The sequence below is a fragment of the Patagioenas fasciata genome, chromosome 1 (genome assembly GCF_037038585.1).
Source record: "Patagioenas fasciata isolate bPatFas1 chromosome 1, bPatFas1.hap1, whole genome shotgun sequence".
Lineage (NCBI taxonomy): Eukaryota > Metazoa > Chordata > Aves > Columbiformes > Columbidae > Patagioenas > Patagioenas fasciata.
The window spans coordinates 3935371-4007304 of NC_092520.1; the positions used below are offsets into that span (position 1 = coordinate 3935371).

At 41.6% G+C, this 71934-nt stretch overlaps 1 protein-coding gene across 9 annotated transcripts; it reads left to right on the forward strand.

Moving 5' to 3' along the window:
* The first annotated feature begins 2967 nt into the window (after window positions 1-2967).
* EMSY (EMSY transcriptional repressor, BRCA2 interacting) lies at window positions 2968-45463 on the forward strand. Of its 9 annotated transcripts, none has more exons than XM_065833482.2 (21): window positions 2968-3106; window positions 4483-4591; window positions 9133-9232; window positions 9871-9945; window positions 12152-12327; window positions 13948-14100; window positions 17435-17694; window positions 22153-22423; window positions 25004-25309; window positions 27259-27408; window positions 28897-29070; window positions 31329-31465; window positions 32898-33071; window positions 33975-34173; window positions 35296-35460; window positions 35710-35868; window positions 37173-37232; window positions 38248-38402; window positions 39744-40310; window positions 41213-41722; window positions 43762-45463. In XM_065833482.2, exons 2-21 carry the CDS (start codon window positions 4522-4524, stop codon window positions 43954-43956), a joined length of 4056 nt encoding a protein of 1351 aa, XP_065689554.2. In that variant the 5' UTR covers window positions 2968-3106; window positions 4483-4521; the 3' UTR covers window positions 43957-45463. The 9 variants fall into 9 exon arrangements, with proteins under 9 accessions (XP_065689554.2, XP_065689563.2, XP_071671407.1 ...); XM_065833491.2 differs by having other exon boundaries at window positions 35713-35868; XM_071815306.1 differs by lacking the exon at window positions 41213-41722.
* The last annotated feature ends 26471 nt before the right edge of the window (window positions 45464-71934 follow it).

Below are 71934 nucleotides of genomic sequence, written 5' to 3' on the forward strand. Positions count from 1 at the left end.
TTCGCCTCCTTATGAAACAACAAAATGCTGCTGCTATCGACAAGTTTCTCTGTTGTTTTTGTAAGAAAGTGCTCTGTAATTTTGGGCATCCTTAACCGATGACTCAGTCAGAGACTGCGGATGTAGGTAATGAGAACTAAGAAAGTGATTAACATCTGGAAGGCAACTCAGGCGAGAAAAAAACACTGACATCTTCACATTCTGCATTTTCTTCCTTCACCCACAGTGAAGTTGTTTATATTACAGGAATTAACTGGGAAACTTTCACCTGTGGGATATTTAGCTATTCTTCTCTATTAGCGAAGTAAGTCTAAACTATATTGGCTTTATTTTCATACTGACAAACTCAAAATAGACGTTTCGTTCATCAGACATGAAGAAATGCTGTCAAGTCTCAGCTTCCTTCAGATGACCTCCCTGGATTAGGATAGAGGATCTAAACTGGCTCGGTACGCTCCTTCTGAGTCCACATAACCTTAATTGAGTCTTCTGGAAAGCTCCACGATGCTCCTGGGTCCAGTTAGGTCTTCTTGACTTGAAAAGACTCTCATGACCACAAACCACAACCTGTTGGTGCATCTGCTGGGACAACTTTGGTGGACCCATCCCAGATGATGAACCACCTCACAGCTCAGGTCACTTGAGCTTTTCAAGACGCATTATTTGTATGTTTTGGGTCTTTTTTTCTTTGCTCATGGTATCTCTGCCCTCACATTTTTATGGGTAATAGAGAAATGATTGTAGGTTAATCTGGAATAAGTGGAGATGTTACTGCCGTAACTACATTCAGAACTTGGCCTTCAGACTTTCTGGACCAATCGCAGCTTCAGGTACTTCATACGTAACTGGCTCATTTTTTATTATTTGTCTCTTTTCTGTTGCGTGTGCTGAAGGAAATTAAGCATATATGTATTTCTTGAGTATATACATATGCACATATGAGTGTCAGTGCGTGACTGTCCACCTTGCCTGTAATACCTTTTGATCCCATTGGCTAGTTTCATCCACTTTTGGAAAAACCAAAAAATTAAAACGACCAACCAAACAAAAAAACAGGTCCAACAAACCCCACCAAACTGATATAATTAAGTTTAATGAATATCGCTGCTGAGCAGAGCTAAGAAAACATATTTGTGCTCTCCCCGAGCTGCCTTGTTAGCAGAGATTTCACCGGAGAGCATGTATGAGAACAAAGTGCATTGATAAACCCACAAACTCGAAGAACACATTCAGCTAAAATCCACACCTTGGTAGATACATTTTCTTACAAGGTTTTGATGGTTTCTCTGCTTGCACGATGATTTATTTTGCAAATCTAAGGGCCAGGTGTTAAACACTTCAGATGCAATAAAACCCATACTCTGCTAGAGCATCAGAGTTAAAACTGATGAATAAACCTCTGTTAAGCAGCGATGCTGTCCTGCCTGTTCCCATTGACCAGGGTAATCCACCTAAAAGCCACATTTTCCGATCTGTTTGCTGTGGTGTCTCCGACCTGCAAAGGAAAACTGCAACTTCTGACACTGAACCGGTTTTCATCTTCCTCAGTTTTGTACAAAGCTGAGGACATTTATTTTTATTAGGTAATATTATGCAGATATAATGCTACTTGCCTTCAGCTTATTCTTGTTTAAGAAGGCATTAAAGGAAAATTGTTCTAGTTCTCCTGTACTGTTCAGCATAATTGTTCTCAAGTACTTGAGGTTTATGCTGCTGTGAAGAACAATAGGAAATCGCAAGCGAGAAAAATGTTCATTAATGATCATGGCGAAGAAACAATTTATCTGTAGTTAGGTGGGAAAATAAACAAAGCCCTTGCACATGTGGAAATAGGTGTTGCGGTTCAACGCACACCATCCATCTGCCTCATCTTCACCTCAGCAAACGTCCAGCTGTTTCCAGCACTCTGAAACCAAACTATACAATAGGATTTTATAGGATAAAGCGGAATGAGGAGGAGCCCTCCCCTCCTCTTCATCAAACCTCCCGTGTCCCCCCCGGGGGCGCCTGTTTGCGAAATCAGAAAAGCGTGCAAGACGAAGCGTGGAAAATAAGCACCCGCAGCAAAAACGAAGCGTTGTGAGGTGGAGACCCGACAGCAAATGCTCATCCTGAAGGGGCTTTCCTGTGATTTTCCAGCGGTCACCAAGACGATAGTTTTATAGATGATTTTTGTTTGCTTTTTCGCAGCAACACGCGGCCACGGATGGATTGTTTTTAAGCGCCGTCTGCACCGCAGAGGTGTTTTCTATCTCTAGTCAGATCTACGGTCTTTTAGAAAAGGTACAATTAGAAATCTGCAGGAAAAAGGAAAAAGTTGTAATTGCTGTTATATATAAAATAACTGCCAGGCCCATGGCTCTGAAACCAGCGCTTACGGCGTTGTGGAGCAGGTGGTTGCTCCGCTCCCCCAAGAATTACCGCAGGGAGCAAAAACACCCCGAAGCGGTTGTGAATGTGGTTTTAGGGTGTGGATTTTATGGCCTTTTTGCTCGCATGGCAGCGCAGTGACCACAGCCCCGCGCGTAACCGCGGCCGCTTTTCAGCCAGAAAAGCTGGGAACGGCCAAATGACGTCAAGGCTGATGTTAACCCCCTCAGATTTCGTTGTAGAAGCGGCGGTCAAACGTTAATGGCTTAAAGTTTAGGGGTGTGGCGGGCGCGCTTAAAACACGCCGAGCTCGGAGATATTTTACGCAGCGCGCAACACGGGCGGGGTTTTTGACCCCAGTCGCTGCCCGTACCCGCCCGCCGGGCCATGGCGGGACGGCCGGCGCCGCTTCCCACCGCGTCGACAAACGCCGGGAGAACTACAACTCCCAGGTACACCCTGCGCGGCCGCGCATGCGCAACGCGCTCACCCCGCGCCATCTTGCCACCCGCTTCTTCCATCTCCTCGCTGGCGACGGGTGGCGGCGGGGACTACAACTCCCGGCGTGCCCCGCGGCGTCCGCGCATGCGCAGTGCCCCCAGCGGCCATCTTGGCCCGGAGAAGCGCTGCCGCCGCCGCTACCGCCACCAAACAAACCCGAGAGCGGCACCGGGAGGGGAGAGGAGGGGCCGTGGCCGCCGAGGAGCTTTTCGATGTGCCGGGCACGGCCGGGCAGGTGGGTCCCGCTCCCCGGCAGCCTCCGCTGCCTCTCCCCGTGGCGCTTTCTCCCCTCCTCGGGGAAGGGGGCAGCTCCCGTTCCCCGGACGGCGGGACCCGCCGCCCCCTCACGGCCCCGCGGGCAGCGGGGAAGCAGCAGCAGCCGCCGCCCTGCTCCCTCTTCCCGTCCCTCTCGACATCGGGGGCGGCCACCGGGGATCCAGCGCCGAGGAGTCGGCGGGTGGCGGCTGCCCCCGGGCGCCCCTGGGGGAAGATTCTCCCTCTTTCCCTCCTTTCCCCCCCTCCAGGAACGTGCGGCGGCGCCGGGGCTTTTGTTCCCCCATCCCCCCACCCCCCCCCGACACCAACCGGCTCGTCCCGCTCGCCTCCGGCTCCTCTTTTTTATATATATATAGATATCTATATGTATTTTTTTTCCTTTATTGGAGATGCGCCCTCCTTCCCCGCCACCCCCGGCATCTCGCCGAGATGCGATCGGGCGAGGCGGTGTTCCCGTGTTTGTTTTTTTTTGTTTGTTCGTTTATTTGTTGGTTTTTTTTGTTTGTTTGTTTTTTTCTGGTGAGTGTTGGTACGCGTAAAGCAAATTCTCACTTTTAAAAATTAATTAATTTATTTATTAATTTTGGCGTTGTGTCATACAACAGGCTGGTGCGAAATGCATTGATCGGGCGAGGGGGGTGTTCTCGTGTTTTGTTTTTGTTTTTTTAATTATTATTAATTTTTTTTTTTTTGTGAGTGTTGGTATGTGTAAAGCAAATTTTCACGTTTTAGATTTTATTTATGTAGTTATTCATTTTGGCGTTCTGTCATACAACAGTCTGGCGCTAAATGCTTTCCCTGAGGCAAGGGGGTGTTCCCGTGTTTTATTATTTTATTTTATTTTATTTATTTATATTTTGGTGAGCGTTGATATGAGTAAAGCAAATTTTCACTTTTAAAAATGTAATTATTTATTTGTTTATTTATTTATTCATTTGAGCGTTCTGTCATATAAGAGGCTGCTGCTAAATGCATTCCCTGGGGTTGGGGGGGAGGGGGGGAAGTGGGAGCGAGTGGTGAGCTGGGAAGAAGTTCTTATAAATAGGTGCTCTGTGCATAAAGGAGAGGGAGGAGACTCCAGCATCAACTCGGGGAGCGTTCCAGTGTGGAAAAAAGGCTATAAGATACTCCATAAAAAGGTTTGGGCGATGGATTTGAGCAAGAGAGTACAGGGAGCCTGTGCCCTTGTGAAACTGCTGGATTCCTGCATGCAAAGCCCCATTACAGGGGCTGGGAGTGAACATGTTGGCGGAGTTATGAGCAGGCTGAGGAGAGTTTTGCATTCATTAATAAACGAGGGGCTTGTGCTTACTGCATTTATATTCCTTTTTCCAGCAAGGCTGAGCTCTGTGGGAGCGCAGACGCGAGGGAAAGATGCCCGTGGTTTGGCCAACTCTTCTGGATCTCAGCAGAGATGAGTGCAAGAGGATCCTTCGCAAACTGGGTACAGTAAGATACAATTTGTGGGTCTGTATGTTCGCCCTTTTAAGATTTGCCTGCCTGCTGCTTCCGTGAAATACTTCAATACGTCTACAGGCAACTTACAAGTCATTTTTTTGTGCTTTGCATGTGTCATTGGCTTGACAGCGCTGGTTTGAAGTGATGTTTAGCAGATGCCCTCTGCCTGAGCAAAATGAATAGAAAATAATTGGTTTTGGTTGAATCCTTCATGGATGCACCAGTCCATCTCTGCCTTGATGTTGCAGTTTTGCATTACTGTTCTTTTTACGATTATTAACATGCAACAGGATACTCTGTGAGAGGAGGGTGTTTGTTTTTCAGTTCTGTGTTTGAGGCCTTTTTGTACCAAAAAAAAAAAATCATACGACCCTGATTTAACTGGCACTGTGGGACTCAGTTTAAGTTGTAAAGATACTATCGTAAATACTTGAAACAGGAGAAAAAAAAGAAGTGATGGTTTGTGATTTGCAGTTGCACAGATTATCAGGGAAGTGTGACAACAATGTTCTCTTTTAACTGTCATAACAGCAGGAGCTTTTTGCATTGTTTCGAATGCCTTGCAATATCCGAGACTCCTGCCCAAAAGCCATATATTGGGAGATTTTTTGTGCTCCATCCTTATAAATATATTTGTAGAAGGAGACACACTTCTGCATTTTGGAAGGTGATGAAACTATTTGCTTGCATCCACTTCTGGCTACCACAGGAGAGAGAATCCTTTGTTGGACGATTGAGCTCATCCTGTGTGGTGGTTTTTGGGTTCTTAGAACTGTGTTTATTTTTCAGTTTAGCTGTTTGGCTGATTAAATGATGTGTAGTATTAGAAGAGAAAAAAAACACCTTAGATTTCTCTTCAAACTTTCTTCTGAGGAGCATAGTCTAAGAAATGATGTCAGGAAGAAAGTTGAGACTGCCTCTAACTTCCTCTCACGATCAAGTCACAGCTTTTTCTAGTTCTCATTTTACCTGAATGTTAAATCATGTGCTGCACTTCTTAACTGTGCCAAGGTTCTCGTACCTTATGAAGCCATCCACTTTCTTTTTTGAGAGTTGAGAATTTGTTTTCCCTCGCTTTGCCCTATTTTTTTTTCATTTCTTTGGAATCTGGGATTTGCTTTCTGTTCAAACAGACAGTGATGAGGCTGTTACACATGACATTGAACACTGTACATCCATTAAGGCGATAGCCCTAGGTTTAAGCGAGGCTCAAGAAGCACGAAAACCAGGAGAAAGTACAGGATGCAAAAAGACTTGGACCGGATCTACGCTACTGAATTTTGTTAACGCAGCTCCGCTGGCTGGGAGCATGGAAAAAATAACCAAAACAACCAACTTCTAGCCCAGCTGACGGTGCTGTGCTGGCACAGCCTCACTGGTGCAGCTGAGCCAAACAGAACTGCAGCTGCACCTCCTTCAATGACATAACCTAGGCTGACAGGAAAGAAAAAAATTAAAAAAATAAGTAGTGTTTTCTTTATTTTTTTTTTTTTTTTGCTGACATGAGCTGTGTCCCCACAAGAGGGCCCTGCCAGCCTAACAGAGGAGCAGAGCCCTGTCTCTCTAGGGTAGAGAAGCTCTCAGTTTAAATAGACGCTTCACAAGGTTAGAGGGGGAAGGAGCAGGGGCGATGGGAGCAAAGAGCTGTTTAATGGTCATATCCTGCAATATTAATCTGCTTTAGAGGGTCCCACTTTTCCAGCTCTCAGCCCAACTTATTTTTGACCGCAACAGCGGAATTGTCCAACATGGGTGAGATGCGGTGGTGCAGGTGAGAAATTGGCAATACCTGGCGTTTTTCTGCGGTGTTCATGGTTTGTAACTGAAATAAGGGATGATGCAACTTATGCTTGAAATAATTATATTTATTTGTGAAATCTGTTTGGGCTGTTTGATGTGTTTTGTGTTGGAAAGAGTGTGTACCAGTTACTGATTGCTACGTAGACATAAGGGTGAGGAAGCTGGTTAAAGCTGTTGTGTTATCTTTACTAGCTTCCAGAAAGCCAGAATGTGCCTTTTTTTAACGCCCTAGTGTAGAGGATCGCTATTAAAAATACAGAAAGAAAAAAACAACTATCCTTGCTAAATAATTATACGGTTGTATCTAAGAATTAGTTTATGTTGTTAACAGAAGAAAATAATTAGTATCTTAAATACTGTAACGTGGTTGTCTAAATAAATGTTGATATTAGTAATAGCTGTTGCTTTAATTAGTGAATGTTTTATAACTGAAGCTGCAAATGCTTCTGTAGGTCACTCAGCATCCCTGTGCAGGATGCATAGTTAACCAAAGCGACTCTGCTTTGTGTGTTGTCTGCTTATTCAGAACAGGAGAGCAGGACTTCTTTTGAACCCAGTTCCTTGATTTGATTTGTAAATTAGCTCTTTGGAATCCTGCAGGCTTTTCAGAATAGCATCAATCTTTCTTTTGCAGCAAACTTCAGAGGTGTTAGGTTTTGGTCTGCCCCATTGATTCTCGCTTTTGGTTAACTGTTGGGGGTTGGTTTGGGTTGACCACTGAAATGGGGATGTTAAATGAAAGACACCTATGTATGTATTGGGAAAAAAAAATCTGTATTTGTGGTTTAAAGCAGGAGTTTCAGTAATGTTTCCTTAAACTGTGCTAAGCTTAGAATAGCAAGTCATTTTGGGGCAAATTAGCAGACTCCATTATTCGTATTAGGTGTATTTTCTTACTGCTGAGTAGGACAAAATTCAGAATGTTCAGCAATCTTTAGCTGTTCTATTTCTTAAAACATCAGTGGACTGATATTTGCATAGGTCACCTGGAATTATAAATTTTGGTAAATCATAGTTGTATTTTTGAGAATTAATCTTCATGCTGGCTCTACATTTAAGAATAACTGGATTGTTTCTTTTGTGTTGAGCAGGTTTAGTTTAACACGTTGCATTCTTTTCAGACTCAAGCAGTTGTACATATCAAGTAAATGGGCATAAAAGATTATGATGATTGTATTTAACAAACTAGAGATTATGTTCTCCATGCTAATTAAGGGAAGGCATTATGGAAAAAATTAGTTGTTCTTTTGATAGTGTATTACTTTTTCAAGCCAGACTTCTGTGTGGAACTCTTAGCAATGATACGTGTTAAAGATTTTCTTCTCTTCCTTCTAGAGAGTTCTGAGTTACTCTCCAAATTTGGGGACTGTTTCTTCAAGCGTTCTGGCTGAACTGTCAGCTCAGAGAGAGCCTGAAATATTTGGTGTGATAATCCTCTGTGATGATACAGTTGTTTCGTAGAAAAGCTGTATGCTGCAGAGTAATTGACTGAGAGAGCTCTAAATCATCAGTCTCTTTTCACAGTATCACAGTATCACAGTATGTTTGGGATTGGAAGGGACCTCAAAAGATCATCTAGTCCAATCCCCCTGCTGGAGCAGGAACGCCTAGGTGAGGTCGCACAGGAATGTGTCCAGGCGGGCTTTGAATGTCTCCAGGGAAGGAGACTCCACAACCTCCCTGGGTAGCCTGTTCCAGTGCTCTGTTACCCTCACTGAGAAGAAGTTCTTTCTCAAATTTAAGTGGAACCTCTTGTGTTCCAGCTTGATCCCATTGCCCCTTGTCCTATCATTGTTTGCCACTGAGAAGAGCCTGACTCCATCCTCATGGCACTCACCCTTTATATATTTATAAACATTAATAAGGTCACCCCTCAGTCTCCTCTTCTCCAAACTAAAGAGCCCCAGCTCCCTCAGCCTTTCTTCATAAGGGAGATGCTCCACTCCCTTAATCATCTTTGTTGCCCTACGCTGGACCCTCTCCAGCAGTTCCCTGTCCTTCTTGAACTGAGGGGCCCAGAACTGAACACAATATTCTAGATGGGGTCTCACCAGGGCGGAGTAGAGGGGAAGGAGGACCTCTCTCGATCTACTGACCACCCCCCTTGTAATACACCCAAGGATGCCATTAGCCTTCCTGGCCACAAGGGCACAGTGCTGGCTCATGATCATCCTGTTGTCCACCAGGATCCCCAGGTCCCTTTCCCCTACACTGCTCTCTAATAGGTCATGCCCCAACCTATACTGGAACTTGGGATTGTTCCTGCCCAGATGCAGGACTCTACACTTTCCCTTGTTAAATTCCATCAGATTATCCCCCGCCCAACTCTCCAGCCTGTCCAGGTCCCGCTGGATGGCGGCACAGCCTTCTGGCGTGTCAGCCACTCCTCCCAGCTTAGTGTCATCAGCAAACTTGCTGATAGTACACTCAATTCCCTCGTCTAAATCATTAATGAATATATTGAATAATATTGGCCCCAGTACTGACCCCTGAGGCACTCCACTAGATACTGGCCTCCAACTGGACTCCGCACCATTGACCACCACTCTCTGGCTTCTCTCTTTAAGCCAGTTTGCAACCCACCTCACTACTCTATTGTCGAGACATGTTCCTTTTAATGATTTTCAAAATTAATAAAATACTGTCAGTAATAGTGAAAATAACTTTTTTTTTTCCCCCATTTGTAGTGAGTGTTAAATAGAAATACTATTTGCTTTAATTCTTCAGAACTGGAGGCGTACGCAGGTGTCATCAGTGCCTTACGTGCACAGGGAGACCTTACGAAAGAGAAGAAGGATCTTCTTGGAGAACTCTCTAAAGTGCTTAGGTAACTCTGACCTTTTTAAAATAAGAACCGATGACCTATTTTCTTGTAAGGTATCGCGTTCTTTTTCTGTCACTAGTATCACCAAGCAAATCTTAGTTTACGGAAGTAATTCTCTACCTTGTGGAGGTTTAATTCCTGTTCTGCTCTGAGTTTTTAATAAGGAAAAACAACTGTGCTTTAGTGGTTGAATCTTTGTTGGTGTTTTGTGAGATACTGAGTGTTAAAAGGATTGGAGCTGGTTCAATTGTGTGCACTAGCTTGGAGTTCTATCAAGATAGGACTTCAGGGTCTTTGGCCTCAAGTTACATGAAGAAAGAACGCTGCACATTCGGGGCAAATTTTCCTACCATACGCTTTAAATTTATTGCTCTCATTAGGAGATTGGATTCTAGCTGTTTTGCAGGGGTACCCTATGAAATACAGTATTCTTTCTATTCTTCGCTAATATTTTAAGACAATAATACATTAATTCTTCCTCACTGTGACAGCAGAAGTTAAGTGACAATCTCCTAAATGTAAATGCCCGTTCCCTTTTGTCTCTTGAGTAGATTATTCATAAGTTTAATTTTAGTTAGAAGTTTTAGATAAATGTTCGTGTCACCCTCTGACTAAAATATATTGCTGGGTTTTTTTAATAGTATTTCAACAGAGCGACATCGCGCTGAAGTTCGGAGAGCAGTAAATGATGAACGACTAACGACTATTGCACACAAGTAAGTTACAGACCATTTTCTGTGTGATTTCCAAAGGTGCTCTTTGGAAAATCCATTACACCTTAACTGAGCAGCAGAACTTGAAAGATTGATGCTGGTTTAAAGAATAGTGGTTAAAACAGTGTGTGGATGAAGGAATTACTGCATCAGATTTACATCCTGGAACTAGAAACAGTTATTTAATACTGTTGAATTTTGGATCTGAAGGCATCTTGTTCCTTTTACAATATAAGAAACAGTCTTTTGTGAGGAAGAGCTTTCTCTAAGATAGTCCAGAACAGAAAGTGGAGAAAATAGAGAAATCCAGTAACAGAATAGAGATGTTTGCTTTATTATTGTTTATTTCACCTTTAATTTTGTTTAAATCCATTTGGAAAGGTTACGCTAGGAGGGACTTAACCATGTAGAAAGACAAAGGGAGGGAAAGAGGTGGCCGAGATTAGTGGAAAACAGCGTGTCAGCACAGAGGGGGCATAAATGTTAGAGCAGAGAAACTGCAGCAAGATAACTGATGACATCAGTTCCACTGTTCTGTGCTTGATGCAGCTGCTGTGCTGGCATCAACGGGGCTGGTTCCTCCTTGCGTTCCCTTTCGCAAGCTCCTTGTGATTTTAGGAGGTGGAGAGAAGCAAGAGGGCAAGTGCTTGCTTATTTTTGATAAATACTTAACAGCCTTAATGTTAAGAACGGTCTTTAAACAGAGCTGGATGGCAAGTTGTCTGTATTTTTTTTTCCTTTATCTGTGTTACAGCCGTTGATTTTTAAGTTTGATTACTTAGGTGTCATACAGAGGAAAAAGAAAGGAAATCATACAAATAGGAGTTAGCGATTGTCTTGCCAAAATCAGTGTACTGTTTTAGTGCTGCAGAAGGATATTTAACATTTTAATGTTCACATTTAAAGAGTTGGAAAGATGCTGTTTACTAAACAAAAACCACCGAGTTCCTTACACTTCTTTAAAGAAAGGGGGAAAATAATGAAAACCAAGTATTTCGTTTCCAGATCAGGATTCTTTTCTTAAGTTTCCTTTTTAAGTAGTAGTTCTGTTTTTAGCGTTTTACAGAAGAAGCATAAAGTTTGTCCTGAGGTGTTGAACTTCAAACGGCTGAAATGTTATACAGACAAGGTGCAATTGTGAAGTACTGCGTCTCTTTATTTTTCCTGTGATAACTCTTTGTAAGTGATGGATGATAATATAGTATTTGACTTAAATAATGCTCTAACTCATTAGGAAAGCCGACTTTGCCAGCTTTGCTATATGCAACATTTGTAGTCTTATTTTTGATTTTAAAGATGCATTTTTACCTCGACTGATGTAGCTCTGCTTACACTATATGAATACGTATGAAGAACGCTGAAGCGTATCAGGATTTAACAACAGAGCAGATACTCTGCATTTTACGAACTAATTCGTGGTAGCTTTTGCTGCAAATTGCTTGTAATAGTTCACGTGAGGAGTTGTTTTTTCAGAATATATTAATACATTGAATGGGCTGATTTGCTTAAGAACATAACAGCATTGTAATTCGCCTTTTTGGTTTTGCTGATTTGACAAATGGTTTATGTAAAACAGTCATAACCAGAAACCCTTCTCCATCTAGATAAGAGGCAGCCTTCTTTGGGAACATTCTAGTCAGCATGTGAGTCCTAAGGTTAAGAGAAAATGAAAGCAGCAGGCTGGTTTCTGTTGAGGAAGATGCACAAGGTGTATTTAAATCATATAATGTTCTGTTACCTTGTTTGGGACTAATTTAATAAGCTGGAGAAACTTTTCAGGTAGAACAAGATTTGCTTCAGAAGCCAAGGGTTTTTCCCTGTAATATAACCGATTTGAGTAGTTTTATGTTGGATGTGTAGGTATTTTTGTCATCCAGAAGCAGAGTGTGTAGCCACTCTACCTGAATAGTAGCTAATTAATCTGGGGGTTTTGAACACGACATTAACAGACCTCTGGCCTTTTAAGGGCTCTGCAAAATCAATCAGCAAAAGAAGCAGCAACTCTTAAATTTTCCGTGGGAGGATTTCTGTATCAGGTGGGAAAAATGTAAGGGCTTTCATGAAATGAAGAAGGTTCAGGATTATTTCTCTAGAATACAGTTAGAAAGTGTCTTTTAGATTTTGGCTGTGGAAAAAAAGCATTTAAATAAGAGTAATGGGTATTTTGGACGCTTGGCAGAGTACTTACAGAACGTTCATTTCTATTTAGTATGTCTGGACCAAATAGCTCCTCCGAATGGTCTATAGAAGGTCGTCGACTGGTGCCGCTGATGCCGCGACTTGTTCCACAAACAGCTTTTACCGTTACCGCTAATGCTGTCGCCAACGCAGCTGTTCAGCACAACGCGTCTCTGCCAGTTCCTGCAGAAACTGGAAACAAAGAAGGTGAGAGAAAGCCGGAATTCTACTGCAGTCGATGGGAATATCGAAGTAATGTCACAGTATAAGTTGTTATCTTAGATTCCAGGTTCCAGTATAAGTTGGGGAATGACCTATTAGAGAGCAGCACAGGGGAAACGGACCTGGGTGTCCTGGTGGACAGCAGGGTGAGCATGAGCCAGCACTGGGCCCTTGTGGCCAGGAAGGCAAATGGTACCTGGGGTGGATTAGAAGGGGGGTGGTCAGTAGGTCAGAGAGGTTCTCCTACCCCTCTACTCTGCCCTGGGGAGACCACCCCTGGAATATTGTGTCCAGTTGTGGCCCCTCAGTTCCAGAAGGACAGGGAACTGCTGGAGAGAGTCCAGCGCAGGGCAACAAAGATGCTGAAGGGAGTTGAACATCTCCCGTGTGAGGAAAGGCTGAGGGAGCTGGGGCTCTGGAGCTTGGAGAAGAGGAGCCTGAGGGGTGACCTCATTCATGTTTACAGATATATAAAGGGGGAGTGTCAGGAGGATGGAGCCAGGCTCTTCTCGGTGACAACCAATGATAGGACAAGGAGCAGTGGGTACAAACTGGAACACAGGAGGTTCCACTTAAATTTGAGAAGAAACTTCTCAGTGAGGGTGGCAGAGCCTGGCCCAGGCTGCCCAGGGAGGTTGTGGAGTCTCCTTCTCTGCAGACATTCAAACCCGCCTGGACACCTTCCTGTGGAACCTCAGCTGGGTGTTCCTGCTCCATGGGGGGATTGCACTGGGTGAGCTTTCCAGGTCCCTTCCCATCCCTGACATTCTGGGATTCTATAAACTCTAGAAACTTGGATCAATGGCTTAAGATTTTGTAAAATTCTGTAAGTGATGGAAGGTGTTTCATAACACTTAAAAAACATAAGTAGGTTTTGGTGAAGGTCAAGAAAATTAAATTTTTTTTTTTTTTTTTGTTTGGTTGGTTTTTTTACTTCACATTAAAAATACCAAATTAACAAATTAAAAGCTACTTTCTACTTTCCCTATGCCCTTTAAGTAATGTTAGTACACATTCCATTTAGCTTGGCTGAATAGGTTCGAGTTACGCTTCATGCAACTGGAGAATGTGTTACACTTACTGAAATGGGCTGTTTTATTCTGGTTTTGTGAGAAGTACTGAATTATTGCAGCATTACTTATGAGCAAGGGTTTAAAAAAGCTGATTAGCAAAATGAGTTGTTAATTGTGGAAAGAGTATTTTGGTTTCTTCAGGTGATGCACTGTTGAGGAACGGCACTAGTGATTTTTCTATAGGTTACCTGTCTGGATGTGGTCATTTACTGAAAAGCAAAAAGATCGAAATATTTAATGCTAAAAAGACAAATAACCAATTGTAAAATACAACATCGGATTAATACAAATTAAAAATTACAGATTAAGAATCGACAGCACAGATTTTTGGGGACGGGAGGAGGGGAAATGTTAATTCCAAGACCACGCTTAAGTTAAACTGGGGGCTATTCAACAGTAACAGGACTGCAAAGGCAAAGATGTGGCTAATGACCCGAGGAGTCTTTGACTTCCATTTCAACTGTTAAAATAGTGATAGAATAATGGGATTCTGCGCTTCAGTTATACGGAAGGTGTCTTTTCTCCTCTTCAGTGGTGGTTTGCTATTCCTACACAAGTACCACTTCAACCCCAACATCTACCCCTGTTCCAAGTGGCAGTGTAGCGACAGTGAAGTCCCCCAGACCCGCCAGTCCAGCCTCCAATGTAGTCGTCTTGCCAAGTGGAAGTACTGTTTACGTCAAAAGTAAGTGATACTAGCAACTGATTAACAAAAGGGAAAGAAAGGGAGAGTCTCGTGGCTGAAGCATGGACCGAGTTAAGCACTCTGACCTTGGGCAAGTCATTTAGTGCCTTTATGGCTTCGCTTAGTCTAAAGAATGAATGTATTGCTTCCCTTTTTTTTAAAGAAATTGCCTTCAGGATAAACCCACTCACTGTAATATGCTGCAGGGAGCGGTAATGAAAAGGGACAACACCAGTGAGAAGTATTTTGAAAATAACATGCAGGAGTTGCTGTGTATCAGTGGATTTCTAATCCAGCTTGCTCAGAAATTGGCTCTGCTGGTTGCTTCTGCAGAGGCCTTACCTCTTCTTTATGCTTAAATAGTGCATAGGAGTCACTTATTTGGGTTAGAAAAGGTCCCTCCTTTGCACTTCCACAGGTGGCCTGTACATTTTTAGAATACAGTAGTTTGGCAAGCATTTATATGCTTACATTAACTATGTTGGCGCATTTTGGGATTTATTTGGAAGTGAATCTTGGTGAGGCTTGCATTCCTGGGCAACTGTGAAAACTCCATACAAAATCCCACCAGATACCCATTTTCATGTATTTAAATTTGTAAATCCAGGGTGTAACGTCTAGAAACAGTCGTTTTTCTTACCCTCCCCATCTCTTTCTTTGGCTAATAAATCAGATAGTTCTAAAAACAGAGTATTCCTCATACATATGCCTAACTCATCAAAGGTAGTTTTATTTCACTGATAATTAAAAATGTTTCCTTTTGTCCTAATTTGATGCCTGTCGAAATGTGGGTGACAAAGATTAATAGTGAAGTTGATAAGAGCTATTTTTGTGCTTGCCTTGGATACCTTTAATAGTTCAAGAATTATTTTAATCTTGATGACTTACGTGCCTGTTTGTATAAACTTTTAACTAGTCAGAAATGTCACATCTTACTTTAATACAGTATTACCTGTAAACCACCATCTTTAATGGCTATATCAACCCATGGAACCCATTAAGATTTTTCATTTTCCTGATTTAATGCACTAATCACTCATCTTTAGTTTAAAGATTCAGGTGGAAAATGTTCTTAACCTCTTGAAAATTTAATTTCGACCTCTCTTGAATTATTACTTGGTAATGAGTATAAAACCAGTCTAGACACACAACGGAGGGGGATGAAAGGTTCTCATTCTGCCCATCCCTAGATTTCATTTTTTCCTCCACTTCACATGCTTCGTTTTGTTCCTTTTTTGTTTTGTAAGGAAAAGTGTCTTTCAGAGTATTATATCAGTCATGTTAGTTTTAACAAACGTGCTCAAGAGCAAACTCAGGGGGACCTGAGTTATATTCATGACTTCGCCGCTGATCTGTTGTGTGACCTTGTCCAAGCCACAGGCTGATTGAGCCATTAACCTCTCCGTGCCTCTGCTCCCTTGCTCACCAAGCGTGAGTTGTAGTTGAGCTGCGTTAACTTTTAGCTGAATGCACATGGAAAACCTTCTGCAAATGCAGTTTCTAACATGAAATTATAGGAATAATATTCTTGCAGAACCTCAGCTGTGAAAACAGGAGATGCAGTGAGCTGTATTTAGCGTAAAATAATGTTCTGCTAGTTTAATCTGTGTTGTGTCATATTTTTTGTTTATTTCTTTTGTAGATGAGGACCACAAATAAATATCTTTCTCTACAGTGTTTCTTGGTGACCCACCAAAATAACAGCTGTGTCCTAGCATCTTAGCTGCATGTGTTTTCTTGCTTGGAATGGATTCTGAAATTCCTACACACTTTCAGTGTGATTAGTGACCTCACGCTTATCAATCTGCGTAGTGTACTCAGAGTAATACTTAAAAGCCTGTTCATGATAGACCTTGAAGTCATGTAACCGAATCTTTGCTTTATAGGTGGAGATCACCACTAGGCTTGTGCAGGGCCATAAAGTGAATTCTTGATCAGAGCTTTGAAATCCGGGCTCGTAAATCCGTGCTTCATCTGTACTGTTACAGCCACCTCAAACTATTTTTTGGGCTTCAAAGCAAACTTAAAAAATAGTCTTTGCTTCTCTTCTTTAGCTTATTTTTCCATCCATCATTGTCAGCGTTCTGAAGTGTACCTGCAAATGAGCTTGGTACTTATGATAAGAAAGAATCCCATTTTTCAGAAATCACTTGCTGTTCTACTGGGCGCTTTATTGTCCATGTTAATTCCTGCGTCTTCACTTTTTGAATGTCAGAATATTTAGATATTTTAATTGGAGACTAATTAGATCTTAACCCTAATAAGAGATTGCCAACCAAGTTTGCTTGGGTTACCAGCAAGACTGGTTTTTGTCATGACAGCATTTTTTGTCTTTAAGCTCCAGGCAAACAGAACAAGACATTTGGTCGTGTTCTGCATAGGGGAGACTGTGTCTTTTTGGCTTATCTCCATTTTTTAAAACAACAGTGGCTAATTGGTAAACCTAAACGCTACCCAATAGCTATAAGAAATTTTCAGTTATTAAACTGTCTTTGTGTAATGTGTACTGATTTATGAACCTGTTGTCTACTTTGGGAAGTTTAATATGGATTTAAGTTCCGTTGATCATGCTGTTATCCCGAATATTGCAGCAGACTTTATATGTGTACAGTAGATGATTGTGAGGAATGAACTCCTTTGATATTGGACTCTGTTTTTCATTATTGTGTGTTAGGTGCTGTTTTATCTATCTATATATATATATATATATATATACATGCACCAAACAAGACAGAAGCTGATAAAGTGAGGTTTGACCTTCATAGTTAAAGTATGTAATTAAAAACAAAAAGGAACTTGATGCTGTATTGAGGTGGAAGGTAGAAAGGTGTTTTAATGATGGCATTAAAGTAGGTATGAAAATTGAAGTAAGATAAGACTACAGGAGGATAAACTTCAGTAGTCCAGGGGCTTTAAACAAAACCAACAACAACAACAATTTAGTGTAGAATTTTAAACTGGAATGTGCATAACATTGTCCAGTCCCCTTGTGTATGTAGTCTCATTAGTCAAACTTCTGGAGACAGAATGAAAACCCTGTATTGGCTCCAGTGTTCTTTTAAACTGAGTAAAATTAACCCAGTAACTGAGTGACTTGTGCTTTTTGAGGTTTTGTTTCTTGGCTTTATGGCACTGTAAGTGTGGTCTGTATCAAGGACCGAGACCATCTGTGGTATGGTGTGGGTTAGTTGTGACCATAAGAGTGATTTATCCTCTATTTCTTTTTATCTTATTTGAAAGTGAGTATAAAACTCAGCAAATTCGTAGTGTTTTAGAAAACACCGAGACCCTCAGGTGGGGAAAAGATAATATAGAAAAAGTACTTCTTTTCCAGGTGTCAGCTGCTCAGATGATGATGAAAAACCCCGCAAAAGACGGCGAACTAATTCTTCCAGTTCTTCCCCCGTTCTCCTGAAAGAAGTCCCGAAGGCGGTGACTCCTGTCACTAAAACTATCACCGTGCCTGTAAGTGGCAGCCCCAAGATGAGTAATATCATGCAGAGCATTGCCAACTCCTTACCGCCACACATGTCGCCTGTGAAAATAACCTTCACTAAGCCCTCAACACAGACAACAAACACGACAACACAGAAGGTATGTGGGGGAAGCTGCCAAATGTTATTTTATTCTGGTTTTATCAATGAATAAGACGCGATGTTTGGCTCTTACTTTTGATGAACTGTCTGGCTGGTTTGTTGGTTTATTCTTTTTAAGGATTGCGCTTGGGATAAGGTAATCCCTCTTTAAAACAAAGAGAAAAACCAAACTCTTGTATGAATTTAGTTCACCTGTGTGTGAAGGGACCTGGATTGACAGCCGTGGAGACTGAAGCCCTCTTTTTATCCACAGAACAGGTACAGCACAGGCAGCGGGAGTGCAAGCTTCCCCCAGACTGCCCCACCAATGTGCCTCAACCCTGACCTGAAGGGACCACTTCTAGGGATGAGAGGGGATTCAGTCTCCATGCCCATTCAATTCTTGGCCTCTCTGGTGAGACTGCCAACAAGGTTACCAGTTAGGACCATTTGTGGTGTTGGGTTTTGTGATATGGACACTAGTCCACTGAGAACTGGATCACATAGGCCACTGAACAGCCTACAGATGGTAACAACTATTGGTCAAAGGTAATCTTTCTTATTTCTATTTTCCTTATTTATAATGATTCTTTGCAGTAGTGGAATTCCAGGAGAGGTGGCATGGGCTTTCCCTTGCCAAGCCTTTTGTCTAGAGCCAAGCTTCTTTTGTGGTCTATAAAGCTTATTTTTGGAGCTGATCAAAGACTGGGGGGCTTTATTTTCCTTTCAGTACTAGTGTGCCATTTCTCATTCTACATTAACAGTGTTATAGTGGTCAAAATCAGTTGCATTATTTCAGCCTAATGTACCCAGCTTTCACCAGAATGCAGCTGTGTGGAAAAGTTTTTTCCGTGTTGAAATATTGTTATCGGACTCAGATATTCACATGCCTGATACATGGCATGCCAACTTTCCCATGCTTTAGGAAGCATTTCAGATGTGTCTGCTCTTTTGTTCTTAAGATATAAAAAAAGATGACTGGCCCAAATCATGCTTGTTCTTGTTGTGGTTATTGAGGCAGACTTGGAGAAGGGTGGTCTGTGGAAATACTTTGGCCCTGATACCAACAGACTGATGGTAGCCTGGCCACTAACAGACATAATTTTTTTCAACCCTGAGTGTTTGACTATTGAGCTCAAACCTTCACACAGTATTTGTTCTGTTAGTCTTCTTAATTGTTTTATGACTCTGTTTGGATTAGCAGAGTTCCCATGTCCTCATTTTTGGAAACTCTAAAACCAAGGAAGATTTACTGAAGGATGTGCAATGAAGAACTTGCTTTCTGCCTTTTTCCCACTTCAGATGCTTTAATTTGACTCTCTGTTCTCTAACAGAGTCCTTAATCAAATTTCATCTCTGAATGAATACACAAATAGAAATTTGTGAGTGAGCATAAATCATCAAATAAAATGTCCTGCATTCAATGCCACAAATCCACAGCTATGATAGGGCTTAATTTGCCAATCCTGTTGTTCTTGTTAGGCTCATCTTTTGTGCAGGAAGAATTTTTTTGCCTTAAATATCTGTAGTGTTGTAACTATGAGTGTTATATATCGTAGTTGAAGATGGAGTGTAGTAAATCTCTGAAAGGAAGAGAATGGAGTGATAGAGTCTTTGTGCAGTTGTGCCTCAGCTTGTTCTGACATGGAAGTTTTCGGGTTTGCTTTGCAGTGAATTATTTGACTCTTGCTAATCTGCAATGATGGAAAAATAATTGCTTGTCTTGTTAGGGAGCTGTAGTAGCGTTTGTATCTGAACTCATCACGCTGCACTCTTGCTGGATTTAGATAAGCCAAAATACGTAACTAGATCATTTTGATGGGAAAAAGCCCTTTTAGTACTTTTAAATTAAGTGGCAGACTTGTTACACTCCAGTTGGAAATGTACTGTATTAAACAAGCACTGTTGGATGTGAGTGAAGTTGTTGGATGTGAATGAAGTTTGTTGTTTCTGCGTGCCAGCTTTCTGAATTGTTTTGACATTTTAGTAGGTTGGAGGAAGATTTGTCGTAACAAGTAATAATGTCACAGCTTCAATTTCTGGATTCTCTTATAGTCAAGTCCCCTGTCTAGGACACAGAAGGAATCTAGCGAGGGAAGCTTCTGGCGATTAATGCCTTTATTTCTTCAGAGACTGGGATTTAATGCCTCTCAAAATAGAGGTGACAGGACTAATTTCAGTGTTTGTTAGGAATTAATTTTTACCTTAACAATTACAATCAACAACAAAGCAACTTACCTTCTTTGTTTTTAAATTAGACAGTCTTTCTGCTGTAAAAGGTGTGATGCAGTTTTGGTACCCGTGATGAAGTTACTTAGATCATCTCAACATATATGAGAAAATAGTATCTCAAAAACATCATTGTTGTGATTTGAGCTTTTATACTTTTAAACTTTTACCTGAGAATTCTGTTCTTGGGATATACTTCATACATGAAAATCACTAAACTTTATTCTGCTGTGTTAACTTTGAAAGAAGAAATAAGAGACCCAAACCTGCTTAGTCTCAGGACAGCAGCCATTGTTGGACTATAATGCTTTACAAGCGTTTATTTTTCCTTGCACGATTAAATCAAGTGTTATTACATGATAGGCTTGGACTGATGGTTTTATCTTTTGTCTTTCAATGAAGTACAATGGTGTTCAGGATTTGTGGTTACGCCAGATTCATCTTGCGTATCTGTACTTAGTTGAGATGCTAAACTTACCCTGTTGCACTACAGGCTATATAGGAAAATTCATATGAATAATGTGCCTTTTTTAACTGCAAGTTGTTATTTGGCTGTATTCCTGAATTAATTATCCTAGGTGCAATGAAGCTGGCCCTAAAATTCAAACACTTGGGAAGTATTTCTGGTTGTAACTGACTATTTAAGAAATGGGATAAAACTCCAGAGGCGCATTGTAAGATCTTTTCTCGTGGCAGAATCGAACTGTGTCGTGTTCAGCTCGGCCACATGGTTGTAGCCTAAGAACAATGTTGGAAACGTGTTTGATTAAATCAAGGTTGGGCAGAAGGCAAAAGTAAGAGAGAGGCAGAGGACATGTTCTCCCTGCAGCATGCAATGAAGTGGAAGAGCAGCAGATGTGGAAACTTAGTCCTTCTGACACTGCTCAGTTGTGGTCACCCTGCTGTAGCTGATGGAGGTGATAAGGTTTTGGGTTTCACCAGATCGAGGTATTAAAGGCTGAAAACTAAATAATGGAGACCATAAAACTAAGGACTGGGGCGAAAGGAGAGAGAGGGGCAGCCATGGTGGTGAAAATTGCTGCTTTTATTCCATCCATGTGGTTATATATATTTTTTCTTTAATTATAAACTCCTTACTTACTCCTGAATCTGTCACTTAAGTGTATTTCTGGTGCCATTATCATGTTTTTTCTTTGTCAGGCAAGGTTTCAATAGTCTTTGGGCAGCACTGTAAGACTTGGTTTGAGCTGACCTAGGGTTTCTTTGCTCTTTCTATACCATCTTTTCTCTCTCTGCTTTTGTTGCAATAAATCATTAATAAGGTTTTATTTTCAAGGTTTTTAATAAATGAGTTGTTTTTTTTTATTGGGACAATTGCATTATTAAAATAATTTCTCTGTGTTCTTGCATGGTAAATTGAAAGTATGTTGTATTTCTGTGCTGTGTGTTTCTGTTTTAACTGTGTGTAAGTACAATGAAGCACGTAGAAGCAGAATAAAAGGAATCCCTTTAAACAGTCTTGATATTCCATACTTAAGAAATACTTAATTTTCTGGGTCAGTTGCATAAGAACAGACCTTGTCCAATGTTATAGTGAATTCTATGCTTTTGTATGTCAAATCAGATTCATGGTGTTGTAATTGCAGCTCGCACTCAAGGTAATGTTTATTGCCTTTAAACAAATGGTTTTCAGACAGATGAGACAGAATTTCTTGTTATTGAGAACACTAATTAAAGCAGAAATTGTTTTCAACCTAAACCAGGTTTTTCACTGATGAAATATTGATTGTTTGCAGCCTTGTGGATCAAAAATATTTCTCATTACTGACTCAGCAATTGCTTGTTAATTGTTAAAGAGGAAAAAAAAGTAATCTGTAATCTCATTGCCATTTCGGTTTGGGATAATGGTGTTTAAAACTTCCTTGAAATCCCTTCAGTTGCATTTTAAATGGGCTTCAGGCTTCCTGGCCCAGTTTAATGAAGCCAAGCAATTCATTCCTGTCTGTTCGCCTTCAGACATGACATAATTCTACTTTAATTAAATAGTAACTGTTTTACCCAAAAGAAAAAAAAAAAGGCCCTTCTAAGGGAAAGGTTTCTAACAAAATGTTTATCACCACTTCTTCAAACTAATTGAAGTTTGTTGTTTCTAGCAAATGTGAATGAGACACAAAATGTGAATGTATCGGCAAAACTAAATACACACAGACAGATATATTACTGTGATTTCATGCCTTCAGATAAACGCAAAGAACAAATGAATTCCTTGTTCTTTTTCTTCTTTCAGGTGATAATAGTAACCACCTCTCCAAGCTCAACTTTTGTACCCAACATCCTTTCAAAGTCCCACAACTATGCAGCAGTTACGAAACTTGTCCCAACGTCAGTCATTGCCTCAACTACTCAAAAGCAACCGGTGGTTATCACGGCTGCTCAGTCCTCTTTGGTCAGCAGCAGCAGTAGTAGCTGTTCTACTGCCTCCTGTACTGCAAATACTGTTGCTGTGACTGCTGTGGTATCGTCAACGCCATCCGTGGTTATGTCAACAGTAGCACAAGGTACGGCCATAATATTATATTATTTCACTCACGAACCGGGCTTTATTTTGAGAATAGCATAGAGGAAAATGCACTTCATATTTACATATAATGAGTAAAGTGTGGGAGATGTGGAAGAAGTGACGGAACTAATCCAAGATACCCCACAAAAGGTCTTGTTGAGCTCTTTCGCTCTTCAACAATTAACGTGGACGTCCTCTTTTTGAAGGGAATGTGGTGAGACAGTGTGGCATAGCTTTTTATTTTGACAACATTTTACTTGCCACGTTAAAACACTATAGCCTCAAAATGACTGGCTTTAACAACTAAATCTGATGTGTGAAAAAGGAACATTTCCAATATTTGAAGATGGTTGCTTCTCTTAAAGCCTGATTTACAAAAAACATGCAAAGTCAACATAAAAAATACAACTTAATGCTTGACATACCCATACTTTAGCATATTTGTAGTGGTAACTAATCTCGATGGCAATTCTGAAAGGTAGAGAACTGTTATTTTTGCATTTTTTCAGCATGTCCTTTTTCAAGTCCTTAAAAATTAAGACCTGAGTGGACCTGGATTAAGATTCCTAGGTTTCTGATCTTTAATTCCCACTGTGTGTGCCAGCTTGACCGATTCAGCTCCACAGCCCCAGGCAACATTTGGAAGATATGTATGAATGAAACGACCTCAATGACCAGCACTAGAAAAATACTGTGCCTGACAAGAACAAGTATCAAATGGCAATTTTTCCTGGTCCATATTTTCCATTCCACAAAGAGTTGATCAACCACATGAAGGCTGAGGTGTTTTGACTTCCATATTGCTTCCGTTAATCAGATCCTGAAGATGTTGATCTACAAAGCAGAAGGGCTTACAGCAGAATTTCATATTGTGGATTTTTAGTTGGATTTGATCACAGAAGAAGTTATAATTCTAAAATACTTTAGGTGGAATATCTCCAGCAGTTTTTTTTCAAGACTTTAAGCATCACTGCAGAAGATGCTGGTGAAATGTTTTGTGACATAAACTGATCATTGCTTCTTATGTGGAGGTTAAATTCATGAATGAAAACAACTGACCGAGGAAATGGAGAAACCATCTTAGATGATGCAGTAAGAAAAGGACTGCGTATTTAGGTTGCTAGAATAGTAGTTTATTATGATTTCTATTATTATCACTGCCATCTGTAAATGTAGATAAATAAGAAGGGAGATTTTCTTGCCATTTTCCACTACAGCTGGGACTTGTTTAAGAAGTGCCTTCAGAAGACATGGGCTTTATATTTGACTTTTGATGCTTAGGAATGTGCACTTTAGAATTATAGATGAAGCCAAATTTTGCTGGAAGTATTGCAACAACTATGTAAGAGAATGACAGATTAGGATGTATTTGGGAACTTTGTCTTTTCATCTTACTACAAACTTGTTTTAATCACTTTATTACTTGTATAATCACTTAAACCTATCAGCACAAAAAACCTCTGTTTCAGTTTGCTAAATTATATACTATTGCTTGATTCATTATTTTAAAATAGTGTTGCGCTTAGTAGCAGATACTCTTTCTTAATGTTGGTTGGTTTGATATTTATCATCCTCGTCGAGGGTTTAGATTGCGGGGTGACAATAAAACCCTGGCAGATGCATTGTTAACCTCCTCTCATCCTCCCACTTCCCCCTTTTGCCCCTTTCTCTCCCCCCTTCCCACTACGCACAAGCTATCGGGAGGGAAAGGAGGACAGAGAGAAGAGAGTTGGAGCAATTAAAAATGTTTTACTAATGCTACTGATAAGAATATTGAAAATAACACAAAATATACAAAACCAATCTTTAAAGTCCCTGCAACTGCAGAGCCGGCACCCGAAGTCCCGGACTGGACTCTGCAGCCACCCGGAGCTGGATTCAGTCTGTCACTAGGCCTCAGTTCGCAGGGACGACTCACAAGGTCCTCTCCTAATGTCGGCCATAAGGAAAAGGGAAAAAGAACGGACGAGATCCTTGTGATCTCCCACTTTTATATCAAGTATTCACATGAATGGGATGTTATACACAGTTGGTCAGTTTCTTGGTCACCTGTTTCTCATTGCCCCTCTTGCAGAGGTGCATCCATGCTTATCAATAACCTTGCATTCCATTGCTATGTTTACCAAAACATGTGTCTGGTTCTTCAGGAAAATGCAGCTAATATGAAACTTTAGCTGACAGGCAAATTCACTAAAAGAGAAACTTGTGTTTTAATAAAACCAGGACATTCTAACTTTTTCTAGTTAGGCTTTTCACTGCAATATTTTGCTTTCTTGAAGCTTAAAGATCAGGCTTTGAAAATATTTGTGGTTTATTTATACTACAAAAGGTGCAGGAAGTAGACTTGGGATTGTGGTCTTTCCATTAACTGCTGTTCTGCTGCCACATAGAAAATCTGTATAAAAGTCCATTGCCTCTGAACAGAGCACTTCAGCTACGTGGGAGCTTCTTTTACTTATGTACATCTATGGATTTTATTACTAGTAAAGACAGTTTAAATGTAAAATTATTTTAGAAACGGTAATGCTTTTCCTTCCGTGTTGCACCATTCCATCTTAAACCATTTACTCTTTCACAGGTGTGTCTACGTCAGCAATTAAAGTTGCCTCTACCAGACTGCCTTCCCCAAAAGGTTTGGTTGGGAATCCAACTCAAATCTTAGCACAGTTTCCCAAGCAGCATCAGCAGTCCCCCAAACAGCAGCTGCACCAAATACAACAGGTTCAACAACAACAGCAGCAGCAACAACAACAACAACAGCAGCAGCAGCAGCAACAACAACAGCAGCAACAGTTGGTGCCGTCATCTGTAGCTCAACAACAGCCACAACAATCTCAGTTGCCTCCTGGCATCAAGCCCACCATTCAGATCAAACAGGAATCAGGTAGCTGGAGTTAATCTCGGGTCATATTGCTGATTGGTGAGGTCTAAAGTCAAGGAAGTTTGGCAGAATTCTGTCCCAAAATGTTCTGTTGTTAAGGAATAATGACTTGACTAGAAGATGTGGCATTAAATATGAATATAAGTAAACAGTGAAGGATGTCTTAGTGTTTTCATCTAACAATAATTGAAGAATTTGGTTCTGTCACTTTTCTTGCCTGGCTCAGGTACACAGACCATGCTTTAGGATTAAATGTTTTATCTTTAGAGATCAAAAGGTACGTAAACATCTTCAAAAGTAATGTGATTGGCAACCTGGAAGACACCGGTTTTCTGAAGATCCAAGACCTTTTCAACTGTATCAACTGGAAAAAAGAAGTTAATCCATGTTTTAATTATTTTTCTTACATCCAGAAATCAGAATCTACTTTTTAGGTACTTGTCAAAACAAATACAATTAGATCTGAGACTGGAAGATGGACTAGATTCTTTTTGTAGCGCTGATTCATTCAGTTGACTTTGGGCAAGTCATGTAATCTTCTGTGTTGGCCTTATTCTGCTATAGAATACGTATGATGTGGTAGGAAGTCATGCTTGCAAAGTTACCTTAATTCTAAAGGTAGAAGTGCTATAGAAGTGCAAAGTATTTTTATGTCCATGTATCATATTAATCATGCCAGTAAAATTATTATATCCATACTATTTAGATCAAAGAATTAAAGTAGGCCATAGAATGGAAAAAATAAGCAGCCCTACTCCTGTACTTTGATAAATTACCTTTTGGATTATAGGACCATTGCCTAAGAAAAAATACCCAGTAATGAAGACAGATATGAGACCTCCATCCTTCAGTCACTGAATAATATTTGATCAATAGGATCAATAAATAATTTGATCAATTAAAGCGTCACTATCATCTGGTAGCTATTCTTGCTGAAAGGTGTGAATCAATTTTCACAGAGACTTTGCCTTTTATTGAGTTTTGTGTCTGGATGATGCAAAGGCTTTAAGTTATGTTTTCTTACTTCAGGTAGTTCGCATCTTAAGTGGACAAAATTCTTCACCTTAGAAATATTTGTGTACAAATATAAGTGGGATTAATTCAGGCTGGGTGTTTTGTGGCATTTGACCAACACAATGCAACACATTTACCTCATCGTGGAATGTAAAATGCAAGTGTCCTGGATATAGTTTTGAATGGATGACTTGAATCTCCTGGTTTGCAACTGAGAAGTGAATCTGGCAGAGAGAGGGAGCAGAGTCCTTGCTGTCCTATGGTGTCCTCATCCTTTGTTCTTGCGGATTCTACTCAGAGCTTGTTTCAGCCCAATTCCTTTGTGGCTTTGAGATAACCAATAAATCAAGAGGAGAGCAGTTTACTTAAAGCAACCTTCAGTAGCCAGTGTGACAGTTGCTTCCTTACACACACTAATACTCTTTGCCAGAAAGGTGGGTTTTATAACATTTATTCAGAAGGATGAAATTCAGCAAGGCTAATTAAGACACATTAAAACGTACAGACTAAATTGCTGAAGAACTATTTCACTTTTAGATGGTTCATGTATATGAACCGATTGAGTATTGGTTGTAACCTGTTGGTTCTTGGGAAACATTCTGTTATTGGAATCATGGACCAGAAAAGACTAAAAATCACTGCAACAAATCAATGATGGAACGGAATCGCACGCCTCAGTGGGAGTAGTTAGGAATTGAAACAGGCACATGAAAGGCAGAGATGGTGATTGTCTTGGTATTTGCAAAAAAACAAAACAAAACCACAAACAAAAAAAGGCAAAAAACCCAACCCAAACAACAAAAATATATATGTTTTCAGTATCATGAATAGATGGGCCTTGTGAGGCTACTTGCCCCACTAGAGCTTGGTCTGAGAAAGCGTTTCAGAAAGTAACTTTTCGTGCCTGTATTTTAACAGTGACCTTTCTCCTTTCCTAGGTGTTAAAATAATCACTCAACAGGTGCAACCCAGTAAAATCCTTCCCAAACCAGTTACAGCGACCTTGCCCAGCAGTAGCAATTCACCTATTATGGTGGTTAGCAGTAATGGGACTATCATGACAACTAAACTGGTCACTACTCCCACTGGTAAGTTATGGCTCTGAGAAGGGAAGGGAGGGTAAACCCAGACACACAGGCGATCAAACATGGTTTATTAGGGTAGAAAAAAAAAGTCACTTCTCTCTTGTAAACAGTGAGCGCAACAGCATATCCACAATCCTGTTGATATTTATTGTAGTTGAGGATTTTTACACTGAGTGCTTTTTTATTGCTCCTACAACCTCTTTGAATTTGGACACGAAAATACAATTGTTCCTTCCCCACTAGGTTTTATTTTAAACAAAATTTCCTTGCAGCTTATACTTTGCACTTCTGTAGCACCTTATATTAAATGATTCACATTAACTGTTCAGGTACCTCAAGCAGATAGGTCAGCATCATTCCTATTTTACATATATGGAGTTTAAAAGGCAGGTGGCTTGCTCATAATCTTACAGTGAATTTGTGAAAAGGCCAGTAAACTGAATTTTATCGTTCTGGGGATCTAATTGTATTTGTGTTTTCTTACCAATGAAAGATCAGAAATAATGCCAACTGTTCAGATTATAAACTAGTATGAAGAAGACTTGAAAGGAAGCTTTATCCTAGTTTTGAGAAAACTTGTAATTTACTTTCTGAATTTTAGCATGGATTGGCAATATTAGCCTAAAATAATGGTTAATATTATTTTTTTAAAGTGCTTCTCAAAAACATTCTTAAGTACTTAAAAAGAAATCCAGCAGTTTTGCGGTTCATTTAATTGGGAAAACCTGTGTTGTGCTCTCTGGGGTTTGAACACTTGGCTTTCTTGTTGTAACAATCTGTTTTGCTCTGTAGTCTTAAGCAATTAAGGTCTGTAGTGCACTCTCTGCAGCAGTACAAGCAGAATGGGATTACAATGTTCGTGTAGCTGTCAACTCTTATTATTATTTTGAGCAAGTTCATTTTATGGACTCATATCCATTTCCATTCTGAGAAGTAGGTAGGAAAAAACAGCATTTATACTGTGTCAGGACGTTTCTTTCATGCTGCTGAATCTACAAAATTGCATTATCACTATAAATTAGATTTTTCTCTTAGAGTGGTATTTAGACCGGTCGTTGGTAGTGTTCTTTATAAAAACAATAAAGAACACTACCAACGACCGATCTAAATACCGCGTATCATATAGGAGAAGCGAGAGTAGGGGTGTCTTTCAGGAGAGGAGGGGATTAGTTCTGGTAATGTCATAAAATGTAAGGGCCAAGCATACAGGCAGAATCCAAACACCTATTGAAAATTAAAATTTTAGGGACAAGGACATAAGTCACAGAACATTTGGTAAAGTAGTTCAGAAAACTCTTAAATTAATGTTGGTGTATAATTCAATATTGCTCCACAGGTTTAAAATGTGCTAGAATTGTAAAAGGTGGTAATGAATCACAGTGTGAGGTCTCTGACTAAAATCTAATGCTTCATTTTTTTTCCTCCTGAACTTATTTTTCCACAAAATATCACGTTCTAACGGCAGACTTTTTTGTTCTGTCTTTAAAACAGGAACTCAAGCACCATATACGCGGCCAACGGTGAGCCCGTCTATAGGGGCTCGGATGGCTGGAACTCCAGGGGCTGCTACATACGTGAAAACTACCAGCGGTAGCATCATCACCGTGGTACCAAAATCGCTGGCTACGCTGGGAGGGAAGATTATCAGCAGTAATATTGTTTCTGGTAGGCATATGAGCACTTTGATATGAAGACTTATTTCAAGAGTAAATTTAGGTTGTTCAGGGCCTTTCTGTGGGTTGCTCAAGTTCTTAAAACCTTTACTGGAGAAGATAACTCAGAAGAAAAATAACTGAGAGTGAAGAAGAGAATAATGGGTAGAAGTTATGGAGGTGAAGTGTTCTTAAGGATTGCAGTAATTCTTGTGTCTAAGAAGGAAGCATCTAGTGTGAGGGGAGCCTGGGAGGAAAAAAAGAAACGTGGAGCAGGAGAACTATATCTTCCTGTGTTAGAGGGCCGAAAGATAGGAAAATCTTTTAGCCTTAGTTTAAAGCATTCTGTAATCTGGATGCTGCTTTTTTCTATGCCACTACACAGCCAAAGAACCAGAATAAAAACGAACTGTGTGTGTTAAATTCAGCTGTGCAGTCCCCACTTTATCCTGTTCTTCTTTTATGAGTGTCAGCCGGTCTTTCCCTTACCCCATGTTCTAAGTCAAGTTTTTCCTCCCAACCTTAAGCAGAACCTGCTGCTTTATGTTAGTCTGCTGCCGAGCCTCAGTGCTCTCTGTTAGCAACTAAACAGGGTCTTTTTAGGACTGGTATCAAGCATTCTTGCACCAGTCACAATTTTAGTATCTGTTTTGAACTTTAACGGCGCTAACGCAGAGAAAGTCTGTGGCATTTCCAAACAGATGTTTGGCAGGATCTGTTTTTCGTGTCTAGGAATATCTTTAAATTAGAGGTCCCACTATTAGTGCTTAGCAAAGACTCAATGTAGCACCAGCCAGTTCCTGTCACTGTGAACGACCCAGTAAATCCGGTGTAGTCTGGTAGAAGTTCCTCAATTTTTCAGGTGCTAATTTCTCCAAAATGATGTTTTGGACTGATAAGTTGCTTCTTTGGGAATGAGTAACTCTCTTTTTAAGCTGTTGTGGGTGTGATGAGTTGTTGAGAAGATTTCCAGATCTATTAGTGAGTTTTTATACTCAAATGCAAATACTGTTCTCCTGAGCACCAGCTAATGCAGGGAAACCCTTGGCTGGTCTTGCATAACGATTGTATTGAAACAACACAGGTTTGGAAAGGATGTCTGGTTTTTTTGTTATTGTTTCGTGGTGGGGTTTTTATTTTTGGTTGATTTTTGGGTTGTTTTTTTGTTTGCTTTGCTTTGGTTTTTTTGCTAGGAAAGCAGTATTCTAGGTATTTAGGTGCTTCACACAGAATATTAGGGATTGGAAGGGACCTCGAAAGATCATCCAGTCCAATACCCCCGCCTGAGCAGAACACCCAGATGAGGTTACATGAGAATTAAGAAAATCATAATCTCAACGTGTCTTCCCATTCCCAGGATTGGAATTATTACTCTGAAATATGTAGTGGAGTATTTGCAGGCATAATTAATTGGGTAGAAGGTAGTGAGGGGAATCCTTGGGTTTGCAGCTCTGCAGACTGAGCGGTGCTTTCTTCAAGGAAAAAGTGGAGAGATGTGATTAAAAAACTGTCCGAGTAGATGTTAATTTTCAGTCTGATAACACTGATGACTTGCATATCGCTATGTACTCTTGTAGATTGTGAAGGGCTGATGAGAATTACCTGTCACTGCAGGTAAATAAAAACCTTATACAGGGAATGGAGCTAATTAAATATTGGGAGAGGAACAGAAATAACCCACAGAGCTCTTCAAAAAAAGGAAAAAAGAATCCCCATACTTACAGACTCAACTTTCAAGAACTGATTTTAAAGCAATAGCGTATTTTTCTTTTCTCCTTTCTCAATCCACTACTCGTCACTTGTATCACAACAATTCCATGCCAGAAAGAGACGGTATTTCTCCTGATGCGAGGTAGATTCTTGGTATGTGGATTCTTTTACAGAGGTGATCTGTAGAAGAATATTGTCTGTGCAAATAGGACCTTGAGTTGAGTATTAGTGGCGTCTTTATCCCACTTATTCTAGTCTTTAAGAAATTAAACATATTAGCCTGAGAAAGCTGTGTTAGTCTGCTCTATAATTCATGAGGAGGAGTTGACTGTCCTAATATAGAACAAATTATCTGCCTGTTTTTGCTGTAGGTGAAAGGTTTGTAAGAGTGGGCATCTAATCTTTATATGTTGACATAAATTCCCATTCCAGATACTGCCCTTTTTCTTTGTGCTGTCAGATTTCAATACAATGATTTGTATATATCTCACCAGCTCCCACCGTGGAAGGAAATGTACATGTGATAAACCACACATTACCTCTTTTCCCACAAAAATTTAGGAACTACAACCAAAATCACTACAATTCCAATGACGTCCAAACCCAATGTGATCGTCGTGCAAAAAACGACTGGAAAAGGAACTACAATTCAAGGGCTTCCGGGCAAAAACGTCGTCACAACGCTGTTGAATGCTGGGGTAAGTAAGAGTTTCAAGTCTCAAACCGATAGCATGCGCTGGCTGCTTCATTTGTTCTGCTAAAGTCCTGATTAAAAGCAAATTGTGCATGAGCTCCTTAACAGATAGAGCACGCATTAATGTCAGGGGTGTTTTGCAGAATATGAAAGATACTTAAAGCAACTGGGAATATTCTCAAAGTTAAAGGAAAATAACTTTTGAGCTTGAATTTTTTGCATGATTAATGGTTTTGTGATCCCAAAGGGTTTAAGTAGAAGAAAATTAATAGATTCTTACCCTGTTGGTGCTCTAGTGATAACCACAGTGTGGTTTTATAAACTCTGATCTCCAACCGTTTATCGTTTGGAAGAAAAGATACCACCTTTCAGTTCCTGTGGTGTGTAACACTGTAACATCCTGTACCTGGGTATTGTATAGAGTTGAAGTATTTTCTGGATAACCTGATGTGTACTAAGAACAAAATCAAGTTTCCCGTTTCAACTGGGTTTACCTATAAGTGCCAGTAACTAAAAATGATGAATGTGCTTTATGTTCCTAGATAGAACTGTGACATTTAATCCATTAATCATGTAATCTTTAAAAATCTACTTAAATAGCTAAGTAAGGAGTTGGAATTTTTGTAAACATTTTAGTTTTGTTTTGTTTTTAAAGATTTTGAACTTTCCTAATTTACAAAACTTAAAGCTCTGTTTTCACACAAGTGGAAATCTTGTGATGTTACACATTAGGAACCACCAGAATGTGCTGATATTTCTGAAACAAGTGTGGTTCTTGGGTTTTCCAGCTGCTTGATGGACATCAGTAGAAATACTGGGAGAACTGGCAGCCAGTATTGTTCCTTGTCTGGTTTGTTACTGTGCAGAGCTAAAAAATACCCCATGCTTAATGCCTTTGCTCTTCTTAAGCGATCAGGAGTCTAATAATTTGTCAGCATTGTTTCAATGGCAGATGTAATATGACCATATGTAATTAATATCTTGGTCATGAGGATGATACAAAGAACTATATCAAAATAGTTTCTTTTTAGAAAATCAGTTGAAGTTTTGTCAATGTCTTGCCCAAGTTAGTGTTAATAGAAATAAGAGGTTTTATAAAACACTAGCGAAGGATTTGAGGAAAGTTCCGACTTAGGTGAATTCTTTGAAGCAGCTTCAAAAAACCTGTCAGTATCTTTTAGTTAATTCTTTTTGTTCATCCCTTCAGAGCTGCTCAAAAGGTAAAGTAATGGAAAAGGGCATTTTGATAGCTTTTGCGTTCAAAACCATAGGGGTTTTTATTCGTGGTGGTTGTTTTTTGTATCAAGTCCAGTTGCAGCAGCAGCAGGTTGATCTCATGGTACACACATTCACCTGTAACTGTGTATTTTTTTAGAGAAGTGGGTCTCTCTGAAGAATTTCACTAAGTTAACCTGTAAATTTTGACTTCTCTACAGGGGGAGAAAACTATTCAGGCAGTGCCAGCAGGAGCAAAACCTGCTATCATCACTGCCACAAGACCCATCACAAAAATGATTGTTACACAGCCAAAAGGAATAGGGTCCACGGTCCAGCCAGCCACCAAAATCATCCCAACTAAAATTGTTTATGGTCAGCAAGGGAAAACGCAGGTACAGTGAGGACCCATTTTTGTCTTGAAATGTACCCCTAAATTTTAACGGGAAGTAAATAATTTTTCACTGTGTTGCCGCATTTGTTGCAAGATTAATATATGTCTATGGGGAATAAGGCTTTGAGGTGGCCTTGATTTTGATTTTTTTGAGCACCGTGTTTGCATTTCCTAGTTGTTTCTGGAGGCCTAGAGCAAAGCAAAAGGATTTACAAAGCCTTTCAGAGAGCTGAAACTTTCTGGTCATGGCTCTGGATGCCTGTTTAAGTCTTACAGCTGACGGCTAGATTGCGGGGAATAAAGACGCAGAGTCTGGACTTTGGTCGTCCATCGAATCTGAGGTGTTATTGAAGTTATTTTCTAGCTAATGTACGTTCACGTTGTCCCTGGAACCTTATATAGCTGATGGGGCTGTATACAGGGAATCTGACTTATTGCTGGATGCTTTCAGTTTCAGCTTTTTCTCTGGTTGTACTTAGTATTTAAAAGAGCTAAACTTTTATCAGATATAATAATTTGCCTGTCTTGATTGTTCAAGACTATTTATTGTGGGCTGCGGAAGGGAGATGCTTGTCCTTATCAGCACAGTGCATGTTGCAGCTCACTTGCGTAGCTTTCTCTTGTCACACCATAGTTGTATCCAACCCTGAAAAATGACTGTTGAGTGGTTTATTGTGTTAAGTATTCCAAACTACGGCGTGAGAAGTACGTTCTTGTGCATTGCCATTTACTTGGGCTTTGTGGTTTAATAATCAGAGCTGCAGAATTTACAGGTAGACATTTTCAGTGAATTATTTTGTTGGTCTTGTACATTGATCTGTTTGAGTGGCACCCTGTGCTCTGATTGTTCAGATCTGTTTTCCTGAGTGCTGTTACTATACACGAGGTTTCTCCTTCTAATTAGGTTCTCATAAAACCAAAGCCAGTGACGTTTCAAGCAACAGTTGTGAGTGAACAAACCAGGCAGTTGGTGACCGAGACGTTACAGCAGGCGTCAAGGGTGGCAGAGACAGGAAACTCGTCTCTCCCAGAAGTGAAAGAAGAACCACAAACCTACACTGAGAGCAGCTCTTCTTCTACAGAGTCCTCCCAGAGCTCCCAAGGTATGTATTAGTGTCCACATAAAATACAAATGGACCATCTCCCAAGCATTTATATAGTTTTATATAGAATCGCAGAATCATTTTGGTTGGAAGAGACCCTCAAGATCAAGTCCAACAGTTAACTTTCTGCATCTCTTTTTACACAGGTTTTCACCCAATCTATTGGCAGTGAGTGTAATTGTTCACTTCCCGTACATCTCAATGTATATTTTATGATCTATTTACTCTATGCCTCCACTTATGTGAAAAGCAGAGATGATATATTTTTGCTGAGCTCTGGCTTGTTGTTACAGTATTTGTGACTTGCAGCCTGTTTCCTCTTTTTGGGGAGTCACAGGTAGGCAGTGTAGCGGTTTTTTGGGTTTTCTTGGCAGCCCATGCCCTGCCACCCTCTTCCCTGAGTATATTGAAGCATCTCTCCAGTGCATGACTGACAGCTGTCATGGGACCAGCATAAATTTCGGTCCTTTTATGAGCACGTGTATGTGCATCAGAACATATATATCAGATATGCAGTCCCAGTGGGGATGCTGCCGTGGCTTCAAGCCTTGATACAGATCCAGCTGCTCTTATTTGGTAGAGGAGGATAAATAATAGGGTATAAGTAACACCCAGCTTTGCATCAGGAGAGACCATAGGGTGTATCACTGCATTAAATAAAAAAGAAATGTCTTTCGGTGAAACGTGTACTCATTTTTGTGTTCTGTTCAATCACCTTGCCTATATTATTCCATAACTGTTAGTCTATACTGTTATTTTAAGCAAAGTTTTGAAGATTCAACACACTTTAAAAAATTAGGAGCTGTTAATTTAGAGCGCTCAATACATGTTGATCACATGAACTGCTAAAACCTGTAAATAGTTCAGTTCGAGGCAAATTCACTGTAGAAAGAAACCTGCTGAACTTTGGTTGTTCAAACCAAAACATTTATAAGCAACCGAAATATAGAATATTTTTGCTGGTGGAAATTGTTCATAATATCAGCAGTGTTTTACTTCAAGAACCACTTATAAGTATTGCAGAATGAGAGTATGCATCCTTGGCAATGCTTAAAATGCTGATGGTTCATCCCAGAATGGTTCTATGATGACTTGATGTGCCTTTATTCTTTTCACAAACAGATTCTCAGCCTGTTGTCCATGTTATTGCTTCAAGAAGTCAAGATTGGTCAGAACACGAAATTGCTGTGGACACAAGCCCAACAATAATCTACCAGGATGTATCCAGTGAATCTCAGTCAGCTACTTCCACAATAAAAGCTTTGCTGGAACTTCAGCAGACAACAGGTGTGAAAACACACGCGGTATTAAGAATAACATCAAAGCTTATTACTTGCTTAAGTAGCCATTTGTAATAAATTTTGTAATTGAAAAGCACCTACCTTGAATCAACTTGATTCCTTTCTTATCCTGTAACAGTTTTTAATCTATTATATAATGTTCACTATTAAATTAAACTTTTGCATTTTTATTGGAGGTATTTTTAAGAATAGAAGTTCATGTTTTGAACGTTTATTTTATGTTTTTCTCCCAAAGCAGTGAAGGAAAAGTTAGAATCGAAGCCAAGGCAGCCTACCATTGACTTGAGCCAAATGGCTGTCCCAATCCAGATGACCCAAGAAAAGAGACATTCTCCAGAAAGCCCTTCAATTGCTGTAGTAGAGTCGGAATTAGTTGCTGAATATATCACAACTGGTGAGTAAAGTAGTTTGATGTGGGGGTTCGCAAAACTCATTTTGGAGTTTTCTCACAATGGGTTTTCGTCACTGTGTTTCACTATAATTTACTGTAGAGGAAAGGCATCTTTTCTATCTAGAGGAGTCAGACTTTTGAGTTTGTTTAATCCATATTTTCAAAATGTTACTTCCTTACCAAGACTAAGTGGCTTTTTAAGCCGGGTGTGCGTTTAGCATGTTAACATAGTCCACAGCTTCTTTGTTTGCTGGAAGGCTTTGAACTGTTAAATTTGCACTCTTTAAACAAATAAATCATTCAAATTCAAATTATTTTGGGGATTCAGTTCTTAACTTTTTATAAACTTGGCTCCTCCTGTCTGGATGTCCTGTTCTATAGAAGTCCTTGACTTGCTTCCACTAATCAGCTCTTAATTATACCGTGTGTCTGATGTACCCTGCTACCCCAGAACACTGGGCGTGAGCCACTTCCTGTACGTACACAAGAGGATCAAATTACCCATTTTCCATTTTAATTTCTTAAGTCTGCATTATTGATCTCCCTACTTTGCTTGGAAGATGAAAACAAAAGTGCATTGAAAATCTTCATTGATAAAAAGGAATAAAACTCAATTATATTAAATTTTGTCAGTACGTATCTAACTCTGGAGTTTTTAGTGTTAAACGTCCGAACTGATATTTTTTCTTTTGCTGCTCTGTGCCTCCTTGCTTCCATCCTTTGTATGGTCTTCCTTTAAGTTGTGTGAAGTTGGAGCTGGGGAGATGTTACTTTTATTCTTTTAAATAACAATTACTGTGCCCGGCTTCAATTTGGAATGTTTGAGTCACCTTCCCTTGGATCTCTTTTAAAGCAAACTCAAAAGCACCACAAATAATGTTAAAGTGATTTCTGACTAACAGTCAGTTATCTTCACTGATAACAGGTGCTGTGCATTGTGCTTCTGTTCAAGATTCCAGTTTTTGCTGGGTCTCGCTGTAAAAGTTGATGCAGGGAAAAGTGGAAATTAAACTCGGCATCTTTCTATATTTAAGTAACTTTTTGAAGCTATACAAAGTACAAAAGTTTGAGAATTCCTTGTGATTAATGTTTGAAGTACTGGAACTTCTATAAAACTTGGGCTGATACACAGGAGTCTACCAGTAGCAACAGTCTGTAATCTGTTGTGAAATCTCCTGCGTGAGCCTGGACCAAAGGATTAAGCACATTTTAACCTTTGTGGGAGCTGGGATTCAACGTTTGCCTACTCGTGAAATGAAGGGAGCGGTTCACGCGTCTTAGTGTCACCGTTTTTTGTCTGTCTGCAGACTCAGGAAGACAACACTGTATTGGTTCACATTCAGAAGAGTATCTACACAACCATATAGGTTAGAAACTTTATTTTTAAATGAACTTTTGAATTGTGCAGGAACTTTTGGGGCATCTCCACGATGGATCTGGCCCAGCATGCAGGCCAGTATTGATATAAGCCAACTCCTTTCTTGGAGTGGGAAAGTAAAATTATCATATTAATTGAAAATATGACCTTTCATTTAACTTTCGGGAAGGCAAATAGAAACTTTAAGTCATGTTACAGCTGAACTTTAATGTTGCTCATTCTCTTTCAGTTATTATTTTGTCACTAAAGGGTTAATTAAGGCACATACTTAATGCCTGTCCATATTGATATATAAATAATTTGATCAATGTCTTAGAAGTGATTGCAATATAGAAGGGTTTGTGGGTTTTTTCCTCAGCAGATCATTCGTCTGTCAATCCACTGTTTAATTAAACAACCATCCCAGTAGCCCCATAAGTCATGTTGAATCTATTCTAAAACATTACATAGATGCATGAAAAGGTCTCCCAATTTTTGCTCTGTGGTTTCTGATCACCCTCACTTGTTTTCATAATACCTGAATGTTTCCTAATTGCTAATCTTTCAAATTTAGCCTATGCTCTGGAGAGCGTTTCTTGCAGTTTATCAATGGTAGAAATTCAGCGAGCAAGCCTTGCTGTTCTTAATTGCAGTCAATGGTACAGGTCCTTTTAGCAGCGTAAAAACCACAGAATAACTCATGCTGTGCTGGTGGTGTATAAAGAATCCAACTGAAAATCAGGTATAAATTCTACTTGGAAAGAGAAGCCAGAGGAGGTTTGAACCAAGCATGATTGCTTAGGAAGCGGAGACAAAAGCAAAACCCCTGAGTTACTATTTTAAGAGGCTTCTCAGAATAGATCTGTGCTTTAAGGTTGAAGCTAACCTGCAGTAAAATAATTACTTCATGCTCAGATCTTTAATTTTGCTCACATATGCTTTCAGTTGAAGCGTAAATGCAAAGCCAGTAGCAGAAATCACTGCGGTTAGTTGTGGAGAAGTGCCAGTGACCTCTTTAATTTCAGTCAGTCATCGGTCCCAGCCCCACCAGCAATCGTCCCAGCCCCAGAGGACTCTGCTCCAGCACGTGGCTCAGTCACAGACAGCAACGCAGACTTCGGTCGTGGTGAAATCCATCCCCGCATCCTCCACGGGCGCGATTACCCATATCATGCAGCAGGTTGTACCCTTTCTTTTCCCAATGCTCTATAGAAATAGCAGTAGGTTAAATTAATTATATAGGACCAGGGCTGCTTCTCGATGGATATGTCATGTTGCTACCACTGAAAATGCGAAGTGTAAAGGTCAATTAATAATTTTAATATAGCTTGTTTTGATGGTGAGGGTGGTGGGATAAAAGGTGAAGCAGTTAATGAGATTTTTTGAGACTTTTAAGTGAAATGTATTAACAGCCACTGTGGAAGAGATAGTGCTTCCTAGATGAGTTCTTCCTGTCTATTACCACTTCAACAGCGACAAACTGGTTTTTTTCTATATGTTGTATTGCAGGGGCTTAGGCAATTTAATATTGGTGTTAGTGTGGGGGGAAGAGGCATGAAGCAGCATCTGGTCAGTACACAGAGCACACAGTGTCTTTTTCATTTGAAGGCTTTAGTAGATGAATAAGCAAACTTCTAGAAATCAAAGAATAAAATAATATTTAGAGCAGTACCACAAGGATCCGAAACACTTCAAACAAAGTGTAGATTGTGGTGAAATCTCACTGAAGCCACTCCAGTTCCTTTCTTCAAGAACTGCTCAGCTCTGCAGTGCTTTACCTTCTAGGAACTTCGCTGTAGACCAGAACAATACTGCGTTTGGGTTATAAACCCGCTTCACAGTGTATTTTCACAGGTGTTTGAATAGGCTGCTTCATCTTGCTAAAGCCATTTATTAATACATGTATACTGTGGTATACAAAGCATAGTAGTGTAGACGTCTTGCTCCCTCAGGCCCCTCAAAAAAATCAAACAGTGTTTGTGCAGTGCCCAGGAGAAGTTGCAATGATAATTTGAGGAAGAAAGGAAGGCGAAGTGAGGATCTCTGCTGAGATAAGGTGGACTCTAGGTATATGAGGAGCTGCAGAAGCAGCCATGGAGAAGATGATTAGGCTCTCAAAAGGAAAGAGTAAGAATTTATTGTGGAGAGAGCCTCACTTTAATGAGGAGCTACTGTTCAACCACCTGCTAATCCCTGCTGCTTCATATTCAAGTGCCATTGCAGCCTTAGGGGCTTTGAACCTTAGTCTGACACACACGAGGGCTACGTGGTCTCCACTGAGGATTAGTTACATGGTTAATGTCACATAGAGACGTGCCACACTTTAACATGATGGAAATAGCTATTGGTTGCTTACGTATTGTGGAATCTCCATGCAAGGGTATTTTTATACATGAGCTGGGATTCTGTAGTGGTAAAATAAGTTGAAGTAGTCCAGTTGAAAGATTAAAAATTATTTTTATATTGTGTATTCTTATTTATATTTCTCTTTACTAACTTGCTGTAACTTCTTCTTACTAAGGCCTTAAGCAGTCACACTGCATTTACCAAACACAGCGAACAACTTGGAACTGAGGAAGGAGAAGTGGAAGAGATGGACACCTTAGATCCTCAGACCGGCCTGTTCTACAGATCTGCCCTGACACAATCTCAGGCACAAAAACAGCAAAAACTGAGCCAGCCACAGCTGGAACAGACTCAACTGCAAGTGAAAACTCTGCAGTGTTTCCAGACTAAGCAGAAGCAGACAATCCACCTGCAGGCTGATCAAATCCAGCACAAACTCCCACAAATGCCCCAGCTTTCCATAAGGCATCAAAAGATAAACCCCCAGCAGCAGCAAGAGCAAGCACAGACCAAACCAGATGCACAGCACCCCCCGCCCCACATGATGGCCAAAGAAAGGCAACTCCCTACCTTAGTGGCACAGCCACAGCAAACTGTAGTGCAGGTGCTTGCAGTCAAAACCACGCAGCAGCTGCCCAAACTGCAACAGGCACCAACGGCACAAAAAATCTACGTGCAACCCCAGCCCCCCCAGGGTCAAATGCAGCTACCTGCCTCTTCAGAGAAACAGCCAGCAAGCCAGGTAACGGAATATTGATAGCATGCAAAATACACGGCGCTGTTCAAGGAAAAAAACACACAAAAAAAGGCAAAAAAAAAAATATATATCAAAACACCAACACTGTCGCTGTAGCAGTGTTTTGTCCTGGCAACGGAGAACTCCTCATTCCACTGGTTTTAAGTGCCCCATCAGAAGGTTGACACTAGGACAGAGAAGCACATGTTATAGGGGAAAAATCAGTAGAGCTCACAGACGTGTTTCATTGGACAGTTCTTACGAATTTCTGCCACCATTGGTGCATGGAATTTGTCCCCAGTTGTTTCCTTTTAATTTTTAGATATGACACGTTATTAATTTCCGTTCCCGTAGCACTTTTTATTTCCGTGGAAATAAAGATGAATACACTGCAGTCTCCTAAGGCTCTCCATTGCACATCTTCCTTTGTAGTTTACATTTTCCTGAAGTTGTATGGCTTTCATGTACAGGAGTAATTTGATTTTTCCTTGGGAGGGGAAAATGTAAAGACTGAAGAATGAAAAGCATAATGTATTTTCACTAGCTCCAGAAACGTATAGTTTCGTGTTGTTTTTTTTTTGGCCCTTTAAGGAATACATGTGAAAACAAGAGGGTTAACAAACATCACATGAGGGTGTAAATGCCAAAGGAAAATGAGGCTGCTGTGGTGTTATACTGCTAAAATCTTTATCTAGCAGCCGAAAGAGCTGCTTTTCCCCAGGCTTCAATTAACTGTTACTACATCTACATCTTTGCTGATTCCTTTGTTAAAACACTGAGTTTCAACTGTCTTCCTAATAGCAAGTATGTTGTTTGTGCCATGCTGTCCTTGGAAATACTGAGTTAAATTTTCAGTTTAAAAAAACAAAATCTAGCTGTAACATGCACAACAAAAATTTGATTTTCAGGTGCAGCAGCCAATTATAACGCAAGGATCCACTGTTACAAAGATAACTTTTGAGGGGAGGCAGCCTCCTGTTTCAGAGGTAGCAGGTGCCAGTTCTGTGCCCAAACTGGCGTTGCCGGTTACCGGTTTATTCCCCACGCAGTCATCCACGAAGACAGCGGTAGCGGATGTTTTGAGAGTGTCTATGGTGGAAGCTCAGATTGATCCAAACGTAGAACATACAACAGTGGACCCCCCAAAAAAGGCCATATCTGCTAGTAAACTCGTTAGCGAAGCAGAGTCGTCACCTTGTCCCCAGGTGCCGAGGGTGACTGCGGTAGGGATGACGGCAACTTCCATCCTGCAGCAACAGACGCGTGCAGAACCCGGTTCAAGTCCTCCTGCTGTTGGTCCTGCTTTGACAGAGAGGAAACTCGATGCACAAGGAATGCCTACAACAAAGCAGTTTATACACATTCAGAATATATCACAAAAGAAAGCTGAAGAGAGTTCATCAGAAATTGTTGTCCAGGTAAGAGAAGACTGGAGCAAATAAGGCAGAGGTTGAGCAGAGCAAACTGCTGTCTGATGTGATGATTGCAACCGAGCAATGTTCGACTATTTTTGTTTTCCTTCCCCAGTTTTTGGTTCTTTTTCTACACTTGTGATAGATTGGTACTTTAAAGTGTGTAATTCTTCTTAAACTGAGCTCAAGTTTGTCGAGAACTGTATCATTCACTGTGTCCTCGGTGTCTTCCTTTTTCTGTTAAGAAAACAAATCAAGCTCATCTAGTTTTACCAAGTACTTTTATTTGAAATGCTTAAAAATATGACTTTCAAGATCTACTGTGGAACTATGATCTATAATCTTTTATAGTATTTACTAATATTACCTCTGAGTATAAAATTAGTGCAAAAAAATGGAGTAATGGAGTTCTACTTACTGGGAAAGTTCAGCAAATAAGGTCTAAATTCAGGAGCAATCTTGTTAACTTCACTTATGACCAATCTCACCAATTCTGAGATAAAATGACTATTGATGTTTATCCTAAATGCTCTGAGTCACTACCTAACTAATGATTGATATTTTCATTGATTCTCTTGTCTTAAATATGATGTTTTATGATGTAACACATGTTCAGAATGTCAACTGAGGAAGTATTTAAGCCATCCGAGGACTCACAGTGGTATAATATGAATCTTTGTAGACAAGTTTGCAAACTGTGGGGTTGATCCTTGTGGGTCCCTTCCAACTCAGGACCTTCTATGTTTCTATAAGTTGGCATGGCGTATGTTCACACAGATGATGGTGTAGATCGAAATGGTTCTACTGTCTTATCATATTTGTGTTTACAGGGAAAATGTTTCTGATGTGGGAAATAATTTGTGTACAGAGCTTTCAAATTTTTCATGCTCCTTTGTAAAATCATCATTGCAGTTAACTTCGCTTTTGTAGAAACCATAGTTTTTGTACTCAGTTTTAGTCCTCATTTTCCTAAATAGACGAAGGTAGATTTCTATTTTACTTCAAACACTGTGTATTTTGAGAATCTGTATTGTTTATCATTGTGGCATGAGCTGTTTCAAAAGTAAAATGCTACCCAGAATTTCAGTTGTATAGTTGTAGATTTAGTTTCTAGAACCTATGAAAGAACAAGCAGAAATAAATAGCTTGGGTCCATTGGATTTCCTCAGCCTCTGTGCCGCTGCGGCTCTGAGCAGGGCCAGAGGTTCTGTTGTGTTGCATACAAAAAAATATAGCTAGTCCTTATATCTGAATGTCTTGTCTGAAAAAGATGAAGCTAAAGAAAGTGTTATCTGTGCTTTGCGTTGGAGGAATAGGGTGACGAAGATGATTAAGGGAGTGGAGCATCTCCCGTGTGAAGAAAGGCTGAGGGAGCTGGGGCTCTTTAGTTTGGAGGAGACTGAGGGGTGACCTCATTCATGTTTACAGATATAGAAAGGGTGAGTGTCAGGAGGATGGAGCCAGGCTCTTCTCAGTGACAACCAGTGATAGGACAAGGGGTAATGGGTACACACTGGAACACAGGAGGTCCCACTTAAATTTGAGAAGGAACTTCTTCATGGTGAGGGTGGCAGAACCTGGCCCAGGCTGCCCAGGAAGGTTGTGGAGTCTCCTTCTCTGCAGACATTCAAACCCGCCTGGACACCTTCCTGTGGAACCTCAGCTGGGTGTTCCTGCTCCGGCGGGGGGATTGCACTGGATGAGCTTTGAGGTCCCTTCCAACCCCTGACATTCTGGGATTCTTTGAATGATGGATGGTGGGCATTGGTGGTTTAGCGGTTGGTTGTGCCGTCACAGGCCATTAGTGAAGACCCAAGGCTGCGATCAATGCCTTAAGAGCCAGATTATTCAGATTTTATCTTTCACCATCTGATCTGTTGAAAAGGTGCTTTGAAACTTTAGCTAATTAATGTAACGTGCAATGGGCATTAGCTGGGGAAAACGGCTCTTGGAAACCGAATATCCCTTTTCCATGAGTGCTTGCGCAGATGCATTTACCCATGCAAACTCCACGTGTTAAAACTGAAATCTCTTCTTTCTTTTAGACTATCCCTCACTATTCCATCCCTTGTCACTCCAGCTCCAATGTGGTGGTGGAACCCAGTGGGCTCCTGGAGCTCAACAACTTTACCAGTCAACGCCTTGATGACGAGGAGACGGCGATGGAGCAAGATGTGGACAGTAGCACAGAGGATGGCACCGAGCCCAGCCCCTCTCGAGGTTCTGCTGAGCAATCCTAAGGAACTGGGACACTGGAGTGCACTTTAAAAATATCTTGGGGATTTTGAGTATCCGAGATACCCTTTTATTGTGATGTCCTAGAGCACTTTTGCTTATTAGAGTTGTTCATTGGACCCTTGAAGCATCAGTGTGTTCTAACAAGACGGTGTCGCAAAAGCTGCTTCTTAAAAGTTCGTTTCCAGCGACAAAGATGGAATTACTGAGATTTAGTAAACCCGTGACGGTGGAATGTACTGTTAAAAAAGCAAACCTGCAGCGAATTCTACAGCTCGTGCTATTGAAGCCTTTGCCCAGATGCTGAAACAGCTTTCAGTGAAAAGGGATTGTTATTTTGCTGTGTCTTTTTCTTAGTCGTGAACAAAACACCATCAAAAAAAGAAGTTGAATAAATATTCGTATTTTTAAATAGCATGTGAGAGAAAAAGTGTCTCTGACAGTGCTGGAAAAGCCCCAGGAATTTTGGAATTTGCTTCCTTGCACTTGTGCTCACTTAAAGATTTCTTTTCATAAGCCTAAAAACAGAGATTCCTTTTTAATTCTTATTGGTGAATGTTTGGAAATAAACAAAATCACTCCCTGGTAGCAAAGTGCATTTGCTAGCGGATTTTTGTTACAAGTAGGGTAACAGTGTATGAGGCATTTCTTTGTGCCATTAGCATATGAAGTGCCCATCTACCCTTGTTAATCTTGGATTATTTATTGAAATAACAAATGTAAAGTGAGGCCAAGCTGTTTAAAAGGTTCCTGTGAGACGGGTGCATTAATTCAGATACAAGTGGGGCAGGAAGGGATGCATTTTGCTATAAACCGGTTTTCCAAAATGGGCGATAAGTGGTTCAGCATCTTTCGAAGTTGAACCCCTGAATTCAGAAGCGAGCTACGACTTTTAAAAATCCGTATTTTACTCTTACATGCTGTTTATAAAGTGACCGTTTGGGGAGTTTCAAAGCTTAAATTGGGATACAGTGGTAGGTTTCAGAAATCAGCCTTATGACTTGGCTTGTTGAAGCAATACTCTGAGGTTTGCGTTCAGATGGGGTGAAAGAACCGGTTTTAATACATTCTGCTAATGAAGAAAATACTTTTTTTTGGTCTGAATGTATATAAAAACATGTTTTTAACTGTTTTGTATAGATTTCATTATAAATAACTAAGCATTTTAAGACTTTGACATATCATTTCATTGTATATACATCTATCAGCCTAACTGCCCAGGTTTTGGAACTGAAGTACTGTAAGTAGATTTCATCCAAAGTCTAATACAGCTTTTTGCGTCAGTCTTTTTTGTTTCTTTATAAGCTGTGATTTTACTGTTGATATTGTAGTTAAGATTAAATTCCAGCAAGAGTAACTCAAACTAAAAATACAAATCCTAAACCAACGCATTTATCTTACTTGTCCTGAGTACCCACTGCTGTAAGAACACACAGTAACCCGTAGATGGTGCTGTTGTTTTTTATGTAACCTCATTTCTTTTATAAACTAAGTCCCTATGACGTTCATGCACTTTTTTTTCCCCCCTTCTGTTTTCCATGAGCATTAGTTGCAAAAATCACGTAGTTTATCACGGTGGAAAAGCGTCTTGATAAATTCAACATACAAATGCCAGAGTACTGGGTTAGGAAACATTGTTTTTGCATTATTTTTATGTTGGAATAGGTATTGGCTTGGTTTCTACTGTACTCAGTGCTCAGGATGGAAGAGAATAATATATATTGAATGAGAAATACCATAATATTTCTTTCTCTAGTAAAAAAGATAATAACTCTACCAGTGTGCCATTCTAGGTGGTTCTGGTTTTGATAGTTTGGGTGCTTTTACTCTTGTTTTAGTGAAATAACGGTGACCCACAAGAGTGACCAAGTTACGATCCAAGTCCTGAAGGTTCCACGTTGCTACAGAGTGGCAAAAAGTGATTTAATACAGATTTTACTGCCCGATTGGACAGTCTGTTTTGCTTTGCAGATGCCAGTGCCAGGTAATGTCTGTAGTTTTCCATACACAGTTATAAAAAGACTGAAGCAGATGACACACAGTTCTGGATTTTATCAAATTTTCATTGTCACCTTGCAGTGTTTTGGGTGTCCCTGGCTTGTCTAGACTGAAAGGCCATGAGAATATAGAGTGAGATTTTTATTAAGCGCTTTCGCCCAAGAACTTTGCCTTAATTAATGGTTTAAGGTTTCGGTGAATGTACGTTCTCTCTCCAGCCGAAAAAGGGATACTAAGAAATAGCATAAGGTGTATTCATCACTCCTAATACATTAAGTATATTAAGTTCTGATCCAATTTATTTCCATGTTTTACGACTTTTGTTTGCATCTTTAGCAATGACTTTACAGCAAAGGTATGAACAACTAAGTGATATATTTGACAGTTCCTTGAAGAGAGCAAATATTTTAAAAGCACAAAAGCTTTTGCTGTTGCTATGAGAAAGAATTGTTTTCAGCCTGGCAAACTGAAGCACATGCTGCACTCAAGTAAGAAATTTAGATTTTTGTAATGAACGCATTCGTTCTTGAGACCCTTCTCTTGATGCTTTTCTAAACGAAGCTGATTTTTTATTTAGATTATCTTATTTTAATTTGTTCCAACACTTATAAATACTTTTAATGATAAGGAATAGACAAGGTGAGCTAAAATACAAGATCAAGATGTTATTTTTTTTCCTAGTTACTTGATTTTTGAGGACAACATCAAGAAGATAATCTCGGAGCGTTTGGCCTTCTCCTCCTTGTCGTGACCTCCAGGCAGCTCTGCCCGTTCCTTGTCCTGCCCTGTGCCCCTGGGATGCTTATTTCATCCCACTGCAGCCAGGTATCCACTGCTCACAGCCTTATAAATATCACCGAACTACTAAAAATAAGACGTCAGTGTGTAAGGTAACATTTGCACATCACTTCTCCTTGATAAGCTGCATCTTCCTTCCTTAAATGAGTTTAATGTCTCTCTCTGGCATAGAAAAAGGTGATGATGATAATCTTTGGTACTAGGAATTAGCAGGTAAATAGGCTTGTAATTTAGCAGGAAGCTGGAGGGGGGAATTGGAGAGCAGGTAAAAGCGTAAAAGAGTCGTTTTGAATTCAGCGTTTTAATAGATGATCTCTGGTGCTGAATGAATTATCAAAAAAAGGTGCTACAAAGGAAGCAAAATTAGACGAGGTGCTGAGACAAGGGAAGAGTTTTGCGCGCTTTAAAGACATGGGCAATCAGAGGGCTACAGGTTTTCTGGAAGGTTTTAACTGTCGGGGTTAAAGTGTTTTCGGTCTCCTTCCAGTGACAAAATGAGCTTTTGAAATCTCAGGGCAAAAGAGAAAAACAGCAGCTACTTGCGGCTGCGAGTTTCATCTTACATGTGGAGGACCCTTTGAGCAGAATGCGTGATTAAATAGATGGGATTTAAAAAAAGAATCGAAAGTAAAGGCAATTTAAGACTATTTACTTTTTTTCTCTAGTGTTTTAATAGTTAAGCCCAAGGGTTTCACAGATGATGTTTTGCATCTCCATGGCTACACCAACAAGGCAGGCGATTCAGCTTTGCAATGTTCAATCCGGAGAAGACTCAGAGTATAATTTAAGATAATGAACTAGAAAAAACATATTGTTTCGGAGTTTGTCCGTATTTAAAAAAGGATCTAATGCCTTAATGTCTTTGCTGGGCTCAGGGCTTGTTCCTTTCCTTGGGTTTGATGTCAACCATGAAGAACTATTTCTAACAGGTTTTGCTAAGTTCCCTTCAATGCTATGGGGATTATTCTTCCCCTGCTCAAAGTCTGTCCTGAAAAGCCTGTGAATCTGGTTTCTTCTAGTAATGCAACACATAGTTTGTGATAGATTTAGAGCTTAACATCATTCGTCAAAGAGAAAATTAGACTAAATGCCTTAATATATTTGTGGGTTCCTATGCAGGAAGAACTTGTCATTAGCGGCTCTTTAGTCTGTACAGAGGCATAGAAATGGGAACTTGAAAATATCAACACCAAGACTGATGGTAATTAATTAACGTTACCAGGGAGCATCGTGTTTTCTATCATTTGGAGGGTTTTTTTTATGAACACAGGAGCTGCAGGTTGAAATTCAGTGACCTCATATCTCATATAGTGGCAGTTAAACTAGACAGTTGCATTAGTATTGTAAAGCTTCAAAGTATAAGAAAAAATATATATATAAATACTTTGTTGATACCTCAGTGATCTTGGATGGGTTGTGGTGGTGGTGGGGGTTTTTTTCTCCTTCAGCTGTAGTTGCTGAAGTGTAAATAGGATGATGAGTAACTGGGAACTTGTTCATAACTTCTAGAGAAAAGGGTCTTTGAATTATTTGGAGCAGGAAAGATCTTAAGAGGTTTTTAAGCATTAAGGACTGAAGAATAACAGCATGGCCTCGAATCAGTTTTGAAGTCTGGGATTGTCAGACTTTTCCAATAGATATTAGTCCAGATCAGTTCCTGCTCAAAACTTTTTATGATTTTGGGTTTACCCAGTACTTAGCTACTTTTGAAAACCAGAATTTCTTGTGATTATATCTTGATGTTTCTCTCTCAAGTTTTTAGCAAGTTCAAAATTTTCTGGGATCGTGTTTTCCGTAGCTGCCTTTATTAGATGGATTTTGTCATAAAGAAAAGCTATATAACCATCTGGAGGGGGTAACTAGGACCTTGGGCTCTTTAGGAACCCATCAGAGGGCAGTAGGCACATCAGCCAGTCTCTCATGGACTACATATGGGATTTACACCCCAAGGAGGACACATCATAGGACGGTTTGGGTTGGAAGGGACCTGTGACAATCATCACGTCAACCACGTCAATTTGAATGCGCAAGGAATCCTCTATGATACTTCTGCTAAAACCTTTGGAACTTCCTTTGCCTCAGTCTCTACCAGAGGCCAACTAAAGACTCTGGGAGTCTCTTTGCACAGACTTTTATTGCTGTTAAGGATGCTGCTTTATTTTTATATATATGGATAAATAGATAGGGAATGCATAACAGGTTGGTTGTCTCTAGAGATGACAGTGGGTCTGTCATTGCTGCCCTGTAGTCACCATGGCTGTTGTCTCCTGAAGCGTAAACCCTTTGAGCTGGATATTCGGTTAATCTTCAACTGCCAAATTATTCTTTGATATTGCAGCTTTATTTAAAAGCAAAGCAAGCCAATGTGCAGGGCATCTTTTGCTTCATGTCTGTTTCAGGTCTTAATTCTCTGTGTTCCTAGGAAGCTGCTTTTCCCCATAAATTTGATTCAGACATTTAATCTGCTCTCTTATCTCCCGTTCTTTTTGCAAAAAGATAAAGCTGTGTATAATACATAATTTCATAGGATCATTTCAGTTGGAAGAATCGGTCGGGATCATCGAGTCCAACCATAACCTAACCTAACTCTAGCACTAAACCATGTCCCTAAGAACCTCGTCTATGAGTCTGTCCAACCCCTCCAGGGATGGTGACTCCACCACTGCCCTGGGCAGCCTGTTCCAATGCCTGACAGCCCTTTCCAAGAAGAAATTGTTCCCCAGATCCAACCTCAACCTACCCTTGTGCAACTTGAGGCCGTTTCCTCTGGTCCTGTCACTTGCTGCTTGAGGGAATGGGAATGCTCATGTCCCTGCCTTGCAAGAAATTCCTCAGTGCCTGAGACCTGAGTAACAAAGGGCTTGGCAAGGTTCTTCATGCACTTGCAAGGTCAATGAAGTTGGCAGGAGCATCTGGAGTTGATCGAGTCCAACCCTGCTGCTCAGAGCAGGGTCAGCTGGGGCAGGATGCTCGGGACCATGTCCAGCTGGGTTTTGTGGAAATCTTCCGTGATGGAAACTCAACAACCTGTTCCAGTGTGTGACCACTCGCACATTCTTATTCTTTTCCTGGTATTCAAGTGGAATTTCATGGTTTTGAGTTTATGCCCATTATCATAGAATCATTTTGTTGGAGGAGACCCTCAAGATCATAAAATCCAACTCTTAACCCAACACTGACCCTATCCCATGTCCCTGATAACCTCATCTACACATCTGTTCAACCCCTCCAGGGATGGTGACTCCAGCGCTGCCCTGGGCAGCCTGTTCCAATGCCCCACAGCCCTTTGAGGAAGAAATTGTTCCCCAGATCCAACCTCAACGTCCCCTGGCACAACTTGAGGCCGTTTCCTCTGCTCCTGATGCTTGTTCCTGGGGAGCAGAGCCCGACCCCCCTGGCTCCAAGCTCCTTTCAGGCAGTTCAGAGATCAGAAGGTCTCCCCTCAGCTCCTGTTCTCCAGCTGAACCCCCCCAGGTCCCTCAGCTGCTCCCATCACACTTGTGCTCCAGCCCCTTCCCCAGCTCCGTTCCCTTCTCTCAACTCGCTCCAGCACCTCAAGGGCTTTCTTGGCATGAGGGACCCAAAACTGACCCCAGTATTTGAGGTGCGACCTCTTGTCCTTTCCTTGGTCACCACTGAGAAGTCTGACTCCATCTTCTTCTTTATCCCCCACATCAGGTATATAGACACATGGAAAAAATACCCCTTTCAGTCTTATGCCCAGAAACCTGAATGGCTGTAAACTCAGCGATATAAAATAATTTGAGAAATCACTTCTAGTTTTAGTTTTCAGTAACCTGACCCAAGGCACAACACTTGTCCTGGGATGTTCAGCTTCTGACTTGAGTCCCCACTGGTGGGAGGATTTCAGCTGCAAGCAGTGCAAAATTTGTTGCTTTTGGGGCTCTGGGAAATCAATGCAGTTATAACCATTGTCAAGGCAGCTTGGAGGGATGATAGCCATGGGCTTTTGGGAGCGTGAAAATAATACCAGGAAATGGTTCAAAATTATACCCAGAGAGGCTGGAAAAAGATTTTCCTGTTGTGTATCACATGGAGAAGATGTTGCCTCCTCCAGACTCAGGATCAGCCACTTTCTATTGAGTATCTACAAGCAATGACTGGAAAACAGGACTTCATTCAAGGTTATGAATTTATCCAGAAATTACGTTTGTCCCAGAGATACAAGAACTCATGATCTTAAGGTTCTTTTTTTAAAATTTATTTTATTCTTTGTTTCTTTTTTTTTTGTTTATTTCCTGTCAAGGTTTTTTTTTTCCCTTGTTTGAACTAAATGTCACAGGGAGATGTCATAGAAAGCCTGGGCTATTTATAGTGGAAAGCAGCAGTATCTTGACTTTCAAAGTCTGAATTAAAAGCACAACTTTTCTGGTCAGGAAATGGCAAAGGTTTGTTTTGAAATAAGCAGTAAAAGCAGAGCCTGTGGTATAAACAGCTACTTTGGGGTACTGCGAAGGAGGGGGAGTGCCTTTTTGGGCTGTGTTACTGATCCTGAGCCAAAAGTGAGGGGGTTTTTTTTCATCTTCTTTTCTGTTGTGATTGCCTTTCTCCTTGTCCTGGCAGGTGGCTGAAGAAGACGCTTTTCCTTTTGTAGTGACACCTTTGGGACCTTTTCTCCTTTCATCAATTTTCAGCCCATCTGCTGAGAAGGGTGCTCACCGGAAGGAAAAAAAGTCCAAGTTATTTCCATCTATCAGTGGAGAGCGGACGTGTCTTACTGCTGCACCTGGGAACGTGGCTGCTTCACGTTCACTTGGCTGTGTTGGTTTTTGATCAAAATGTAGAAGTTATTCCATGGTTATTTGAATAATAAGTTATTTCAGTGGTCCATGATGGTAGGAAGAACTGTCCTACGTTGCTATATCTCTTCTGATGCTGTCACGGAGGCACCCCGAGGTTAGTTTAAGGGACAATAGGGTCCAAAACAACTTTTATTAAACCGGTGAGAAACAGGGTTTTAGCACTCCAAAAGTGACTTAAATACAGGTTCGGATATCAGTTGAGGAAAATTATTAAGGGGCAGCAACTAATAGTTCAGGAGGTGCATAGTGTACATACACGTGGCATCACCAAAAACAATGCTGGAGCCGTCTCTGAGTCTGGGAAGAGTCCACACTTGCCTGAACACGGTGTGGGATTATTTTAAAGGAATACACGTACTCGTAGTGAGTATGGGAAGTGTACACTCGCAATCCTGCGAGGGTTAATTTTACACGTGCGTATTAAGCACGGAAAGTTGCACGTGCAAATGTGCACGGAAAGTTACACGTGCTTATGTGGAAGCACAGAAGGAAAATACACCCGCGATTATGCGAGGATTAATTTTACACGTGCTCATATTGAGCACGGAAAGTTACACGTGCATATGTGCACAGAAAGTAAATACACTCACAATCCTGCGAGGAGAAGTTTTACTCACACCCATGGCGGCGAGGCAAGCGGAGTCTCCATCCCGGGGGGCTCTCGGCGGCAGCATCTCCCTCGTGCTCTGAGATCCGTGACAATGGACCGAGTCTCGACGAGAGTCCCGTTTTTATAGGCGGATCAGATCTGACTGTGGGCATTCCAGAACCTTCTCTGCACCCCCACACTGACTGTGGGTGCCCCTGAAGCCTCCAAACATCCCCCACATTGGCCGCGGGCGCCCAGCGGCTCCCTGGCACCTCGGCACTGCCTTCTCCTAATGGCTCTGGCCAGGGGGCTCTGGGGCCAAACAAAAGAAGCTGTCAGCCTCAAACAGCAGAGAGAGAGGGAGATGGGTCTACTCCTTCCATGATGAAGGAGGGAGGGGGAGAGAGGGGGGTTTGATTCCTGCCACAGATGCTTGACAGCCTGCATCTGGAATTCAAGAGCATCCTTAAGGAGCATCCCAACCATGTGAGGGCTGAGCATGAAGGGTCTTTGGATTGTCACAGAATCAGAGTGTTAGGGATTGGAAGGGACCTCGAAAGCTCATCCAGTCCAATCCACCTGCCGGAGCCCATGCTGCAGGATCCCACTGTGGCTGAATTGAAAATCCAGTGTAAAGGACCAAGAAAAAGATGCAACTCTTCAGTAGCTCTTAAAAAATATTTGCTCTCCGCCTATATCGGTTTTGCATGTTCTCGAAACACATGGAGGACATTGTCTTCTCGTCCCATCTGGCCGTTTTTCTTAATATGAGGATGTAGTAATGAGACAAAAAAAAATCACCTTTAAAGCAGAGTGTTGAGCTAGAAATTCATCAGAGCTTTTGTTTTATTTTGTTTTTCCCAAAGCCAAACTTTGTTATTTAACTGGAAAATAGAACCTGCTCTTTATTTAGAGGCTGCTTTTTGTAATAAGTTAAAATAGGAACATGTGAACTCATTAGGAAAAAGAAAAAAGAATCAACCTAAATTGTGGCTAAAATCCTTTTGGGAATGAAAAGGTTTCTGTTCAATTGTTTTTCATATGTGCTGTGTTTTCTCTTTTTTTCCTTGGTTTGTTTTGGACATGAAATAGAAATGCTATATTGGTTTGAGAAGAAGTTAAAAACAGCATGAGAACAAACCGCGAGAAGTAGGAAGTAGCACAAGTTTAGTGAGAACAAAGTTTTGGAGCTCCAGCGTTCCCAGAAATAGGGTTATTTGTTTTCCTCTCCAGACTTTTCCTCATACGTTCTCCCTGCAGCCACATTCGGACTGCGGTGACGCAAGGCACCAGCAAAGCACCGCAGTGAGCTCCCACTTTCTAGTATTTCTTAATATTAAAAAAGTGTCTGGAGAAGGTTTTGGATGCTCAGAAATGTTTTTTTTCAACTGCTGGATGCAATAGCTGTTAGTGAGCACTCTCCAACCTCCTTTTTTTTGCATGAAAATATGTATTATAGATCCATGGATGACCACGTTTTAGCTCTGATTTATGATTTTTGCTCTAACCTACCATGTAAACGTGCAACACGCGAACCCAGAAGGACTAATTTGAGAACTGGAGGTCTTCCTTCCCCGTAAAGCAGTGATTTTTGGTCAGGATGGAGCCTGGCTAGCGATGCCTTGAGGACACACAAATTCATTTGGTTGCTGATACTGATTCAGTGTCTTCCTCTGGATTTGTCCTGAGGGATGGACAAGTTCTCCTCTGATAGATGGAATCAAGGTGACCAAAATAATGATAAAGATCTGCCAAAGCATCTTAAGACAAAGAATCCAGGAAGGTGCTGCAAAACAGAGCTGTCTGAGTACGGAGAGCACAGGATAGGGTTTTATTACAAATAATTGTTATGGAGGGAGGGCTGGAAAGACAGCCTGAGAGAGTTGAGGCTGTTCAGCCTGGAGATGATAAGGCTACAGAGAGACCTTATTGCCACTTTTCCGTGCTATGAAGGGGCTGATAAGGGAGGTGGGGACAGACTTTTTAGCAGGGCCTGTTGTGATGGGACAAGGAGTGATGGCTTTAAACTCAAGGAGGGGAGATACAGGCCAGACATGAGGAAGAAACTTTTTACAGTGAGGTGGTGGATGCCCCATCCCTGGAGAACATCCCAAGCCAGGCTGGACGGGGCTCTGAGCAACCTGAGCTGGTGAAGATGTCCCTGCTCATGGCAGGGGTGGCACTGGGGGAGCTGTGAAGGTCCCTTCCAACACAAACTGTTCTGTCACACAGAATGTCAGGGGTTGGAAGGGACCTGGAAAGCTCATCCAGTGCAATCCCCCCATGGAGCAGGAACACCCAGCTGAGGTTCCACAGGAAGGTGTCCAGGCGGGTTTGAATGTCTGCAGAGAAGGAGACTCCACAACCTCCCTGGGCAGCCTGGGCCAGGCTCTGCCACCCTCACCATGAAGAAGTTTCTCCTCATATTTGAGTGGAACCTCTAGTGTTCCAGTTTGAACCCATTACCCCTTGTCCTATCACTGGTTGTCACCGAGAAGAGCCTGGCTCCATCCTCCTGACACTCCCCCTTTCCATATTGATCCCTATGAATGAGGTCACCCCTCAGTCTCCTCTTCTCCAGCTCCAGAGCCCCAGCTCCCTCAGCCTTTCCTCACATGGGAGATGCCCTACTCCCTTCAGCATCTTGGTGGCTGCGCTGGACTCTCTGCAGCAGTTCCCTGTCCTTCTGGAACTGAGGGGCCACAACTGGACACAATATTCCAGGGGTGGTCTCCCCAGGGCAGAGCAGAGGGGCAGGAGAACCTCTCTGACCTACTGACCACCCCCTTCTAACCCACCCCAGGTACCATTGGCCTTCCTGGCCACAAGGGCCCAGTGCTGGCTCATGCTCACCCTGCTGGCCCCAGGACCCCCAGCTCCCTTTCCCCTACACTGCTCTCCAACAGGTCGTTCCCCAACTTACACTGGAACCTGGGGTTGTTCCTGCCCAGATCCAAGACTCTACACTTGCCCTTGTTCTAGTTCATTCCACTTCTCCCCGCCCAGCTCTCCAGCCTGTCCAGGTCTCTGATGGCAGCACAGCCTCTGGCGTGTCAGCCACTCCTCCCAGCTTGGTGTCCCCAGCAAACTTGCTGACAGTCACTCTATTCCCTTATCCAAGTCACTGATGAATATATTGAACAGTACTGGCCCCAGCACTGCCCCCTGAGGCTCTGCACTGGATCCAGGCCTCAACTGGACTCTGCCCCATTGCCCACGACTCTCTGGCTTCTTCCCTTCAGCCAGTTCCCAGTCCACCCCACTACCCGCTCATCCAGACCGCACTCCCTCAGTTCAGCTGTGAGGATGCTGTGGGACACTCTGTCAAATCCCTTACTCAAGTCAAGGTAGATCATGTCCACTGCTCTGCCATCATCCATCCATCTTATGTCCTCATAAAATTCTATGAGGTTGGTCAAGCACGACTTCCCCTTGGTGAAGCCATGCTGACTGCCCCTAATGACCCTCTTATCCCTGATATGCCTTGAGATGGCACTAAGGGTAAGTCGTTCCATCACCTTCCCAGGGATGGAGGTGAGGCTGACCCGTCTATAGTTACCCGTGTCCTCCTTCTTGCCCTTTTTGAGGACTGGAGGGACATTTGGTTTCCTCCAGTCCTCAGGCACCTCTCCCGTTTCCCATAACTTAGCAAATTAACTTCTATGATTCTAAGTTAAACTGAAATTAGTGCACAGACTCAGCAATTGCCTGGTCTGACGGTACCATGGGGCTCAGATTTACCACGGGGTTAGGGTTAGCACGTGTGCTTTATGGAAGATGATTGTGGCCATGTTTGGAAATAAAATAGGAACCTCAAGCTGAAATAAACTGGGATTGGGTAATGGAGGTTGCAAACTTTGAGAGTAAATGTAACCTGGATCATTTCAGTCAAGGTGCAGAAAGACTCAAGGACAACTCTGGCCCTAGAGCTTTAGTTCCCTTGCAAGGACTGAACAGAAGTAGTGATCTGGGAAACTGCTTGCCCTGGATGTATGTGACATCTGCAGATGGTGAGTGGGACATGGGAAACAATGGTGTGCAGAAGCCAGCAGGGCAGCCGAAGGGAAGCTACCAAAATTCCCTAGTGAGAGCTGCAGCTCCTGTTATGGTGAGACACAGACCTTGGTTGTACCCAGATGACTGATTTGGTGGTGGCACACTTGCTTGCAAAGCTTTCAAAGGCTCTCAAAGTAAAACAAGGTTAGCAAGTTCCTGACAGAGGTAGACTAAGAACCCCATTACCTCATTCCTTCTCACCTACCACCCTAGAAAATACATTTTAAATTCCCCCAACTTCATTCTTAAAGCTACTGAAAATCACTTTTCATGTCTGACAACTTCCTTATGATAGGTTTGTTCTTATCACACATCACAAGCTTTTTCTTGGTTCTGGCAGAAAGGATGTCCTTTGTGTGGTTGCCAAAGGACTTCATGGTTTTCCTTTCCTTTCTTTTCTGTCCTTTTCTTCCCAGACTTTGTGGTCATGCTACAGTAACCTCTACAGCATAGAGATTAGCAGGACGGCTGTAACATAATGAATGTTGGTTTTCAGATCAAATCCAAGTGAAATTTCCCTTGGAAATCACCAAGAAATTCATTAATTGGTTAGGAAGATTGTGGCAAAGCATGGGGGCACTTCCTCACCATGGAACCATAGAACAGTTCGAGTTGAAGGGACCTTCAAAACTCATTCAGTGCCACTCCTGCCATGAGCAGGGACATCTTCACCAGCTCAGGTTGCTCAGAGCCCCGTCCAGCCTGGCCTGGGATGTCTCCAGGGTTGGGGAATCACCCTTCCTGGACACCCCATTTGCTACAACGTCCTATGGCAATGTCCCTTAAAGTAATGACAGCGCCTTCGTTGCTTTCTGAGATCACTAATGAGCCCCGGAAGATAACGGGCAGGGGGAACACCAGGATGCACCTGCATAGCTTGGGTTTTGTGCCAGTGGAAATTGGTGGTTGTTTCTCTTACAGATTTAAGATTTCTTTGTTCTGTTTCTAACTTCTTGTTTTTGTTGATTTATCAAAATTCAAACACTCGACATGTGAACCCCCAGTTTATTATATTCCACCCATCCTCTTCATCATACTCTTCGTTGTAGAAAGTGCATCCCTCATTGCTACAAAACCACTGCAAGAATCCCCGTGAAAGAGGTCAGTCTTGCTCCTTCAGTTCACACTGACCGATATGACTTGTCCAGCGGACTTGTCTTCTGCTTCCCTTGGCCAGACGTGTTGCGTATTGCAGCGTCCTAAGTAGCAACTTACGTTAACACAACACTCGGTATTGCTGCTGTTGGAGTCTCGCCAAAAATATTGCTAGGTTTATTTGTCAGATTTTAATACCAAAACATAAATAATCCAACCCAAGAGAGGTTAGTGTAGATACCTTCTGGCTGGCTTGGCAGGGACCCAGCCTTGCTGTGTGTTGACACAACACGCTCCATGCTGAGCACAATGTCTTGGCTACGGTCTTGTTCCTCTTTGTGGCAGTGACGTTCCTACTTTGCTGTCACGGGGTGTTCGAATTCATCCCGTTTTTCCACAAACTGTCTGTTTTGGAAAGTTTTCATGTAATGTTAGTGCCTTGTGATCCAGCTTCTGACCAGAGAAGAGCTACCACAGAGGATGCTTGTGGAAGAAGCTCTGGGACTCGCTCCTGCTTCCTCTCCCCTACAGTCTTGTATTAACACACAAGTTTAATTTTCCACTACTGTTGAGGTGGCACCTGTCACTTTTGAACTATACAGGATACTGCTGGTTTATGGTAATAAAAAAACAAGGGGTTCCTGGGGTTTCTGATGCACTATGGACAACGAGGAGCTCAGAGCCACATGTAGCACGAATAGGTTAAAACCGAGAAAGTAAAGGCCAACATTGCTTTGGATTTTCATTGGTTTCTGTGCCACAGCTTCAACTTCTGTTTGCTTTTAGGTTCAGCTACTAGAGAATTTATTGTATCATAAAAAACAACAAAAAAATTGTTTTGTCAAAATAATTTAACTCAATTACAATGGAAGTGGAGAAAGATTGCTGTTTGGGAAAGACTGACTCGTTTAATTAGATGCTTCATTTGTGAAACATGAGCTCATAATATTGTAGGCTTCCTTCTTCTTTCTTCTCCTCTTCCTTCTCCTTTCTTTTCTTCTTTTCTTCTTCTTTTCTTCTTTTCTTCTTTTCTTCTTTTCTTTTCTTCTTTTCTTCTTCTTTTCTTCTTCTTTTCTTCTTCTTTTCTTCTTCTTTTCTCCTCTCCTCTCCTCTCCTCTCCTCTCCTCTCCTCTCCTCTCCTCTCCTCTCCTCTCCTCTCCTCTCCTCTCCTTTCTTCTTTCTTCCTTTCTTCTTCTTTCTTTCTTTCTTTCTTTCTTTCTTTCTTTCTTTCTTTCTTTCTTTCTTTCTTTCTTTCTTTCTTTCTTTCTTTCTTTTTCTTCCTTCCTTCCTTCCTTCCTTCCTTCCTTCCTTCCTTCCTTCCTTCCTTCCTTCCTTCCTTCCTTCCTTCCTTCCTTCCTTCCTTCCTTCCTTCCTTCCTTCCTTCCTTCCTTCCTTCCTTCCTTCCTTCCTTCCTTCCTGCTGAAGGACTGCACTGACAGAAAAATATATGTGACTTTTGAATTAAACATATTATGCACCCCCCACCCCCTTCCTGCAAAAACATATATTTATTGACGTAAAAGGCAAATCAGAGGGTCAGGTGTCTTTATTGTATGCCACCTGCGTGAAGCTCTCTAGAAATGAAGCCAGGCTTCTGCAGCCGTGCTGCAAGCTCGCTGCTGTGTTGCAGGAGCGTAAACAACCCTGTGCAGATGTTTCACAGTGAACCCGAGTCGGAACAGCACAAACTGCATCCTGCTGTAAACACAGTTTCCTGTGAAGAACAATAACGCTAAATCACTTTTTTATGTTGCAGTTTGAGCTCAGTGGCGGGCTGGTCTCCTTCACGATCACTTGACAATGGAGATAGCTTAAAAAAAAAAATCAAATTGCTGCCAGAAAACCCCTAAATTCTTTAGTCAGGTTGCACCATGTAGCATGGCATTATAAATATGAATTCTTCACTTCTTTCCCAGACTCAACTGGAAGAGAGGAATGGTGCTTTTTGCCAGTCACAGAGTGTCAGGGATTGGAAGGGACCTGGAAAGCTCATCCAGTGCAATCCCCCCATGGAGCAGGAACACCCAGCTGAGGTTCCACAGGAAGGTGTCCAGGCGGGTTTGAATGTCTGCAGAGAAGGAGACTCCACAACCTCCCTGGGCAGCCTGGGCCAGGCTCTGACACCCTCACCAGGAAGAAGTTTCTTCTCATATTTGAGTGGAACCTTTTGTGTTCCAGTTTGTACCCATTGCCCCTTGTCCTGTCATTGGTTGTCACCGAGAAGAGCCTGGCTCCATCCTCCTGACACTCACCCTTTATATATCTGTAACCATGAATGAGGTGACCCCTCAGTGTCCTCTTCTCCAGCTCCAGAGCCCCAGCTCCCTCAGCCTTTCCTCACACGGGAGATGCTCCACTCCCTTCAGCATCTTTGTTGCCCTGCGCTGGACTCTCTCCAGCAGTTCCCTGTCCTTCTGGAACTGAGGGGCCACAACTGCACACAATATTCCAGTCTGCATTTAGTTTTTTATTCTGCCATTCATGCCTCACATGTGGAGTGATGTCCAAGAGTGAACAAAAAAAGGTTCTGGTGAAAGTCCAGTTTAGCTATTTATATAATTTTTTTTGCAGCTCTTAAAGTGTGACGTTTTATAAATGATACAAATAGGAACTGAAATCATATTATTATTCTTTTCAGAAGCATCTTAAACAGACTGTTCATCAAAGTCCATAGTTAAAGACACTGTGATGGGATTAAGTTCACTGATTAAAATATTTGTGGAAAAACCTCTGTTATTTATCCTTATGAGAAGGAGAAGGATGGTAGTTTTCTGTAACGGAACAAATTGCTTATGTTAACCACTCAAGGCAGCGTATGTGTGAGAAATGAGGTTTGGAGGGAATGCGAGCAGGGAAATCATAATTAATTTCTTGCCTGCATACAGCAAATTAACTGCGCTTAGGATAGGAGCTCCCCTGGTGAACATCACGGGATTTTTTGAGAAATGGAACTGAGCAAAGATATTCCCTGATGTTTAATCCAATGCATTTTCTGTTATATTCTAATGGTCTCTAAGGACAGGTGGTGGAAACCATAATGAAGACTCATGGGCAGGGCAAAACCCTGGGGCGTCCTGTAGGGAACCAGACACAAACTGGCTGTGAGTCATGGGGGTGACATGGTTAGTGCCCTGGTGTTTATTAAATTTCCATGGTTGCCATCCGGCTTACATTTCACAGGGTAATGTAAAATGCGAAAGAGGAAAATTAAAAGCTCCTGTTTATGGAGATGTGGGGATGAGCACCCATAGTGGAGGAGGATGAATTCTGACTCTTGCATAGCTGATGCATCTCCCATACTTTGCTTTTTCAGGTGCACTTTTATTATAGAATCATTGCAGTTGGAAGAGACCCTCAAAATCATCGAGTCCAACCATAACCTAACCTAACTCAAGCACTGCTCCATGTCCCTAAGAACCTCATCTAAACATCTTTTAAACCCCTCCAGGGATGGTGACTCCACCACTGCCCTGGGCAGCCTGAAAACCCTTTTTGGGAAGAATTTTTTCCTAATATCCAATGTAAACCACCCCTGGCACAACTTGAGGCCATTTCCTTTTGTCCCACCACTTTCCACTTGGGAGAAGAGACCAACACCCACCATAGAGGTTCTAAGCATGAAAGCTTTTTGCTGAAGCAAGGAAGACCGCATTGCATCCAAGTAAGTGGGACATCATGCAACAATGGTTGATTTTGTATTGGTACTAAGCAGCCTGTCTAAAAACCACAAGGGAGTGCTTATGTGTTGGGGTAAATGCATTACCCTCACCAAGCTGTTCAGATGGTGGGAGGCACAGCTGGGAAACCTCTGGCTTCCAGGTCAGGGAGGATGCAGGAGTCCTTTTCATGAAGCCTATGGAAAAATGACATGGGTGGCCTTAGTGGACCAATGTCCCACCTCTCCTCAGGACCCATCCCATTACCCTCTCTCACGAGATGACCCTATGGTCCTTTGCACTGAGTTTTACCCCAGCATACGGACATATATAATAACATTTTTTTTCCAGTTGAAAACTTCTATAATAACAAGATTATTTTGTGTGTGCATGTAAATTTCTCTCTCTCTTAGTGTTTTTCTTATCTCCAGGCCTTTCCTCTCGACTAAATACCAGCAGGTTGTTGACCAGCTTCCCTCCTTGGGGGAAAACATGCCTTTGTGGTGAAGACGCGGAACGAGGGCTCACATCATCTGGGTTAGATGCTCTCTATGACCCCAGGCAAATAAATCACTTTCTCTGCTCTTTGCCTTGGCTCCCCGAACATTTGGCCATCTCCCTACTCCGAAGGGTAACGCAAGGATAAAATCCATTTGTGATTCTGAGTTGCTTGGATACTGTGTGGACTTAGGGCTAAATAAAAAACAGAAAAAAAAAAAAAAGAAAAAAAAAAAAAACACAACAGAAAAATGCATCTTCTAGAGTCTTCCCTCTGGTCCCCAGCCCGCCTCATGTAATTAACCAACCACTGTGTCTTTCCTGGGGCCAGTTTGCCATCCCGAGCTGCTGCTCATCTGGTGTCCTCGCTCAGCAGCTCCCCACAGGGCCCTGCAACTTCTCTCCCTAATTGGCAGCTTTTAATTGGCAGAACATTGCCCTCTTCCAGCACGACTCCTTCCTTCCCTGCAACATCCCTGGGTGATGCCTGAACAATAGAACACGGCTGATGTTCTTCTTCCAGGGCTTTCCCCTCACCCTGTGCTCCTTGGAGGAAACCTATGCCATTGATAATGAGCAGTGCTCATTTTTAGCATTATCTTGCTATTACGTTATAGTTTATATATATATATGTGTGTTTTATACATATAGTCTCTCTATATCAAATCTTTATTACCTAATTCCAGGCTGAGATTATGAGTTAGACAGAAGAATCCTTAAAAGTCATGGTCACATCTATACAAATATTACCGTGCAGTGATGTCTGAGGGCTGGTCAGGGTCTTTGTGGTTCTGATACGAGATAATATATTTTGTAAGGCTTGATTAGGAATATTTGGTTGGGTTCAAAGAGGGTTTACATTAATCAGCCCATACCAATGGCCACAGCTACACTAGTTCAAACCTACCCATGAGCCTCAATTCCATTTAATTACATGCTTATGCTTATTTTTCATCTGAGAAGGAAATTGCTCATTTCACCTTAAGTTGTATTGTGCACCTGCATTCTCTATAGAATAATATGGACTTTTCCATGCTGTTAGCCAGGAGCCACATTTGCAGCACTTCTAAAAACATAAATCTCTTAGGAATATGCTCTTAGTCTTATGGTTAAGCTTTAGGTAGTCCTGCAAGGAGCAGGGAGTTGGACTCGATGATCCTTGTGTGTCCCTTCCAACTCAAAATATTCTATGTTTCCATAATAAATACAAATGATAGGTAGATAGGTAAATAGGTAGGTAGGTAGGTAGGTAGGTAGGTAGGTAGGTAGGTAGATAGATAGATAGATAGATAGATAGATAGATAGATAGATAGATAGATAGATAGATGATTGAGAGATAAATAGATAGTTATACATCAGCTAGCAATTGGTTGAATTTACTACTCTCTGAAAGCACATGACAGGAACTTCTTGCTTCTCCACTGGAACTACCATGGTTTGCATGGCTCAGCAGCCAATGATGCTGAGATGTTCTTGGGAGCATTCATAGCAATTGGGCATTATTAGCAGCTGATAAGGTTCATTTTCCTTCTTCCTGGCCCCAGCAGTAAGGTTAAGCTTGCAAAGGCAGTGGGTCAATCAGAATTATTCTTCACTGTGCTGGAATACAGAGGTGGTAGGAAAAGGCGCATGTTGCAACTCAGATTTACAGGGGAAAATAAACTAGGTGCTGACTTGTCTACAAGATACAGTAGCTGCCGCCATATGTTCTGCTAAACCATTTGCTGAGGGTGGCTGGGCAAACACCGAGTATGTTTGCAGTGATGTAGTTTGTAGAGCTGGAGTATCCTTCAGTAGAGGTCTAATATTATAAGCTGTCTCATCTGTAACCTCATCTGGGTGTTCCTGCTCCGGCAGGGGGATTGGACTGGATGATCTTTTGAGGTCCCTTCCAATCCCTAACATTCCGTGATTCTGTGATTCCTTCTATTCCCAAATGATCTTCCCACCATGTAGAAGGTCAGAAGGTACCACTTTGGTGACTACAACATGACTGAAGGGCATCCTGGATTCTTCTTAGCTTTCAAAAGCCACTTTTTCGCTCTCATTCCCAACTGTCCTGACTCGTGGCAGTACATGTGCTCCCGATAACTACAACTCTCCCAGTAATCCAGACAGGCTCAAACCATGGTTTTGTGGTTGTCGAGACTTTCACTGTTAGCATAGCAATTGCTGTTAGTGCAAAGCCATGTGAGACGCTTGCTCACAAATCTGAGCACGTGCTTCAGAGTCAGTTCCTCCTGGATGGAAGCAATGAAGCAAACCTCAGCTGTTTGCTCCAATGTAGCTGCAAATAATATTTTTTTGATAGTACGAGGCAAAATCTCATTTTAAAATCAATCTCCTCGTGTCGCTGTGTTTTTTATTTTAGGCTTTAAATGGTTAACTTCACATCTTAGCTGGTCCTCCTCATCCTTTTGTAGCTGACCATAAATACACTGCAGTGAGTTCCATTTATTAGATAACATTTTTAGAGTAGCATAGATGTGAACAGTATTTTATAGATTACAGATAAGACATACTCCCTGTCTAGCAGTCTTTGAAATCTAAAGTAGTCAAGTTAAACACATGGCAAAACATGAGAAAATATTTCATCGAAAGGATTATCTGGGGTTACCAGTGATTAGAAAAGAGGAATGCTGCTTGGAGAGATGAATTTTAAGCAGTGCTTTGAAGAAAAGAGGACATTTGACAGATGAACACAGGGAAGGGGCAAAGGCACAAAAGGCCAAGAATGTGAAGAGACAAAAAAAATATTAGATGTGAAGATAGAGATAAGCCAGTGCACTGTGAAATAATGGTCTAGATCTTGGCACTGGCAGGAAAAACTCAAGTTATGAAGGCTGGAGGGCAGTGGAGGTAGAAAAGGAGAGATCTTAGCATGGCTGTGTTTATAACTTCAAGTGTGTGATTGCACTTTGTGTGAGGTCTTGGTCTCCAAGAGGGAAGTGTGGACTTGGGAATGAGAGAAAAGAGCAAGTGATGTGCTGCAGCAAAGACAGGAAAGGAGGAAGAGGAGTCAAAGGTCTGGGAGTCAACAGAAGGTGGAGAGGTGAGATCTGGAAGGAAAATGTGTTCATTTCTGGGAAAAAAAGTGTGTTTGAAATGCAGGTCCTGGTGGGGGAGGCCCCCATGGGGAGTGTCAGGATAGAGGGGCAAGAGAGGTTGGAGCCCAGTGTCGAGGTTCTGTGTTATAGCTCTATGGCAGGAGAAGCGCAGATGAAATATGTCAGGAGAGAAGGTGGATAGAAGGAAAAACAGAGGAATAAAATCAGAATCCAATATAATGCCAATACACAGAATAAGACCAGAGACAGGGGAACGCTTGCAGAAAGGTCTGTAGGAAAATGTTCAGGGACACCTACTCCATCTCTGTTCTGCCACAGACATTGTTCCCTCTGTCTTCTCACACTCAACATGGAGAGACCAACACTACTGCCTGCATGTCGCTATCATTGCTTATCTATTAGTCTTCCAAACCCAGTAGTCTGTGCTTTTCCATTCTGTGCCTTATCCTTGATAAAATTCCCCTACAGACAGGTGCAGATAGACCTACATCATCAATGCAGAAACCTTGATGACTTTTGTTGGTCATGACTGTTGCTGGTTGCTCTCAGCGCTTCCTTGTTCTTCCCTGTTTGTGTTCATCTGCCTGCCCCTTGCTTTATGCTTTGTCTGTGGGTCAGATGGACCCTTCAGTAGACCTTCAGAGTGGTGTAATGCTACAGGAAAGTCATGTCCTGGTCTAGATTTTCCTCCTTAATAGCTGATGTTGGGTGGGTTGTCACCATTCTTGTGGCAGGACTAGTGGAGCTCTCTCCCTCAGGTACAGTTATGTATGTTGAAAAGCACGCTCCATCTTCACATTGCTTTAATTTACTCAAGAACCTGAGAATAAATTAGCATCGCAATGTGGATTCAGGAATTGGTTTGGGGCACCTACCTGGACACAGGATCCATGAAACCCCCTGGTTTAGCAGTAGAAATGCAGACACAAGGATCTATCTCCAGCTCTATGAACAATCGACGGGGCAGTAGGTGGGAGGATTAAAGACAAAAATAAAGAAACCCATGTTAGGAAGAGAGGGGTTTTTTGTGTGTTGTTTTTGTTTGGTTGGTTGGTTTGTTGTTGTTGTTTTTACCTTCCCTTTCTGTACTCCATGCAACAATTCCCAGAAAAAGGATGAGGGTATCAAAAAAACGCTCTTCCACAAGCCAAAATTTGATTACGAGTGGAAAAACAAACTCCTCTAACAGCAGCTGCTGGTTTATATGTTGGCCATAAAGCACATAGTATTATGAAACTTGTAATAATATTTAGCAACTGCAGTAATCTAGTTAATTTTTTAATAGATGTTCACTTACATCCTGTTTATAAGATGTCCCAGAGCATCTGCAATATTACAAAGATGTATTGTCATGACAAGGTGATTAGAGGAGATTGTTTGCTTGGGGTTGCGATGATTAATTAGACTTTGATTTACAATCAAGAAAATAAATGGAATGGAATAAAGCTTTGGCTGGTATTAAGACAGGACTTTATCTAGTCCAAGTTGGCCTGGGTCATATGAAGACTAAACTCTGGTGTTATTTTACCACATCTTGTAATACGTTTGCCTATCTGCTCTAAGGTTTTCAGCATTTTTCATACTGTATTTTAGTTTTATGACGTCACCCAAACCATGTAGATCAAGTTTGGAATTGAACTTGAGTGTTTCTAAAAAAGCACGTATTTTCCATTCAGTGGTTTTGACCCAAAAGGTCCCAATGAAATAGATAGTCAGGAGACGGCTGCATAAAGATCCCAAGTTCAGTGCAAATTTACCAGGCTAGAAAGTTTTCATAAGCAAACGTTCCTGTGCAAGGATGTCCCAGGATATATCCGTGCATGACTGAGAAATCTTGTACTGCCTGTGGGATTTGGGGTGACTGGGGCATGGCCAAGTGCTTACACAACGACTTGAAGGATTGCAGACTTACTGTGTAAGCAGATGGAGAAAGACTCAATTTTTTAGTGACCTGAGCCCTGAGCAGCTTCATTGACTTGTTGGAAGCAGCGAGGCAGAACTCATCAATGAATTTAGCTGGGTGGGCAAAGCTTGTAGCTGATTTCTGTGTTGAGACAGCTGATCTCATCAATTGTTGCAGCAAAAGAAGCAAGAGCAAAGGCTCAGTCCATAGAATCATAGAATCATTTTGGCTGGAAGAAACCCTCAAAATCATGAAGTCTAACCATTAGCCCGACACTGACACTAAAGCATGTCCTTAAGAACCTCATCTATGCACCTTTTAAACCCCTCCAGGGATGGTGACTCCAGCACTGCCCTGGGCAGCCTGTTCCAATGCCCCACAGCCCTTTGGGGAAGAAATTGTTCCCCAACCTCCCCTGGCGCAACTTGAGGCCGTTTCCTCTGCTCCTGGCGCTTGTTCCTGGGGAGCAGAGCCCGACCGCCCCCTGGCTCCAAGCTCCTTTCAGGCAGTTCAGAGATCAGAAGGTCTCCCCTCAGCTCCTGTTCTCCAGCTGAACCCCCCAGGTCCCTCAGCCGCTCCCATCACACTTGTGCTCCAGCCCCTTCCCCAGCTCCGTTCCCTTCTCTCAACTCGCTCCAGCACCTCAAGGCCTTTCTTGGCGTGAGGGGCCCAAAACTGCCCCCAGGATTTGAGTTGCGTCCTCACCAGTGCTAAACCCATATCTCATTTGAGCATCTTGGTGGATGCATTCTGCCGGTGTAGAGTAGGGACAACATGCGTGGCCATAGTTTCTCCTCTACTCATCCTGCAAACAAACAGGACGCTTCTTTCCCAGGACCTATTTGGCAGCTTCCAACAGCTCCAACTTTTTTTAACAATGAATCGGGAGGGGAAAAACCCTCACCCCGATCAGTTTGTACAGCAGTAGCAGTGAGCGTTTGCGATTAGCAGCCAAACAACAGCTTCTCCTCTTCTGGTGCGTGGGGGTGTGCAGGACAGAGTCCAAAATCAATAATACCCAGAAACATAACAACAGTTAGCACAGACACGTAATTAAACCTCCCTGCCTAAAATATCAACTCGGAGCACATATTTACCTACTCATGCTTCCCATTAAAAATAAACAGATTAAAGTCACAAACCTACTGTGTGAGTAGGTGGGGGGAAAAAACACCACATGTGAAGTGTAGCATGTGATAGCGATTCCTCCGAGCAACGTGTTCAGACTCCCTTCCCATCTCACCCTCCCCTCAGCAGTTTGGATTGAGTTGCTGGATGATTCTTGCCAACGAATACTGGGACAGCATGTCTGCTTTGTGTCTATATTGTTATCAATTATCTGCAGCCACTGCAGCCACATTTCCAGGCAGAAGTTATCAGAAATTCTTCTTTTTTGGGGGGGTTTTGTTTGTTTGCCTTTTTTTAAGTTTTTCTTTTAAGTTTTCAGCTGGAGACACTGGAGCACCAGGTTAGGACTCACATTCAAAGTCTGTTTTCTGGCTTTGCCACTGACTCACTGGCTTTGTTAGGAACAGGTTGCACTCACGAAATGTGGAGTAGTATCAATCTGTGCCCCTGAAAGGGTTTTTTCGTCAAAACCAAAAATTATTTGACGTGTGTAAGTGCTTCTCCTTCAGCTCCTTTGCTGTTGGCTTTGTGCAACCGGGCTGAATCTCTGAAGAGGTCAAAAAGGTCAAAGAAGAATTGGGAGGTTGATGGGTCTCATCATGGTCATTGTGTTTGATCTAAGAAGCAGTACAACAACTCAATGTATTTTCATCATGACCTTCATATTCAACCCAAATAATAGCCAAATATGTTGGCACTTCTGCAAGTCCTTTCCCTGAAGGCACAAGTATTGTTCCTGTTAGGCTCAGGAAATGAATTTGTACCTTCCCTCTCTTTTGGGTTGAAGTTGCACAAGAACTGTCCCATTGAAGAGCCCAAGTTATTTCTTTCACCTGAGCATGCGTCAAGTAATTCATTCTCCAAGGCTAAGTCTACACTAGTAAACTGACCTTGCCCATGATTGCCCTCCAGCACTGAATCCAGCTGGCCCCGGGATAGTCCATGTCCCTATTACTAAAGTCTATTTGTCACCATCTGAACACCTTGTGCTTTTTTCTAGACTGTGCTTAGTGGCACTTTAGACAAAGGCTGTTTCATCCATGGCAGAGGTGTACCAGGGACAGCTTAGTAGCACTGACACTGAGTCTTCATGGTGTTTAGTTTACTAGAGTAGACTATGCTTGAAAGACTATGCTGGGTTGGATATTAATTTTCACAAGGTATTTGCATCACCCGAGTAGTCCTCTGGTAGAATGGGGTCTGATTCCTGTTGGTTTTAGTAGAAACAGGAGACAAAACTCCTAGTAAGACTTAGGTGTGTTGGGTACAGTCCATGTGGAAGTTGGGTACCCAAGTTCAGGAGAGAAACCAAAAATCGCTTGTGTATTCTTCTGACATTCTTGAAAAGCTGAAGACATAAGTTTAGTCCAGAAACTCTAGCAGGGAACTAATGTTAAATTAAATGCAGAGGATCCCTTGCTTCATCTGAGTTGGTTATCTACCAAAGTTTCTAAACTTGGGGACAACCACCTCAACCAAAAGACCTGCTGGAATGTGCTTTGGGTCCCTCCTTGTACACACACCCAATGTTTCTTCCTGGGGAAACCAGTAGAGGGAAGAGTAGGATGAAGGTTGCAGCTGATGCTCATCTCACGCTCCAACCATTTCAGGATGAACATAATAAGTCACCTTCTGAAAAAACTGCAGTTCCTTCCACACTGTTTTCCAAGTGTGGGTTTGGGGACTACGCTTGGGTGTCCAGTAATTAACTCAGTGTCATCTTCTTTTGGATCCCCATTTCATTCAGCATGTAAACTCTGATGTTCTTTGTCTCCAAGGAGATTATTAGAAATACTGTCTTGGTGCACCTGTACAACCTGCACAGAGCAGTAACTGGATGAAAGCACAAGTTGTGCAGCACAAATTGCTGCTGTCAGTGTCTCCTGAATGAAGGTTATTGAGCTCTCCACTTGAACATTTTGTGGTTGTTATGTGCTCTTTTCTTAAGAGCCCTGTACAAGGCCATAGAATCACAGGATCAGGGAATGTTAGGGATTGGAAGGGACCTGGAAAGCTCATCCAGTGCAATCCCCCCATGGAGCAGAACACCCAGCTGAGGTTCCACAGGAAGGTGTCCAGGCGGGTTTGAATGTCTGCAGAGAAGGAGACTCCACAACCTCCCTGGGCAGCCTGGGCCAGGCTCTGACACCCTCACCAGGAACAAGTTTCTTCTCACATTTAAGTGGGACCTCTTGTGCTCCAGTTTGAACGCACTAATCCACTGTTAGTCTTTTTATTTTTATATATTTTTTTTAAACGACAAGATAAATTCTTTGCGGTTTATTTCACTAACAGCAAGAAAATAGGTAACAGATCTCTTAGTTAAAAACTGAAGTGAAAACTCCCTCATGCAGCAAAAAGAGCTTCGAGTGATATCTTCCAGACTAACAGGTTCCTTATTTCTTAGTGACCCACAGCCCTGAACATCTGTCCCAAAATATTCAGGCTCCAGGCTGCCAACAAAAGAAGGACTGGAGGTTAAGGGCTTGACCTTCCTGAAGAAACTATACTTGGCCAATAGAGACTTTGGCTGAAAAACTTACAGGGGGATGGATGAAGATTCATCTTGGAGCAGAAAGTGACGCCAGTAGTTTGCTTCGCTGTAACATTTTAACTGGAGATTTCTGAGGAGTTTGGTTTGTTTGTTTGTTTGTTTTGTAATAGTTTTGCTCTTGCTTGCCTTTGCAAAGTTGAAACTTGTCCAGTAACACTCTGTTTCGGTCTTTTATAGGGATTATCAGACACTTAAGAAGAACAAAAACAAAAATATAACATGGTTTGTCAATCACATTTGCAGTTTATTTTTAAGAAAAAAAACAGTAGAGAGTCAGCTAGTTTGTAATGAAAGGAGGTGCACTGGGAGATCTCTTAACAAACTTCCAGCTGAGATCTTGGCAGAACAAAAAATAAATAACTCCTTTCCTTAGTTACTGACAACATTTTTAATGTTCCCACCAGCTTTATTGGGCATCAAACGGCCACTAAATTTGGATAATATAATTTCCGACACAATGCATGATGCATGACTCCGTTGACAAGGTGGTGTTTGTGGGAAGTATTGTACCTCGTGGTCTTTAACTAAACACAGGTGAAATTCAGAGCTGATTCATAAAGGCTGGGATTACTTCAGCCGTCATCACAGAACAGAAAGATAAACAGAACTTATAAAGTAATGGAGCTTTAAAAAAAATCCTCATGAGACTTCAGCCCATCTGTGAATTTCTCAGTGATTTAGCAGGAACTGCACGTGTAGAGGAGGAATATGTGGCTCTGAAGTCAGGTTTTGGGGCTTTATAATAGTTTTGATGGGTAGGCAGAGCTCTCCCTGTGTCTATCTAAATTAATGTCTAGCTAAAGGCATCCCTGAATCTGTACTATAGCAAAAGGGGGTGTCACTGATCAGGACCTCAGAGTTGCAACGACTGACTCCCTCCATAGGTTCAAACTGTTTATTTAAACCTGAGATTTGTTTCCCAGTCCAGCCCAGATGTAACCAAGTGTAGCTTGCACTTCTGACCTTGTGTAAGTTCCACTATTTATTTCTCATGGGATTAACCTCAATAGAGACCCAAACCTAGCTCACTCCTAGGCTAAATTTTATAAACTCGATACTTTCATTTATCTCTAAATCACATCCACATCTGCCTCCACCCTTTAATCCCACCCTGGTGAAGGGAATGTGTTTTCTTACCCAAATCCCGTGAAGTCCCCTCGGGGACTCACAATACCTGATGATTATATCAAGTTTATGCTCATTCCTGCTTTACAACAGTGGTGGGAACATGCTCAGGGACATCAGTGTGAAAAACACCCCAGATGGTATCTCTTGTCTGCATTAAAATTCAGAGTGAAGACAAAGTTGTTGAAAAATAACAGCAAGAGGACCGTTCCCTTAGCACAATGTCTTTTACCCTCTTGCAGGGATGCTGAGGACAAAAGTTGCTTTTGCAGGGAAGGTTCCAATCAGTAGTTCACAGCTGGAGGGGACTGAGTCACTGATACAAATTGAAGGGCATTTGGAGTCTGAAACAATATAATATTAAAAATCGTTGGGCTTTTTTTCAGGAGGAAGTGACTTTCTGCTCAGGCTGAGTGGAATAAGTGCCTTGAAATAGTCATAAAACATGACTGTTAGTTATATTAATCAGTGTATTGGGGCAATCAGGGAAGACCAGGTTATGCTTCAATTACATAAATGGGGAAAAAATTGCTTCAGGCTTCTTGTTAAGCAGCAGAGGGATGTTGTCAGTGATGTCTCATACCTCAAACATGGGGACAGAATTTTTAACAGAGCCTGTTGTGGCAGGACAAGGAGTGATGGTTTTAAACTAAAGAAGGGGAGATTTTGACTAGTTATAAGGAAAAAAATAA

Coding starts and splice junctions, on each gene's coding strand:
- EMSY (XM_065833482.2), top strand. CDS start 4,522: ATGCCCGTGGTTTGGCCAACTCTTCTGGATCTCAGCAGAGATGAGTGC. Junction 12,328..13,947: donor AGAAACTGGAAACAAAGAAG/GTGAGAGAAAGC, acceptor TCTCCTCTTCAG/TGGTGGTTTGCTATTCCTAC. Junction 31,466..32,897: donor CAACGCTGTTGAATGCTGGG/GTAAGTAAGAGT, acceptor ACTTCTCTACAG/GGGGAGAAAACTATTCAGGC.